Consider the following 72,089-nt stretch of genomic DNA (forward strand, 5'->3'; position numbering starts at 1 on the left):
ATCCAGTTTTTTGGGGTTCGTTTTTTGTTTTTTTTTTAGTAATTATCAAACACCTTAGAGAACCAGATTTATTTGTGTGTGTGTGTTTATTTATTAGGTTAAATAAAATGTGCCTATCACTTAAAGCACCTCCATCCTAACCAATTCCATCATTTATGCCTTCTCTGGATCCCTCCCCACCCCCTTTCTTCCCCCTCCTCCTTCCGGCCTTCCTTTATAACTGCTAGGGAAATCTAGACATTGAAAAGCCAAGCCCACTGTTCAGGTAGCTCTGGACTCAATTCCTAGACCCCCAAGACTTGGTTGGACATTGTTGTTTAAAACTGTGTGATATTTTGATGAAGAATCTTTTGTTATTTATTAAGCATTTAGTCCAGAGGTGTAGTCAATATCTGGTAGCAGTCATTTCCTTTAGGGATCTTAGTTAAAAATTATGATACACATTTGCTCTAATATCAAAATTGACAGTTTTGTCTCAAAAGACTATGTAGGGATTCAAAAAAAAACTAAGTAATACTATGAAACACCCTTCCCCCTTTTCAGAGTTGTAAAATACGATTGTTGGTACTGAACTACTATCTGTTCCCCCACCCCCATGTTCGTTTGGCATCTGGTACAGAGAGGACCCCCTCTGGGCAGCTTCCTCCCACAACATTTTCCTTTTCTTCTGGGGATTTTGCCTATGGCCTTAAACACAGGTGATAGTGAGATATCACTTAGTTAAAATAGGGGAAGCTTATAGGAACTGTGTATTTATTCAACATACTTTTATTCAGAGCTCACAATGTGCAAGGCACTGTATTAAGTGTGAGATTTTTCAGTGAACAAAACAGACAAAATCCCTGTCATCATGGATCTTATGTACTAGTAAGGAAGGGCAGACAATGACGGAATGAATGAATGAATGAATGAATGAAAAAATAAGTGCTGTGTAAACAAGGACCAATGGCCTGCTGGGGCAGAATTAAATTTTTGCTAAAGGACACAGAAGAGTCCTGAGGTTTTTCAGAAAGACTTCAAAACTCGGTTATTTTGTTGCACACTCTTGAAAGCACTGTTTGGGGTCAGGGAGATGGCAGAACAGTTCTTGGCTCTCAAGTCACCCTTTCCATCGCCCCTCAAGACTCACTGGTGGTGGGCTGGCTGCCCCTCCTCTCACTCCTCTGCCTACTCAGGGAGCCTTGCACTGATGTAGTAAACAGGTAGCAGCAGAGGGAAGGGTGGAAGGAGCCCCCCACCCCGAGATGCAACCACAAGTCCCAGACTTAAGTCCTGGCCTTACAGTTTACTAAATGTAAGATTCCAGCTTGCTTACCTTCTCTGAATCTATTTCCTCACCTGAAGACAGGCTGCTAAATACACCTTGAGGATCATTCTGAAGTTCCCAATAGCTGATACATGGGAAAGCATGTTGCAAACATAATGCGCTATTTAAATGCAGTCTGTTTGGTGCTATGTTGATGATGATCTGAAAAATCTGGTGACGGAGGTGAGTCCGTTTGGAAATCTGTCACGTGCTTTCTTTGTGATCCTTTCTCTCTTGCCATGCAGACTGCATTTCCAATACAATATTAGGTGCTAAGCTATTTTCAAGTGGGGTTTTAAGCCGAAGATTAAAGAAGCACGTAAGGCACTTTGTGATAGTGTGAGACTTCTGTTTAACTCTGAACCTCCTTTGTTGTAGCAGAGGGTTCTTGGGATTTGACCTAACAGCAAGGTGGCAGTGGGGGCTTCCCAGGTCCTGGGTGCTGAAAGGAAGGGTTGGAGCTTCACAGGGTGTCGTGGGGCTCAGATGGAGGTGGGGTGTTGGATGACTGAAGAGTCAGGTGAAGAAGCACTAGAGGGAATGCTGCCTAGTCAGTTTTGACAGTGGTGTTTTCACAACTATGAACTTCTCTGCCATTCTGTATTAAATTCCATTAAATTCCATCAAATTGCATTAAATTCCACTCTGTAATGTCTAAGAACAAGCCATTTCCTGTGGCTCTGAATTGCACATACAGGGTGTCCCTTGTTGTAACTTAATAACTAACTTACTTTTTGGTCATTATTTTGCCTGACACATCAATGCTAACTGTAATCTATAAGCAGCCTTTTTATTATTTTTTTTGTCACACTCAGTTTGTTTATTGATGCTCTAAAAATATCAAATTTATGTCAAGGCATTTGCAGGAATGAAATGATCACTTCTAAAATTTGGTAATTAAGCCCTGACCAGTATGGCTCAGTTGGTTGTGCTTTGTCCCACAAAGCAAAAGGTCACCAGTTCGATTCCCAGTAAGGACATATGCCTGAATTGCAGGCCTCAGACTGGGCGTATACCAGAGGCAACCGATAGATGTTTCTCTCTCGTATCAATGTTCCTCTCTCTCTCTTTCTCCCACCCTTCTCCTCTCTCTAGAAATAAATAAATCAAATCTTTAAAAAATTTTTAAAAATAAAATTTGGTCATTAAATCTTTACAGCTGGAGATTCAGGTTTAAGGAGAAGAGAGAGAGCAATTGGCAATGTATGGACCCAAGTCAATGTTAGGAATTATTATCTGTACTCTTCAACACCACATCTTTAAAGTGTGTGGACACATTGTGTTTAAAAACATATGCCGCCCTGGCTGGCGTAGCTCAGTGGATTAAGCATGGGCTGCAAACCAAAGGGTTGCTGGTTTGATTCCCAGTCAGGGTACATGCCTGGGTTGCGGGCCAGGTCCCCAGTGGGGGCCACATGAGAGGCAACCACACAATGATATTTCTCTCTCTTTCTCCCTCCCTTCCTCTTTCTCTAAAACAAACAAACAAAACAAACAAAAAAACATATGCCAACCACTCCAAGACACATCATAATTAAAACAGCAAAATTCAAAAACAAGGAGAGAGTCTTCAAGGCAGAAAGAAACAGAAAGTAATATACAAGGGAGCTCTGATAAAGCTAGAAACTGATTTCTCAACAGAAACACTACAAACCAGAAGGGAATGGCAGGAAATATTCCAAATAATGAAAAACAAAGACCTGCAACTAAGGCTATTCTCCCCAGCAAGGTCCTTATTTAAAATGGAAAGCAAGCCCTGGCTGGTGTGGCTCAGTGGAGCTGCTCAGTTGAGCACTGGCCTGCAAACCAAAGGGTCGCTAGTTTGATTCCTGATCAGAGCATATGCCTGGGTTGCAGGCCAGGTTCCCGGTGGGGGGCATGCGAGAGACAACCACACATTGATGTTTCTGTCCCTCCCTTTCTCTCTCCCTTCCCCTCTCTCTAAAAATAAATAAATAAAATGGGAGGCAAAATAAGGAGTTTCCTAGACAAAAGAAGGTTAAAAGAATATACCACCAACAAACCAGCATTGCAAGACATGCTAAAGGGACTGCTTTAAGAAGATGAAGAAAAAGAGTGGAGAGAGAGGAACCTGGGTACAAAGGTGAAAAATGGCAATGAATAAGTACCTATTAATAATAATCTTAAATGTAAATGGATTAAATGCTCCAATCAAAAGACATAGGATAGCTAAATGGATAAGAAAATATGACCCGCATACATGCTATCTACAAGACACCCACCTCAGAACAAAAGACCTACACAGATTGTTGGGAAAAATATTCCAAGCAAATGGACAGGAAAAAAAGCTGGGGCAGCAATATTTATATTAGATAAAATAGATTTCAAAACAAAGACCATAAAAAGAGACACAGAAGGACACTTCATAATACTCAAGGGTAGAATCCATCAAGAAGACATAAATATTGTAAGCATATATGCACTCAACATAGGAGCACCCAAATATATAAGGAAAATCTTTGAGGGCTTCAAGAAAGATATAGACAGAAACACACTTAGAGTCGGGGATTTTAATACCCCACTGTCAAAAATGGACAGATCTTGCAAACAAAGAATAAACAAGGATATTTTGGCATGGAATGACACCCTAGATCAAATGGACTTAACTGGTGTATACAGAACACTTCACCCCAAAGAAGCAAAATATCCATTCTTTACGAACACACATGGAATAGTCTCAAAGACAGACCACTTGATAGGATGCAAAACAAGCCTCAACAAATTCAAGAAAATTGAAATCATACCAAGCATTTTCTCACATCACGATGACTTGAAACTAGAAACCAACCTAAAGGAAAAAAACCCCAAACAGTCAAATTCATGGAGATTGAATAACATGTTATTAAACAATGAATGGGTTAACAATGAGATTAAGGAAGAAATCAAAATATTTCTGGAAATAAATGAAAATGAACACACAACATCTCAAAACATATAGGACACAGCAAAGACAGTCCTGAGAGGGAAGTTCATAGCAATACAGGCCTACCTAAAAAAGATAGAAATATTTCAAATAAACAGCCTAACCCTACATGTACAAGAACTGGAGGAATGACAACAAAAAAACCCAGAGTGAGTAGAAGTGAGGAAATTATCAAGATCAGAGCAGAATTAAATGACATAGAGGTTAAAAGAACATTTCAAAGTATCAATAAATACAGGACCTGGTTCTTTGAAAAGATAAACAAAATCAACAAGCCTTTAACCATACTCATCCAGAAAAAAAAAAAAGAGGACCCAAATAAATAATATCAGAAACAAAAGAGGAGAAATTATAACTGATACCACAGAAATACAAAGGATTATAAAAAATTACTATAAACAACTATATGCCAAGAAATTTGATAACCTTGGCAAAACAGACAAATTTCTAGAAACATATAATCTTCCAAAACTGAATCAAGAAGAAGCAGAAAGCCTGAATAGACCTACAACAGCTAGTGAAATTGAATCAGTAATCAAAAAACTCCCAGCACACAAAACCCCTGGACTGGATGGCTTCACAAGAGAATTTTACCAAACATTTAGGGAAGAGCTAACCCCTATCCTGCTCAAAGTATTCCAAAAAATTCAAGAAGAAGGAAGACTCCCAAACTCTTCTTATGAGGCCAACATCATTCTAATCCCAAAACTAGGTAAAGACACAACAAACAAAGAAAACTACAGGTCACTATCACTGGTGAACATAGATGCTAAAATCCTCAACAAAATATTGGCAAACTACATCCAGCAATAGATGAAAAAGATCATACACCATGATCAAATGGGATTCATCCCAGGGATGCAAGGATGGTAAGATATTCACAAATCAATAAAAGTAATACACCACATAAACAAAATGAAAGACAAAAGTCACATGATCATATCAATAGATGCTGAAAAGCATTTGGTAAAGTACAACACCCATTTATAATAAAAACATTCAGCAAAGTTGGAGTAGAGGTAGCATAACTCAACATAATAAAGGCTATATATGGGAAACCTACAGCCAACTTCAAACTCAAAGTGTAAAAACTTTCTGCCTATGATCAGGAACAAGACAGGGGTGTCTGCTTTCACCACTTCTATTCAATGTAGTATGGGAAGTTCTAGCCACAGCGATCAGACAAGAAAAAGAAATAAAAGGCATCCAAATTGGAAAGGAGGAAGTAAAACTGTCCTTTTTTCCAGATGACGTGATAGTGTACATAGAGAACCCTACAGACTATACCAAAAAAAACTAGTCAAACTAATAAGTGAATTTGGTAAAACAGTGGGATACAAAGCCAATATTCAGAAATTGAAGACAATTTTGTGCACCAACAATGAAATATCAGAAATAGAAATCAGGAAAAAAGTTTCATTTGCTATTAACAACAAGAAAAATAAAGTACCTGGGAATAAACTTAACCAAAGTGGTAAAAGACCTGCACTCAGAAAACTACAGAACACTGAAGAAAGAAATTGAGTAAGATGCAAATAGATGGAAGCATATACTATATTCATGGATTGGAAGAGTTAATATCATTAAAATGTTCATGCTACCCAAAGCACTTGATAGATTCAATGCAATACTTATTAAAATACCAATGACACATTTCACAGATACAGAACAAATATTTCAAAAATTTATATGGAACTATAAATGACCCTGAATAGCCTCAGCAATCTTGAGAAAGAAGAACAAAGTAGGAGGGATCACAATACCTATATCAAACTATATTACAAGGCCACTGTAATCAAAATAGCCTAGAACTGGAATATGAAGAGACATAGATCAGTGGAACAGAATAGATAGCCCAGACATAAACCATATCTCTATGGTCAATTAATATTTGACAAAGGGGGCAGAAGCATAAAATGGAGTAAAAAGAGCTTCTTTAATAAATGGTGTTGGGAAATCTGGACAGGTACATGCAAAAAAATGAAACTTGACCACCAATTTACATCATACACAAAAAATAAATTCAAATGGATAAAAGACTTAAATATAACTCTCAACACCATAAAAATCCTAGAGGAGAACATAGGCAGGAAAATTTCAGATATCCCTCATAGCAATATTTTCACAGATATGTCCCCTAGGGAAAAGGATATAAAGGAAAGAATAAACAAACAGGACTTTATCAAATTAAAAAGCTTCTGCATGGCTAAAGCCAACATCAGCAAAATGAAAAGGGAACAAACTGTATAGGAAAACATATTTGCCAATGATACCTTGGACAAGGGTCACACGACTCCACTCCAGGAAGACAAACAATCCAATTAAAAAATGGGCAAAGGACTTGAACAGACACTTCTCCAAGGAGGGCACACAGAAGGCCCAGAGGCATATGAAAGGACGCTTAACATCACTAGCCATCAGAGAGATGTAAATTAAAACCACAATGAGATACCACTTCACAAGGGTCAGAATGGCCATCATAACCAAATCAACAAACAAGTGTTGGTGAGGTTGTGGAGAAAAGGGAACCCTAGTACACTGTTGGTAGGAATGCAGACCAGTGCAGCCACTGTAGAAAACAGTATGGAATTTCCTCAAAAACTTAAAAATGGAACTGCCTTTTGACCCAGCAAATCCACTGCTGGGATTATAACCTAAGAATCCTGAAACACCAATTCAAAAAAACCTATGTGCCCCTATGTTCATAGCAGCATTATTTATAATAGTCAAGTGCTGGAAACAGCCTAAGTGCCCATCAGTAAATGAGTGGATCAAAAACTGTGGTACATTTGCACAATAGAATACCACACAGCAGAAAGAAAGAAGGAACCCTTACCCTTTGTGACTGCATGGGTAGACCTGGAGAGCATTATGCTAAGTGAAATAAGCCAGTCTTAGAAAAACAAATACCATACGATCTCACCTATAAGTGGAACCTAATCAACAAAACAAACAGGCAAGAGAAATAGAACTAGAGACATGGAAATAAAGAGCAAACTGACAGTGACCAGAGGGGACGGGGCAGTGGGATAATGGGGGAAAGAAGGGGAAGAGTCAAGATAAGGAACATGTATAAAGGGCCCAAGGAAAGGGACAATGGGGTGCTGATTGACTGGGGAGGGAGGATGGACGGGGCAGGGGAGAGCAATGGCAGGGGTAGGGTGGATGGAATGGGGACTAGTGTAATTGAACAACAATAAAAAAATATGTTGAATGCTTAACTATTAAACCTCAACTAAAGTTTGAATCATTTTTTTCTGTGATAATGGTTTCACTATTGTTGGAAGGAGCCTAAAGCACCTAATGTATTGTGTAGTCCTAAAACTTTTGGAAATAGATTGTGGGCTGTATTTATTTAAAAACAAAAAAAAAACAAGCTCGGGGAAGGAATACTATTTTCTTCTGATACAAAATGACAAGCCAGACATTAGAAGAAGTCAGCTTTTTTTTTTTTTTTTTTAACTAAACAGGTACCTCTTACAGTTTTCTGTAAAACGTGTACACAGGTCCTAGGTGTACTGTTCGCTTTCTTCTCAGTCCAGCTCCCTGGGCAGCTTGCCCCTTTCCAGTCTGTCCTGAGACGCTCTGGAGTTTCTTCTCTCTCCCTCTCTTTCTCTCTGTCCCCTTTCCCCTCTCCCTCCCAAAAGATACATTTAGGACTGATTACATTTATTTCTCAGACCAAAGATGACTCACAAGACAGGAACAAAGAAAAATGGGACTGAATTATTTATTTAGTAGCAGACTTCATGTAAATAAAACAATCAAAAATCTCTGAGGATTTCCAGGGAGAAGCTAGAAAAAACCGGCCCAGATCTTCAGGAGTTCCGGTCTAGATGGAGGCGTAGGTAGAAACCCTTTGCTTCCTCGCACAACCAAAAGGAGGATAACAGCCAGTCTAAAATCAACAAACAACCAAAAACGCCAGAAAATCAAACTGCATGGAACTCCGACAATCAAGGAATTAAAGAAAAAATCAACCAGAACAACCAGACTGGTACACCAAGACAAAGAAATATGGCCCAAATGAAAGAACACAGCAAAACCTCAGAACTAAGCGATGAGGAGATTGCCAACCTATCTGATGGAGAATTTAAAGCCCTGGTAATCAAAATGCTCACAGAGCTGATTGAGCTTGGTTGAAAAATGAAAGATACCCAAAATGAAATAAAGCAAAATATTCAGGGAACCAATAGTGACAAGAAGGAAACCAGGACTCAAAGCAACGATTTGGAACAAAAGGAAGAAATAAACATCCAACTGGATCAGAACGAAGAAAGAAGAATCCAAAAAAATGAAGAGAGGCTGAGGATTCTCTGGGACAACCTGAAACATTCCAATATTCAAATTATAGGGGTGCTAGAAGGTAGAAAGACAGCGAGAAATTGAAAACTTACTTGAATAAATAATGAAGGAAAACTTCCCTAATCTGAGGAAGGAAATAAACTTCCAGGAAGTCCAGGAAGCGCAGAGTTACCCAAGATTAAAGACAAAGAGAAAATCCTAAAAGCAGCAAGAGAAAAGGAGACAGTTACCTACAAAGGAGTTCCCCTAAGGCTATCAGCTGATTTCTCAAAAGAAACCTTACAGGCAAGAAGGGGCTGGAAAGAAGTATTTGAAGTCATGAAAGGCAAGGACCTACATCCAAGATTACTCTGTCCAGCAAAGCTTTCATTTAGAATGGAAGGGCAGATAAAGTGCTTCCCAAATAAGGTCAAGTTAAAGGAGTTCACATCACCAAGCCCTTATTATATGAAACGTTAAAGGGACTTATCTAAGAAAAAGAAGATAAAAAATATGAACAATAAAATGACAACAAACTCACAACTATTAACAAATGAACCTAAAAGAAAAGAAAAACAATGAAAACAAAAACTAAGTAAACAACCAGAATGGGAACAGAATCAGAGAAATGGACCTCACACAGAGGGAGTTCAGTGGGGAGGAGGAAGGGAGGAATGAGGGGGAACAGGTACAGGGAAGAAGAAGCTTAATTAGTAGGCATAAAATAGATGGGGAGAAATAAAAAATGGTATAGGAAACAGAAGACTCAAAGAACTTACATGTACAACTGATGGACATGAACTAAGGGGGAAAATGCTGGACATTTCAGGGGGGCAGGGTGGAGGTGGGATAAGGGGGGGAAATTGGGAAAACTGTAATAGCATGATCAATAAAAAATACTTAAAAAAACCTTAAAATTAAAAAAAAATTAAAAAACCCCAGCCCAGATGTGGCCTGCAAGTTGGCACAGCAATTGTTCACAGAAATTTCTTTAGCTGTTCGTGGAAGGGGGTACCATGTTGAGGGCAGAACAAAGAGAGCCTTATATCATGCCTTACATCCTTGGACCTAAGAAAATCTTGGATAATTAGTTCATTCTTTCCCTTATGCTAGCAACCTCAGCCTGAGTATGCAGGTCACAGTGACCCAGATCACTGCAAGGAGCAAAGTATTTTCCGTAGCGTACCATTCCTTTTTCTAAATGGGAAATCTCATTATATGGAAGACTCCCAAACTGGCTTTTTGCTTTACATTCAAATTGCTGGGGCAGCTACAAATGACTTTAAGCAGTGATTTCAGCCATGTGCACAAAACAACTTTCTGCCTTTTGATTACCTAGAAATTCAGGCGCTGGAGTCTATCTGATGTTATTCTGAAGTGGATTCACAATTCGGAAATGACTCATAATGCGCACATTCATACACACCTTATCTGTAATCTGGCACTTCATGCTCTCTGAGACTGTCCTGAGAACCAGCCAATAGCAAGTGGTGATTTAATTTTCTACAGCGGCAGTTAAATTCACTTAGCCAGCTCAGATGCACAACCCTCCCCACCCCACCCCACCCCGCCCCCATCCACCCTGTGGCTTTAAATTGCTTACTCAGTGCATCTGTCTTGCTGTTAAGTAGCAGTCAAGCAGGTTGCTCTCCTGCCACTTTCGTTTTAGCGGTCAGGCTTCTCATCTGTCTGCCTGGTCAAGTCTGATTAGTTCTTGCACAATGTAGCTTCCCGGGCTGCTGCTGAGGGGTAACCTGTGCGCTTACTGCTGCACATCTGTGGGTGGTCGGCCATACGAGCACCACAGGGAGGAGGGAAAAGAGTGCAGTGAACTTGGGTGTCATCCAGGAGAGGAAGGGGCCAGTTGCATCCCTCCTGTGGCATTTAATCTCATGCAAAACAAAAGCTAAATAGAGATGAGGGCGACTTGATCAAGTAGGGGAGGGTCTGGTTTCAGGGTATGAAACAAGCCACATATCACTTTGTTTTTGAGGAACTGTGTTGCTTATGCTGGGGAGGGGGAGGTAGTGATGAAATTTTCACCCTCTCCCTCTCCCAGATATACTGAGGCTTCTTGAAACATTCTGGTCAGAGAGAGAGACTATTGTCTCTGCGATTCTGTCAGATTCTTATAATTTCACTATGACTCCTTTCAAATGACTGGTATCAGTACTCTTTAGAAGTAGCTATTTTTATAAGCAACTTTATTGATATATAATTTACATTCCATAAAGTTTACCTATTTAAATGCTCTTTAGTATATGTATGGAGTAGGTAAGCAACACCAGAATCTAATTTAAGAATATTTGTGTCATCCCCAACAGAAACCTTGTACTCATTAACGGCTAGTCCCCATCCTTTCTTCACACCTACCTTCTCCTTCCTCCAGCCCTGGGTGCCCACTAGTCTTTCTGCCTCTACAGATTTGCCTCTTCTGATCATTTTATATAAATGAGGTCATACAATATGTGCTCTTTTATGACTAACTTCTTCACTGAACATAATTTTTTTGAGTTCATCTATGTTATAGTCGACCAAGGTGTAGTCACCTATGTACGCTATTCCTTTTATAGCTGAATAATATTCCACTATATGGTATATGATATTTTCCAAATTCATTTATCAGCTGATAGACCTTTGGGTTGTTTCTACTTTTTGACTATTATAATGCTGATATTAACATTTATGTGCGAGGTTTTTTTGTGAACATATATTTTTGTTTCTTTGGGGTATATACGTAGGAGTGGAATTGCTGGCTGATGTGGTAAGTTTATATTTAACACTCTGAGGAACTGCCAAACTGTCTTCCAAAGTGGCTGCACCATTTTACATTTCCTCCAGCAATGTACAAGGGTTCCAATTTCTCTGTGTCCTCATTGACATTCGTCCTTTTGATTTATAGCCATCCTAGTAGGTGTGAAGTGGTATCTTATATGGTGTTGCCTTGCATTTCCCTGGTGGCTAATGATGTTAAAGACCTTTTTGTGTGCTTATTTAGCCATTTGTAGATCTCCTTTGGATAAATGTCTACTCAAGTCACTTGCACATTTAAAATTGGGTTGTCTTATTATTGACATATGAGTTCTTTATATATTTTGGATGCAAGTTTCTTATCAGATACATGATTCACAAATGTTTTCTCCCAGTCTGGACCTTTATGTTATCTTTTCTTGATGGTGTACTTTGAAGCACAAAAATTTTGAGTTTTGATGAAATTCAATTTAGCAATCTTCTCTTTCATTGTTTGTGCTTTAGGTATTATATCTCAGATATCATGGCCTAATGCAAAAATCATAAAGATTTATTCCTATATTGTCTTCTGACTGTTTTGGTTTTAGCTTTTACATTTAAAACTATGACCCATTTTGAGTTAAATTTTATGTATGGTGTGAGGTAAGGATCCACCTTTATTTGTTGCCTATGTCTATACAGTCATCCCACCACCATTTATTGAAAAGACTATTCTTTCCTCCATTAAATTGTCTCTTTGTCAAAAATTAATTGACCCTGAAATTTAGGTTTCACGTTTGAACTCACATTTTTATTCCATTGACCTATATGTCTATCTCTCAAATGTCCTATTTCAGACAAATCTTTTTATTAACTCTTATATATAAAAACTCACATATATTGAAATGAAGAATTTTAATTGATTTTTGCAAGTGAACACAGCTGTGTAGCTAGAACCTAGACTTAGAAGTATGACATAACTGCTCTCCCACAGCTCCCCTTGTACCCTTGCCCTGTGCTGTTCCCAAAGGGAACCGCTCTCCCAACCTTTCTCACCACGAAAGACAGTTTTGTCTCTTTGAACTATTTATAAATGGAACTACATAACCTGTACTATTTCCTGTCTTGCCTCTTTCTTTCAACCTTATGTTTGTGAGATCTATCCATGTTGTTTCATGTAGCAATAGTTAATTAATAACTAATGTGATTTTTGAAATTGTATCATAAAATACGACATTTAATGATGTTCATAATTCAACAAATCAACAATTTTCTAATGATTAATACATGGGAAAGATCCATTGAAAGTGCAAGATCTATTTAAAGTGCAAGATACACCATTTAAAGTGAAATTTTGATGTAACAGGGTTTTAAAACCAATGGTTTCAGATTCCACATTGCAACTAACCTTTAAGAAACCACCACTTATAGAGATTTGGTGTAGTATGATAGAAGAGTAGTCACAAAGCTATTAAATTTCTCCTTCCTCACCAGCTAAATATCTACGTGAGGCCTGATTTTGCAAATAAAGTTGTTTATTTTGGGCATGTGCAAAGTCCCGGAATTGGGGATGATCTGGCTTGGGTGGAATACCAAGGGGAGAAGGAGAATGGCATGAGATGAGTAAGAAGCTATATCTTATAAGCTCTTGTAAATCGTATTAAGATTTTGGGCTTTTCCGGTGTGGGCACCGTGCGGTGAGGATCACTTGTGCACGCGCGCCCGCAGCATTGCCATCCAAAGGTGCTCTGCAGTCCGTGCAGGTCTTCGGATGCAAAAAGACTGCCACAGCGGTGGCGCACTGCAAACGGGGCAACGGTCTCATCAAGGTGAACGGGCGGCCCCTGGAGATGATCGAGCCCCGCACGCTGCAATGCAAGCTACTGGAACCTGTTCTGCGTCTGGGGAAGGAGCGATTTGCCAGTGTGGACATCCGAGTCTGCGTGAAGGGTGGTGGTCATGTGGTCCAGATTTATGCAATCCGTCGGTCCATCTCCAAAGCCCTGGTGGCCTATTACCAGAAATACGTGGATGAGGCTTCCAAGAAGGAGATCAAAGACATCCTCACCCAGTATGACCAGACCCTGCTGGTAGCTGATCCCCGTCGTTGCAAATCCAAAAAGTTTGGAGGTCCTGGTGCCCGGGCTCGCCACCAGAAATCCTACCCATAAGCCCATCAAATGTCACCTTTATAATAAAAAATGGCCATGGGTTTTAAAGTTTCAAAAAAAAGATTTTGGAATTTTGTTCAAAGTACATAAAAATGACTCTAATATAAATTACTATATTATGGTTTCAAATTTTAAAAGTGAACCAATTGCTTTGTTAAAAAAACAGATTGCGAGAGGATAAGAGAAAAGATGACCAGAGCACTTGAATGGCTGTTTTAAAGGTCCAGGTGAGAGACAGTGGTGCCTGTACCAGGAAGGGGTGGTACACATGGAGCTATTTTGGTTAATATTTGTAGTTCTTACTGTCCCCATTGGAGTGGAGAGAGAGGAGGAATCCTGAGTTAAATCAATCCTATTCACCATGCTTACTGAACAATTCTAAAGTATCACAAAGATTAAATATCTGTTACATCAATTTTATACTTATTTACTTTGTATGTGGGTGTGTGTTATAACTAAATTGCCCATAAGGCTTCCAGTTAAGATGGAGGTACAGGTAAACAAGGCTCGCCTCCTCTCACAACCACATCAAAATTACAACTAAACTATAGAACACCATCATTCAGAACCATCAGAAATGTAGCTGAATGGAAGTCCTACAACTATGGAATTAAGGAAGAAATTATATTGAGACTGGTAGGAGGGATGGAGATGTGGAATGGGCTGGTCCCACACCTATGTGTGGTGGATAAAAATTGGGAGGGATATCTCAGGAGTGAAGGGTCCCAAGCCCACAGTAGGCCCCCCACCCAGGATCCAGTGCCAGGAGGAGAAGTGGTCATAATTTATGGCTATAAAAACCAGTGGGGATTAAGGCTGTGGGAGACAGAAACTGCTGGACTCCCTGGCAGTTCCTCTTAAAGGGACCACACACAGACTAGGTGGACTCTCTCCCTCTGAGCTTTAACACTGGGGCAAAAAATTGAAAGGCATCAGAGACATGTGGGGAGGAACTGAATGTCCTTGTGTAGGGCGAGAGCTGGGGACCAGCTTTTTTCCAGACAGAAGTGCTAACAGAGGCCATTGTTTCTTTTTGGAGCCCTCCCCCAACAGAGCTGGCAGACAGGCACCATATCTGAGACTCCACCAACCTGGCTCACACTGTTTGCTCCACCCTGCTGATTCCCTGAGGCCCTGCGCCACCCAACTTTCAGGCCCACCCAAGCTGTTTCCAGTGGCTTTTCCATATGAATGTCTTGTCTTTGCCTATGCTTCAGATTTTCCAAAATTCTCTCAAACAAGCAGCATCTGGCTTCAGCGAGCCCTGTACCTCTCACTAAGTTGCCCCTAGCCCAGCACTAGCAGCAGTTGACCTTGGTTCACAGCTTGGCCTCTCCTGGGCACTGTCAAGCCCAGCAGAAGTAGTAGCCATCTGCAGATCACTTTGTAGCTAATGCTGTGTGACCCCAGACAGAACACAGATGATGGCTGACCTTGGACACACCCATAGCAATCCAGGCTGAACTACAAGAGGAGGGTGTACACAACCCATACAGTGGGCACACCTTGAGTACCCAGGTTGGGTGATAAGGGAGGCTGTGCCACTGGACACTATAGAACACTTACTACATTAGGCCACTCTACTGAGCCTGGGAGATGTAGGAGCTTTACATAATACATAAAAACAAACAAAAAGAGGCTAGCAAAATGAAAAGACAAAGAAACATGGCCTAAGTGAAAAAAACAGAACAAAACTCCAGAAAAAGGCCTAAACAAATTGGAGACAAGCAAGCTACTAGATGTAGAGTTCAAAGCACTGTTTATGAGGATGCTCGAGGAATTTAGTGAGGACCTCAACAGCATAAAAAAAATTCAGTCAAAAATGAAGAATACATTAATTGAAATAAAGAACAATCTACAGGGAATCAACAGTAGAGTCGGTGAAGCTGAGATTCAAAGCAGTGACTTGGAACAAAAGGAAGCAAAAAATAACTAATCAGAAGAACAAGAAGAAAGAATCCAAAAAAATAAGGATAGTGTAAGGAGCCTCTGGGACAACTTCAAATGTACCAACATTCAAATTATAAGGGTGACAGAAGGAGAAGAGAAAGAGCAAGAAATTGAAAACCTATTTGAAAAAGCAATGGAAACAAATTTCCCTAACTTGGTGAAGGAAACAGACATACAAGTCCAGGAAGCACAGAGAGTCCCAAACAAGATGGACCCAAAGAGGCCCACTCCAAGACACCTCATAATTAAAATGCCAAAGGTTAGTTACAGAGACAGAATCTTAAAAGCAGCAAGTGAAAAGCAGTTAGGTACCTACAAGGGCACCCCCATAAGACTGTCAGCTCATTTCCCAAAAGAAACTTTGCAGGCTAGAAGAGATTGCCAAGAACATTCAAAGTAATTAAAAGCAGGGACCTACAACCAAAATTGCTTTACCCAGCAAAGCTTATTTGAAATTGAAGGGCAGGTAAAGATCTTCCCAGACAAGGAAAAAACCAAAGAAGTTCATCATCACCAAAATAGTATTACATGAAATGTTAAAGGATCTTCTTTAAGAAGAAGATCAAAATATCAACAATAAAATGGCAATAAATATGTATCTATCAACAATTGGATCTAAAAAGTAAAATAAACACAAGCAGAACAGAAACTGAATCATATATTCAGAGAACGTTTTGATGATTGCCAAATGGGAGGAGGGTCGGGGGGGACGCGTGAAAAAGGTGAAGGGATTTAGATGTACAAATTGGTAGTTTCAGAAAAGTCGTGAGGATGTGAAGTACACCACGGGAAACAGAGTAGCCAAAGAATATATATGCAGAACACATGGACATGGACAATGGTGAGGGGATAGTTGAGGGAGTGGTGGGGGGCTGAGTGGAGGGGGAGGAAGGGGGAAAATTTGGGACAACTGTAATAGCATAAAGAATAAAATATAATTTTAAAAGTTAAAAAAAATTGCCCATAGGTATGTTGATAATTATGTTGGATAATGAGATGAAAAAAGTCACTCTAATAGCTCCATCTTGTGGACAGTAGTGAAAAGTTTTTTGTTGTTTGTTTTTTTAAAATTGGGCGCAGTAACAAAAACACCTGAAAACATAGAAAGATCTCCAGAAGGTTTACCAGTTATCAGCCACCCTGAATCCTTCTTGGAAGGAGTGGGATATGAATACATTCAACAGAATTAAAGTTACACTGGATATACTGGAAATAACTGGTTGGATTGTATAAATAAATAAAGTTAATCCTCTCTGGTTGATTTTAACACAGGCTCATTGACTGAAAATGCTTCATTCATTCATTCATTTACTCAATCATTCATTCACTCATTATAAAGAGTCACACAAGTTGAGGCAAAAATTCTGGGCCTCACATAACCAGAAGCTTGAAAACACTTTTTATTTGGCTATTACCTACCTGCCATCTCCTCTATCTGGCTGTGTCTTCTCTGCCCCCTTTCTTGGCTATTGCTAGTCAAATATCTCACTTGACTACTGACACTGGAATTCCTCAGGGCTCAGTGTAGGCCAAGGTCTCTTCTTGCTTCATATTCTCCTTACACAATTTTATTCCAGATCATCGTGTTACTTACCATCACTGACTCCCACATGTATTTCTCTGGTCCAGACCTCTCCTTGGAGTCCCAGATCCTTAATTCCAGTCCATAGTCTCCCTCTCCACATGAATGGTCACGTCCCAGACTGAACTGGTGACTTTCTCCCCCCCAAATCTGTTGTTTTCATGTTCAATGGAGGCACAACCTTTCACCAGGTTTTCAAACTAGAAACTTAAAATTCATTCCTGAGTCTTCTTTCTCCTTCATCTCCCTCCCCCTGCAATCAGTCTCTTGCCCTTGTCTATTTTACCCCCCAAGTGGAATTTCCTGAGTGGACAACTCTATGTTTACCGCTTCCACTATGTTCTGTCCCTGTCTTGCCTAGACCTTTGCTACAGCTTTGTAACCAGCCTCTGCATCGAATGGGCTGACTCTACCCCATTTTCCACACTGAGTCTCTTTTTAAAAAATGCAAATCTTACCAGATCACTTAGAATCTCCGGAGGTTGCCTTGCCTCACGTATGCTGCCTTGTGGTAGGTGCTCATTTGCCCCTCCAGCTGCTCTCAGCCACTCTCCACCTCGCTCTCTGCAGTGCAGCCCCACCGGCTTCTTTGTTCCTCAGGCTCATTCAGCACAGGGATTTGCACCTTCCATCGCTTTTCCCCTGTCCTAGTAATCTTCACTCAACCTCCCAACCTCAGCTTAACTGTCCGTTCCTGAGATGCCATTTCCTAAACTTTCAGGTTTTTATTAAAAAGATATCACTCACCAGAAATCCCTTTCCTCCAAACACTTATCTCAGTTTTCAAGTTCATATTCGTTGAAGTGTTTTTGTTTTTTATTGTCATCCCCTCAGAAGAACCTAAGCTCTGTGAGAGAAGGGGGGCCATGGCTGGTTTTTGCTCACTGTGTTTCTCCAGCCTCCAGCCTGACACATAGGAGAGGTTTAAAAAGTTCTCAGAATGAATGAATGAATGAATGTGTCTCTAGGGCCCTACAACAGTCATCAATGTTCACACTTTTTGTTACTCACTTATAAGTAAAGCCAGGTCCAGGTGTGACTAAAGGTTGCACGTAACTTGCATGGCACAAGCCAAACCCAGCCTGTGTGCAGTGAGGGAACCTCAGGCCTACCTGCCCCTGGCCTGGTCCCACTTACCTTCTAACACTGGTGAGCACACACCTGCAAAAATGTTACACACATCTTCTTTAAGAGCAAGCAATGATTTTGAGGAATATTCTAGTCCAAGTTGCAATTTGAGAAAAAAACAAGCAAACAGTATTTGCCATCTCCTTCCGGGGTTAGTCCCACTGCAGACATAGCCAGGTTAGGCAACTATTCAGAAAAATTATTATCCTAGTTTTCAAATAAAGGCTCTCTCCTGCTCTGTGTTTGAGAAGCTGGAAGGACAATTAGTTATTCTTCTCAAAACACAGAAAGTTCCAAGGTGAACTGATAGTCCCAGGACATTTCTAGCTACTTTTAAATAACATGTTTTCACCTTAAAAAAATCAAGTATTACTGGGTGCCCTGTTTATGAGATAAAATAAAAACTTATTTTCACTGAACATTTGACATGCAAGGTTATTAATACCTATCTATATATCAAAATTTTATACCCTTATGCATAAAACATAGATTCTTAATCTTTCCTCTATTATTTTACTTATTTATAGATTTGTTCCACCAATAATTTAAGACAGATTACAGCACCTATAAAATATGGCAAAATAATACACAGTTATAAATAAATTAAAAATTCAAAGGAAAAATAGAGTAGGGACAAAAAAATAAATTCAGAAGTGAGACCAATTAAAAAATGCCTTTTTAAAGAATGAACACACTGGCGGCGGGCAGCGCTGCTGGCTGCCTTCCCAACAGTCATCCTTCCCCCATCCTTCCCCGCAGGAATCAGGTGTCCGGTGCTCAGTCGGGGAGGATGAACCGTGACTGATCTAAGAGAGGCATGGACCTAGCTGGACCATTCTTGTTAGAAAGGAAATGTCCTTGTGTGAGACACTTGCAGCGAGATCTCTTCTTTGTGGCTGGGATCTTTCTCACCAATGCACTTGGTAAGGTTTCTCACTTGGCAATAAGCTATCCAGTAGGCCACCGCAAAAGGGACATTTAGTTAGGAATAACTCAGTGTCCCCAAAACAAAAACAGGGCTGCACGCCAGGGAAAGCACAACATTGCTAAACGAAGACCAAATGAGACAAGGGTCTGTAGGGATTCACTCATTTGTCCGATGTATTTAAAATCTCAAGTGAAAACACCCATGGTACAGATGCTGTATTCAGCAACCTGAGCCAAAATGGCTTTCTCTTTTGACGTAATGTATTATTCACCTTGAAGTTTCATTTTTTGCATGCTCCTTAAGTTAAAACATGTTTTTGGAGCCAAATGAAAATGCATTAACAAATTAACTTGGAAAGTACATGCTGAAAAGTTGTTCTTTACAAACTAACTTTTGGCTTGTGAATACAAAACCCTGCAGTGTGTGAGTCGGCAGAGCAGTGGGGTGGGTGGAAAAAGGCCTAGGCGGTTCCTGTGCGCTCCTTTTGGAGGAATATATGTCTCACTCTGTGTAGTTCTTCAGAAAAAGTAGGCATTCAACAGGACAGGGAAATATCCTATTCTGAAAAGAATGATTTCTACTACAACACAAAAAGCAGCTGCAGAGGGTTTAAGAGACAAAAAAATGACATAAGAAGACATTTTATTTTTATATATAATTTAGTTCTATCTAGGAGTCAGACTTCTTTCTCAGTTTGTCCGTCTGTGTATTTTTACCCAGTGTGTAAAGAGAAGAAACAAACAGCACTGATGGGAAGAATGTGTCCTGCTGTGTGTTTGCCATGACGACCCGAACCCACGAGGCAGCTGCCACAGAGGCCAGCCCACTGGGAACAGCACCGCACCCAGCCCATGAAGCCCTCTTACTATTTTAATGACAGAACTTGCTAATGTGGGCACATGAAATGTGACTTTGGAAAGGAATGCTGTCCACACCAGGAAGTCTTTGGGAAGACTTGAGTTCTTGCCATAGCTAAAAATCTGATGATGCATTGCCAATGACTTCATCTGAAAAGAAAGCTAGCTGCCTGCATCTGTAGTCCTCAGGGAGAACCACATCAAAAAAGGACTAATTTGGAAATAACATGCAGGAAAGAGACTTCATTTTCTTGTTTGGATGAATGAGAGAGCTGGTCTACGTGCGTATAGAGCAGGGGTGTCAAACTCATTTTCACCAGGGGCCACATCAGCCTCGACGTTACCTTCAAAGGGCCGAATGTAATTTTAGGACTGTATAAATGTAACTACTCCTTAACTAGGGGCAGGGAGCTCGGCGCTGCTGCCGGGTAGAAACAAGGTGCCGGATAAAACAAGGTGGAGGGCTGGATTCGGCCCGTGGGCCTTGTGTTTGCCACCTGTGGTACAGAGGATACACCTTGCAGACCCTGCTGTAAGGACCGCTGTTCCTCCTCCGACTCCGAAAGCAACAGCAGAGGACCTAACGCAGACACCTCCCAGAGAATGCTAGTCGGGGTTTTCTGCGGGTAATATAGATGTGAAATGACCCCCCCAAGTCAATCTGTGTATCCCAGCAGTTCTGACACTTCACTGCACATCGTGGCTTTCTCTTTAGAAAAAGGGAACGGCTCCTTTCCAGTTGATGGTGGCTGCTCTCCACTTGGTTCTGATTGCCATCTCCACTGGAGAAAACCGTCTTCCCGGTCCATGTTCATTCTCACCTTGGTCCCTCTCCCAGGGATGGGAGTGAGTATCTGAGGGAGGAACAGCTGGCATTTAGACCCCAGCCTATGTACACCCTTCCAGAGGAAGCCAGGAAGGAAGGCAAACAGGATGGGTGGGCAGGAGCTGGGCTCAGCAAGTGTGTTCCTAGAACTGGTTAGGCAGTGGGGATGGTACATAGAAAAACTGGGTTGCTGTGCATTTTGGAACATGAGTTTGCATAAGTCATGCAATGCACTTGGCAACACCGTGATCTAACACACAGAGCCAGGCGTAGGTCGCTGGATGTTGTCAGGAAAAGGGGAGAGCTATCGCCTCTCAATGTTTCTAAGGATACATTTGCATTATGGGGTGAGGAGCAAGGTATTCTAGTAGGTAATTAGGAACTGGGTTCAAGGCCCAGATCTGTTTCACACAACATTTGAGAAGGTGCTGAGCATTTCTCAGCAATATGTATTCAGTTAGTAACTGTTGGCCTCTCAGTTTCCTCTATGTAAAAGGACATATCATAGCATCTGCCTCACATAACTATTGGGAGAATTTAATGAGATAATATATGCAAAGCTTTCAACACAGTGTCCAGGACAGAATGCTTGCGATGCATGTGAGCTAATAAAAAAAAATGATGCTTTTCTCTGCCCTGCCCAGTGTGGCTCAGACGGTAGGAGCATTGTTCTGTAAACCAAAAGGTCGCAGGTTCAATGCCTGGTCAAGGCACATGCCTAGGTTGTGGGCCAGGTTCCTGGTTGGAATGTATGAGGGGCAGCCAATTGATGTTTCTCTCTCTCTCTCTCACTCCCTTTCTTTAAAATCAATAAGCATGTTCTCAGTTAGGGATAAAAAAAAGTCATGCTTTTCTCAAAGAAGACAGTAAAGTAGAAATGATGGTATATTTTAATGAACATATTGCCAATGTCCCACTAAGTTAAATGGGCTAATGTATATTTCTCAAAATTAAAGAAAAAGAATTAGGATCTGTACAGATAAGTCAGTCGCTAAGATGCTTTTTCAGATTTAGTCATGATAATGAACAGGCCACTGATGTCAACACGAGGACCCAGAGATCAAACCAACAAGGCTCCACCTGTGAGGCCGAGCTGCCGACGCAGACCCACCCTCTCATCACTTCTGCTCCCTCGTCCGGAGGGTCAGTGTTTGAAGACATGTTCAGGTTAGCCTCTTTTCCTTACACGTTTACCTTTGTGGTTGAAATGGGATGAAAGGACCTGTGTGGTTGTCTGCCTCTCCCACTGGACTAGCACCTCCTCAGATCTGCGGGACTGTGCCTGAGTTTTGTTGGCTTTCCTAGAGTTTAGCACAGTGCCTGGCACTTAGTAGGCCCTCCTAAAGGCTTTTTGAACTAATCTGAACAGAAATGCACCATCGGTTTGGTTACTTATATCATTGGATGATCATCAGATGTTCGGTTGTGGGATAGAATTGGCCAGTTGGAACCCTCTTCCCAATTCATTTGCTTTTTCTGGTTCTTTCCTCAGGTATTAAATACTGCGTGCTCAAAGATAAAAGATGCTGGAAAAGGCTTTTGGACATTTGACTACACCCTTTGCTTTTTCTTTAACCTGGAAGTTATCTCTTCCCTGTGCTACTTCTAGCCCCTCCTCTTATTTACAGCAGGCTTAGAACCCCCAGGTTACAGCGCTGGGCTTGGGGCCCATGGGGCTCACAGGTGGCTTTCATTTCAGAAATCAAGCCTAAGCATTTCCCCGCAGACCTAGCACCAATACCCACACAGCTGTTAAATGTCTCTTTGAGCACATTAAAGCACACGGCACGCGGAGTCGGAAATGCTCACCTATAGTAAGACGGGCAGGCTTTTGCTGTGAGGGCTGCCCACTGTAAAAGTACAGATCAAAGAGCCGCTCCATTTTCCAGTCTGATAAGAGCTGCCTGTTTGTGCTGAAAAGGACACTGCAATTTCCATTGATGTCGCACAGCCAAATCGGTAATTTGGGAGTCTTCAGCATGCTGCCCACCTGGAAGGGGAGAAGTAAACGCAGATGAATATAGAGAGCTTTTGCCGACTTTACGGCTGATGCTGATACACCGTCATGATCAAACGCAGCTCTGAGACAGCTCAGTGCACTGGCAGCTGTGCCCGGCCCTGTGTGTGGAGGGAGACTGGAAACGCGACTTCATGAATGAATTTACATTTATGAATGGTGTGCTCTGGTGGTGATGCTGTCGTTTTCCTCTTAATGGACTTTATTTAAAAATTGTTTTCGAGGGTAGCCTCCTGGAGGAGGTAGAAACAGCTCAGTTTCGGTCTGAAGTGAGGTAGAGCACACACAGATATGTTGAAATATAAATGGAGGGATGGAAAAAGAGAACTCCAAGTTTCTTTGTTACTGACTAGCGTCAAGGCTCCCGTTCCCAAGACAGGACAGGATACAGTCAGCAGGTGGCCAGACTTCCAGCAGCTAACTGTTTAGAATATGGGGAGACAATCATTTCGGTTATAGAAATATAGGATATTTTGAGTATAGAAAAAAGCTTCTGGGAAATGGGGTGAAAACACACACGCTCACACATATATACACATATCTGTATATTAACACGTAGATCAATTGCAAAAATGTGTTTAGAGCCGAATGTGCTGGTTTACTATTACATAGAGTGCGTTTACAGCTATAACCAGATTGTCATCTGTTTTTACCAGGCAACGGTCAGTTCGGCCCTGAATTCTCATAGCTGGCGGGTCGGGTTCGCCACTCTGGGAGCTGGGAGTACAGACTGCAGCACACTGCTGTGGCCCCCGAGGGGGTCACAGTGTGGTAGCGCATTTCTATTAACGAGAGCTACCATTTTGTTTAAACGTGCAGGGAAGAACATATTTTTAAAAATTGTTATTAAATCTCATTAACATTAAAACTTATTTTTTCTACTTAGATAACATGAGCTACATGGAAAAAACCATCACGTCCACATGATGCCAGGGAGAGCGGCGGGACCCTCCGCCCTGGCGTGGCTTCTAGGAACGGTAGGATCCAATTCTGTCTCTTTTCTCCTCAGTCCTCAGAGTTGTGCTGTGTGTTCAGGAACAAATTCTGTTTATGGAAAACCCAGCTTTGAATAATTATCGAGTGTTTTGTAAACCCAAGCATCAAAGAATAATGACTTGATATTTGATTTCTCAATAATTCTGTCCAACTCTCTTCATTTTTCTTTGAATCCTTCTGTTATGGATGAGTGGGTGAATCAGAGATGCTTTTGCCTTTAAGTGTTTCACTTTTCACTAACACAGAAAAACTATATTATTGCATTTGAAAGAAGTGACCCCAGTTTTAGTTGATAGTTTTAAAAGGGGAGCAAGCCTGGCACCCTAATCTGGACGTGCTCGTAGTGGGTACAGGATTTGCGCATCCACTCACACTCCAGGTGACCCCTTTGGGCTGCATATAACATGAGCATCTCACATATCAAGGTGAGGCAAGTCGCCCACCGGCTGCGCTGGAAATAAAACACTGAGGATGTGGCATTGAAGCGGCCGCCCGTGTGCGCCTCCCAGAGTCCACCCCCAACTCCCAAATAAGACCGAAGCCATTCATTACTTACAACGTTAGCACTTCCCTTCTTAGGCCTTCTTGCCGTGGCACCTCCTGTACTGAGGTTACATGTCATCAAAATATTACCCACAGGACTTGGAGTTAATGGGCTGGTAAACTCGGGTAAACTAATTAGGAAATGGATGGCTGTTCCTACTGTTCGTAATAAGATGTCACTCCTTTTGAACTTTAGATAGATATTCTTGCTGCCTTTAAACCCATGCGTGTTCCTGTAAAGTAGGTCTAAATACTTTAGTGTGGTTGGTGTAACAGAATATAGACACATCCGATACTGTTTCACAGAATCTTTGTAATGTAGGCAAACTTTAACCGGCGCTCAGATAACACACTCTGCAAGGTGCTGACACCACACTAGTGTTACTTTACGTAACAAAGCAACAGTTTCCTTTCTTGGACTCAAAGCTAGTTAGAATTTTATTAGAGGAGGAGGAAAATAAAGGACAGTTGACCCTGGAACAACATGGGGTGGGAGATCAGGCATCGATTCCCTGGGCAGTTGAAAATCGTTTGACTCCCACAGAACTTAAATTTTCCCTTGGTATCAGCAGGGGATGGGCCCCAGGACCCCCACAGGTACCAGAATTTGCTGATGCTAAGTCCCCTGTATAAAATACTGTGGATCAATGCAGACAGTAGGCCTCCCACATCCAGAATCCTAACTGCAGATCAACAACAGTACAGATATTTCTTGAAAAATATCCATGCAGACATGAACCGTGGAGTTCAGACCCATGTTGTTCAAAGGCCAACTGTATAGTTATAAATACAACAAACTCCAACCCCCAGAGTGACCATACAGGACCCACACAGAGTGACCATACAGGGTGACCGCACCGAGCAGGCAGAGCCTTGCTTGCCTTGGGATATTCTGGTGAAAAAGAAAACGTCACTCATAACTGCCATGGTACTTCAGGTATTAACTGGAAGAGGTGAGCTCTGCGAGTGCAGCTGAGCACACACCTGGCTTGAAGTGAGTGCTGCAGAAACGCAACAGAGCACCCCCAGTTGAACCCAGCCCAATATTCCACCCCCTTCTTTTCTTGGCAGATCACATAATCTGTCTGGCTGGGATTTTCAGTCAAGAATTTGTATTGCATTTAGGTAGTTTATCAGCTACCCCCTTCCCCCACGAAGCAGGATTCTAAATATGTTTTATTGGTGAGATTCCACCAATGCAGAACTTGTGCATGCTGCCTCATGTTGCTATGGTAAAAAGGAAATTAAATTGTGATACAGTGGTACTATAAATAAAATACCTTTCTTCTTAAGTTCGCTCATTGTGCAATAAGCCCGATAGGTTCAGCATTCCATGCAGCAACGGAGCCTTTCATAACATGTATCATTTAAGCCAACGTCAAACTATAAGGACAGGAAAAGGGATGGGCAAATTCAAACATGAGAGGGCAAGATCTGAGTCCACGTAATTCTTTTTCCACACCTTCTAGAATGTGCCTTTGCATAACAAGCTTGATATTGTCAGTCCAAAGGCCCCAGTCTGATAATCTGAACAGGAGGAAGGGCTCGGAAACCTTGTGCTTTCTTTGCTGACTCCTGGGGATGATTCGTGTGCAGAACTGTTACTGGTCTGGCTCTCAGCTCTGCCACCTGGGCAGCAAGTTGATGTAGCTTCTGCGAGCACGCTTGCAGGCACATCGTCATGTTTGCGGACGCTTCCTCAGTGACCGAGGGGCAGAGTGCATGGGTGCAGCTCCATTTGGTACTTTTGTTGGATTTTCATCGGTCTCTTTAAAGGGAAAATGTGAAGAGGAAAGAGAGTACCACAGGGATGGCGCTGCACTCTGCCAGGGCTGCTGGGGCCGTCATTCCAGCCGACCTAAATGGCTTCAGCCCCTTCTAAAAATCAGAGTTGATTTTTCTTCTCAGTGGCAGATGCGAAGATAATGTGAACCTCCTAAGGCTTTCCAGATGGTGTTAGACTCAAACTGCTTTATGTTCTCACTTAGGTATTGGAACCTCACACTCAAACCTGTACCTTCAAATAGAGAAGTGACAGGAGGCTTCAGAATAGTGCCTCATCCTGTGGGTAGCTGGCCGTGTTCCGCGGGCACCGTCAGTCTGGTGGGCTCTGGGGGGCTTGCAGTGTCTTCTAATGAGAACTGCACTTTAAAAAAAAACCTCACCCACTGGGCTGTGACATTGGGACTGAAAGCCGTGTGTTTTTGCTGTCTCTGCAATTTTATCACAGAGAAAGAAGAGATTCGCTCTGGGGAGACAGACACGGCATTATAGATGGGTTTCTCCTCAGCAGAATCTGTCAGGAAGCATGTCAGTTTTCTTTTGAACTCAGAAACCTTCCTCATATTAGGTTTTTATTATCAGTGCATACATTTACTCTTTCAATTTATAGCACCCATCCTAAGCAGGAGCCCCTAAACACCCATAAAACACTTCTATGCCCAGCCAGCAGACTCATGGTTCCTGTATGGGGTCAGCCTGCCTCCAAGCAGAAAGGAAGGGGAGTGACTATGGGGACTCAATCCAGCGATACTTAGAGCACTGGTCTAGAATCCCATCCAGTTCTTTCCTGAGCGCAATTCTGCTCTGCAAGGTGTTTCACTTCTGTGATCAAATGTTGCAAAGTGTTAGGCTTCTGGACACACTGCAGTCAGATGGTCTTCAGGCCAGTGCATGGCCGAGTGCCCCTGAGCTTGCGCTCGGAGCCGACAGCTGACGGACACGGCCTGCCGCACCAGCAGGTGAATGGGGCAAGACACCTTCTGGGGTGTCCAACCTTGTGGCGTCTCTGGGCCACACTGGGAGAAGAAGAGTTGTCTTGGGCCGCACATTAAATACACAAACACTAACGGAAACTGATGAGCAAAAAAAAGGTTTTAAGTAAATTGACGATTTTGTGTTGGGCCGCATTCATGGCCATCCTGGGCCACATGTGGCTTGCAGGCCGGGGGCTGGACACCCTGCTTCGATAGCGTGTGCCCCAAGAACTGGCAGTTCTCAGTCACTCACACTCACAAGTGCTGTAACCCGGAAGTCAGCGGGTCAGTTCTAGCTTGTTCAGCACAATTATCATCCATTCTAAAACCTAGCCATGATTTCATCACCCCCCAGATGTTACAGCCCGACATCGACGCACCTAGAACGGACATTGTAGGTTATGTAATACGAGTCCACACCTCTATGTAAAGATATAGACGTGATAGATTATAAGAACACTCAGAACGTAATTCAAAAACGAGCATTTTGGGTTTACCGCTGTGTCAGAAAACGAGTAAAGATGATAATGACAGTCAGCATGGCACCGTGGGTGGAATGTGGGCTTCGGGTGTGGACAGATCTGGGCTCACAACCCTGGCTCTGACGCTCACTTAGCGTGGCCGTGGGCAAGTTCCTATACCTTTCTCAGTCTGGAGTTTCTCATCCGTAAATGAATGACCACACACCTGGACTTAAACTAGCACTGATTACCACTTTGAGTGGAAGTGAGGATTAAATGAACTAAGGTATCATTGCAAGTGGCTCAGAGAGAGCCCAGCACACCACAGGGCGTGCTGGCACAGCAGTGAATAAATAAGTTCATATCCACAGTAAGTCCTCATGCAATGCTGTGCATAGGTTCTGAGACTTGAAGCAAAACGGTGTATGATAAAACCAGTTTTAGCATCGACTACTGATGTAGACAAGAGTTCAATTCCAGTGGCATCTCATCAATGCCGTGCCCAAACACACCGAGTGCAATGCCACCACTGGAGGACCTGCTGCACTTTCTTTAATTACCATTTTCAAGGATGCTGAAAAAAAATAAAATTGTTATACATATAAAATTAGTGTGTATATAGTTATTTTAATAATAGAAATGCCTTATGTATTACTTTTATCTTAAAATAATAAGCTGATCTACAAAGAATAAAAACACACCTTCAGGTAAAATAATCTTTACACGTATATAAGTACATGTCCAACATATTCATGTCTCAGCGGTTCAGGTAAGAAAACTAACTGCCAGCGTGTATTTGCTCTTTAATACATTGGTTCTGAAACCAGACTTCAACAGCCTGACAGGGACAACTTAATCAGCATCCTCAGGGCTTCAAGCCATTAGTGCACAATTTCAGGCAATTTTCACTGAGGCCAGGATTCACAGGAGCCTCCCTGGGGAGAGAACCCTGAGTCCAGAAAGGAAGGATGAAAAGCCGCATTAGTCACTTTTCGGAAAGCTGGAAGCATTGTAGATTTGATTTCTATGTAGATTTCAAAGCTAACCCGAGCGGTTTCCCTCCCGTGCCCACTTCAAATTCGCGGGCAAGCTTATGATGGTGGCCCTGTTGTCTCGTCCATTTTGCCCTCTTCCCAGCAGGAAAGCTCTTATTTTTCACCTTATGCCTCAGCCTCTTCACTGATGTTAATGCTGTGGCAAATATTAAGGTCCTGGAGAAAATTTCAAGATCTGAGATAATTTTTGTTAGAGTATGATTTTATGGCCCTGTTGGGCTGAGCTGACTTGTGTAGAGAGAAGTGTGATCTTGAGAACATGGTAGCCCTGAATGCCTATAAATTCTTGACTCTTTGAGCCTCTCTCTCTCTCTCTTTCTCTCCATCCATCCCTCCCTCCCCTCCTCCCTCCCTCTCCCCTTTGGTGGCATATTCTTAACACAGTCACTTCTCTCAGCTATTTAGCAAACACCTGTTTAATTTTAATTTAAGATAAGGTCTGAAACTTGTCCCCAGAGCTTTGCAAATGTTAAAAGGGAAAAGAAAGCTGTCAACCTTTCTGATACTGATTAAAAGAAGATATTCTTTTTTGTAGTGTCAGTTGAAATAGCTAGTTTTCCAATTCTACTTGCCATGGATTTAATGATCTAAACTTAATGAGATTTTTTCCTCTTCCTTTTTTTAAAGGATTTTTTTAAAAAAGGGATTTTACTTATTTATTTTGAGAGAGAGAGGAAGGGAGGGGGAGGGAGAGGAATGTCAGGCTGCTGCCTCTCACACAGCCCAGCGGGGAACCAGGCCCACAACCCAGGCATGTGTCCTGACCGAGAATCGAAATGGTGAACTTTCAGTTTGCAGGAGGAAGCCCAACCCACAGAGCCACACCAGACAGGGCCTTTTCTTCTTTCTTTAGAGAAGTGGTTCACCTGGGGCCATTTTGTTCCCCGGGGGACATTTGGCAGTATCCAGAGACATTTATGGCTGTCACCCTGGGGGGCGGTGCTCCTGGCATCTAGTGTACAGAGGCCAGGGGTGCTGCTAAACATCCCACAATGCACAGAACAACCCCCACCACAAAGAATCATCGGGTCTAAATCATCAGCCAAGCCAAGGTTGAGCCTCCCTTCTTACTCTAGAACAGAGGTTTCTAACCTTGGTGATACATTAAAGTCACCTGTAGGCTTTAAAAAATTCTGATGCCAAGGTTCTCCCCAGACGAATAAAACAGAATCATTGGAGGACCAGCCATACAATTTGTGGAGGCAGGGCAAAATGAAAATGCAGGGGGCCTTGTTCAAAAAGTATTAAGAATTTCAAGATGGTGGCAGCGGAGCATTAAACCCAGTGTTGGGCCTTCTAAGTGCAGGGCCCTTTGCGACTGCGCAGATCCTGCACACACGAGGCTGACACTGTTCTGGGGGAGGACCTGGCCGTTGGTGGTTTAAAAAGCTCTCCCAGTGGACCCAGGACTTTAATAGACACCTTGCCAAAGAAGATATGTGGATGCAAATAAGCATAAGCCAAGATGCTCCACGTCCTATATCACCAGGGAAATGCAAATAAAACAACAACGAAATACCAGTACACACCTATTAGAATGACCAAAATCTGGAACGTGGACATCCCCAAGTGCTAGTGAAGATGTGGGGCAACAGGAACTCTCATCCGCTGCTGGTGGAAACGCAACTGCTGCAGCCACTCTGCAAGGTACGTGGCCACTTCAGATTGGCTTCTTCCACTTAGTGATGTGCACTTGGCTTCCTCCATGTGTTTTCACAGCTTGATAGCTCATTTATTTTTTAAATTGCATTTTATTTTTTTATCCTCACCCAAGAACATACTTGGGAAGGGAAGGGAGGGAGGGAGAGAGAGAGAGAGAAACACCACTGCGAGACAGAAACATCCATCAGCTGTCTCCTGTATGCGCCCTGACTGGGGACCAAATCCACAACCCAGGCATGCACCGCAACCAGGAATCGAACCCACAACCCTTCAGTTTATGGGATGACACTCTAACCAAGTGAGCCACACTGGCCAGGGCAAGAGCTCATTTCTTTATAGCATTGAATAATGTTCCATTGAAATATTGTAAATAACATTCCATTGATGTACCATAGTTTATTTATCCATTCACCTACAAAAGACAACTTGGTTCTTCCAAGTTCGGATAATTATGAATAAAGTTGCTATAAACATCCACAGGCAGGTTTTTGTGTGAATATAAGTTTTCAAATCCTTTTGGGTAAATACCAAGAAGGGCAATTGTGGGATTGTGTGTTAAGAATATGTTTAGTTTTATAAGAAACAGCCAAGCAGCCTTCCAGAGTGGCTGTACCATTTATTGCCTGTATCCTTCCTGTAGCAATCAGTGTGTATGTGTATGTTGGCCCATGTATGACTCACCTCTGTATTGGACACAGAGCCTTGCAGTTAGGAGATGCTGAATGAACATGGCTGAATAAAGCACTGTATTCTTATTCTTTGTCTTCTATTATAAAGTCTTACATGTGTGTAGGTCATTTCTGCTTTCCAACAGGCTTCAGCTTTCATGATTTATTTGCTCTTCACATTAGTCCTGTGGTTGCAGGACAGATGTTAGGACACTAGTCTGTAGATGAGGAAACAGGCTCAGAGAGGGGTGCCTGGCCCAAGTCACACCCCTGTGAGTGGCAGGGCAAGGCCTCCACAGAGTCTCCTGGTTTCCAGGCCAGGGCTACAGCACAAGAACTTCCTCACTTTTATACCAGGTTTCCAAAGTGTGGTGCAAGTGCCCACTGGTGGCATGGGGCATGAAGTCACTGGCACAAGGGGTGAACTTTTAAAACCAAACATGTTTATTTATGTAAATATGTATCAGGGAAAAATAGCACATTGAGTCAGCAGCTTGTATTATTGCTACAGAAAAGGCTGGATTCCAATTTTAAGAGTGAGTTGATTTAAAGAAAAATATTAAGCAAATAATAGCAGAGGTGGTATGGAAATATGACAAAGCTTGTGAATTACCTACTCAAATGACTGAAATATGAGTAACACTGCTTTAAATCTTTGTAGTTTATAATGAGGATGTAGGGAAATAACATTGCAGAAGAGCTTTGTAATAATAGACAAAGCACTAAAATTATTACTGCGGGTCTTGTGCCGTCCCTCCTTGAAACTTGCCCCCAGTGCTTCCTGCCAGTTTCCTCCTCACTGAGTCTCAGCATAGTGCTGGGCTTGGGGAGGTACAGAGTGCTTGATCGTGGACATCGAGGACCGTGCATAGTGGAAAGAAAAGAAGGATATGTAAAATAAAATGTGTAAGTCCCCTATGCTGGCTTAGTTTTCCTAGTTATTATGTATGTAGCAAATTCTAAGATGAATTCCCAAATATCTGGAACAAGTGATGAGGAAATTTATGATGACATCAGTAACAAATGCAGTCTCTGTCCTGGGTATATTCAAAGTCCAGTCCTTCACATTCAGAGTGGAATCCTTTGTATCCATTAAATATGAGGAAGGGTATACATTTACTGACATATAAAGATATTTGTGTTAAATGAGAAAGGCAAGTTTCAGAAGAGTAGAATAGACCATATTTATATGAGAAAGAAAAAGAAAGGGGGGAATTTTTGCAAGGATTGTCCCCTGAATTATGGGATTGGGTTCATCTTTTTTATTTTTAGCTTATCTGTCACTTCTTAGTTTTCTATGATGGACCTAGATTTCAAACTCGAGGAATAATAAATAGACACTTAAAACACATTTGTCTACAAAACACACTAATTCTGCTGTAGTCACAGTACTGTTCTGATGCCATCAGATGAGTGGTTTGCATGTGCTGTGAGATGGTGATTTCATGTAACCCGGAGCCAACTGTTAGCTGGAGCCGACAGGAGGGGGAAGGATGGATGACGCTGTGGATGTAGAAGGACCTTGTCAAGTACGCAGACCTGCTCACAGGAAAGGGATTCCGAGCTCGGACAGGGAACGTGAAGGACAGGACAGCCACTGAGCAGCAGGGGCCTCATTTTGTGTGGTGGCTGGGAGACGCTGGGGACTGTGAGGCCTGGAGATTTGTGTCACCATCGTATTGGATTATGTCCCAGCTAGTTTCAAGGCCACTCCAGAGAGTTAGTTGCTTTTCATAGAATCTGCCTTGCCTTCCCTGGGTTTTAGGAGGCAAATTTTTGTGAAAATAGCACAGAAGTATCTTTGATTTGTGGTTTTGGGTGAGTGTATTTGCTTTCTCACTCTCTCTCCTGTTTGTTTTTGTGGAATCTCATCTTACTTAATTCTCTGGTTGTGCTTTTCAATAGCACATTCTATTTTCTGGTTGTCAGAGGTTGTAAATAGCCTGAGCTAGAAAGCTTTGGAGAGGAGTTTCACAAGTGGGCCCCTTTCATTGGGTTGTGCCCCTGAAACTAATATAAAATAATATTAAATGTCAAAAGTAATTGAAAAATAAAATTAAAAAAATCAAGTGGGCCCCCTTTTTAGCCCCAGGGATATTTTTAAGGCTTTGAGCAGTAGATAGAATATATGTGTTCATTTGCATAAATAAGGGACTGGGAAGCTTTGCATTAGCTACGAGCAGTACTGACTTCTGAGGCAGGACTGTGCCCGGGTGGGAATGCAAGGGGACTTCCCTTTTATCTGTACATTTCAGGTTTGTTTTTAGTTATTTGAATATTACTTACATTACCTATACTCTATATACATAAAATACATAACATATGAAGCAAGTAGAGTCGGATATTTGTTTAGCCCCTGAAAGTCTGTGCGTGTGTGTGCGCAGTGGGAGGTATGCAGGGAAGTACTAAGGGTAAGCTCAGAGCGTTGGCACTCTGGTTGTGTGGTTGAGAGTCAGGACACACTCACCTGTGAAAGCCCATCATCCTCTGCGGTGTCCTTGCCCCATCGCAAATAGCCGACGTCACTGCGGGTCCGGACTCCATGTAATATTTCTTGAGACTTTCCATTTTGACGGCCATTAAAGACATGTGGACTTGCTCTTCCAGTTAAAATCATGTTCAGAACTGCCTAGATGACATATTTTACAAATATATTTTTTTACTTTTTAATTTTTTTATTGTTGTTCAAGTATAGTTGTCTGCATTTTCCTTCCACCTCAGCCATCCCTACCTCCCACCCTCAGTCCTACCCCCATTTGGTTTTGTCCATGTGTCGTTTAGAGATGTTCCTGAAAACCCTTCCCCTTTTCCCCCCATTATTCCCTCCCACCTTGATATTCTACAAATATTTACATCTTAGGTAGCAATGACTGGAGGACATAATTTCTTTTTTTTCTAATGATCATTTTTAAATTATCATTTTACTGAAAAGAATGAAATCATACAACATACAATTCTAGAAAAACGTATGTCATGAACAATTGCTAGGGTTAAAGCAATACTTTAATGGCTTCTTTTCCTGAGCCACACCCCATAACTTCCCATTACCCCACCTGGATGCTATTGTTTGTCCTCCCTTTACATTTCTTTTGAACTTTGGTTTTCATAGTTATGATTGAAGAAGCATGAAGTTGTGATGTTTTTATAGGAGCTTTCTTTCAGTTATTAGGGATTTCTGGTGGGTCATGGCAAGATATTTTCTAATGTTTCTAGAGTCTCAGGGGTGGAGGGGTCTCAGAGATAAAGCAGAAAGGACTATAATGGAAATTGGAAGGTAGAATCTGATAACAAACTCAGAGTAGCATCTTAGTTTTTCAAAGACAACTTGATATCTGTTGACTTAAGAAAGAATATGCTTTATTGGGGAAAAAAAAAGCCTCATTCAGACAACAGAAAGCCAAAGTCTTCCAACCTACCTGCCTGCATAGGAAGCCCCCAGCATTTGGTTGTAACAGGTGAACAGTGGAGACGTCTAGGTCCTTCTGAAGCCTACAGGATGGGGGAAGCCATCAGCATTTGGTCAGAGAGGATGACTCCACTGAGAACCTGCAGCCGTGCCTCCCTCCACTCCCAACCCAAAGCAGCAGTCCTGGAGGCTCACCTACTCACTGCCCCCAACACCATGTTCCTCGCCTGTGTCCATCTCTCACAGGGAAAGCTTCTTGGGCTGGGGCTGCATAGGGAAAGTGATGGGTGTGGATGGGAGAAGACAGTGGTAAGCGGTGAGGGTGAAGGGAGAGGCTACAGGCACACTGGAAAGCTCGTGTGTGTTCTGAAGCTTCTTCTGATGCTGGGCTCAGTAGAGAAACTGCTCAGGGACCAGGGATGCTTTGCTTAGGGTGGTGACACATGACCACTCTAGAGAGTGCTGGCACAAGGCAGAATTGAAGACTCTGCAAGTGGAAATCACCAGCTTGGGCATTAAGTCCATTTCTTGGCTATAGAAGGGCAGCCTCTACTGTTTCATCAGAGAGCAGGGGTTGAGTTTCTACCCTGGACAATGTTAATGTCAAGGTGCCACGTGGCTCCTGCTGTCACCCAGAGGGAGGTGCTAAGTGCTGGTATGAGAGCCATATGTGTTCTTGAAAGAATCTATTCACAGAACTAGAGGTCAAGCCATTCTGTAAATAAGACCTAAAGACTTGGGTCAAGCATGGTGAGTGCTTTGAAGGCATCAGGCATAATTCAGGGCAGTGTTTTCCAAAGTATGGTATTATTTTGGGTGGTATAGATATGAACATTAAAAAATTTTTAGAGTGATGTGTTTAACACATATTTTCTTTAATACAGCAAATACATGATTTAAAGGATAATGACATTTAGAAAGAAGTTGGTATTCAAATGTGTGTTGATATAAATAAAACTTAAGCAAATAATAATATAGACTGCAAAAATGTGATGGTGGTATATAAAAGAGAAGTTCCAGGAACACTGTACAAATAATCTTTGTTGGTGGCCAATATTTATAACCACAAAAAGAAGAAACCTATTACTGAATCAGAAAAGATTCAAACTTTCTAGATAACATCAGCTTACCCAAACTGACTACAGAAAAGGACATATCAACAGAAGAGTATCCACCAGAAAAAACTGCACTCATGTTTCCAATAGGCCATACAAATATTTTCCAACACAAGAGTACCCAGCTTATGTGATCCCAGAGCTATAGGAAATACCTGTGCAAATATTTGTAGACTTTACCTTTCGAAAGTTCTGGAGAAGACCAGGCTGTAAAGAAACAGGATGACCCCATGGCTCCCTTCTCCACTGAACTGTTTGCAAAACAAAAGAAAAGCACATTTGCCTACCAGCAGTGCAGCTATGCACATCTGTGGGCATGGGCTCAAGGATTTGCAGCTGGAGAGTTTTATGCGTACGGGACAGCTGGGGCTCTCCCTGCTTCCCAGATCTATCTCCACTCTCACATGCCTTCTCCTTCCTTACCTCACGCCTACCAATGGTGCCTTCATTCTCTTGGTTTTCAACCTGTTTTTTTCCTCCACTTCTGTCTGGTGATTCTCTTCAAATCATGGCTAAGATGTAGAGTATATTTCCTCCCCATTTTCCCACTGTCCCTCCTAGCCCAGATCCCTGCGCTTCTCTTGGCTGGCGCCCTTTCCCAGCTTCTTTTCAGTCAGTGCAGCCCTCCTGGTTCCCCATTAAACTCTGGGGAGCAGAAAGGCTTTACGGAACTAGCTCAGAGTTATTCAGACTGGAGTTTGGAATCAGTCCTACCACTTACTAACCCCTAGTTATTTAACTTCCTTGAGTTGCAATCTCCTTATCTGCAATTGCAGATAAGAATACCTTTATCCAGGTTTCTTGAAAAAGTGAAATGACATAAAGCGCAATTCCTACCTTGGTTCTCGGAACATGCTAGACCCAGTGTCTGTTCTTCCCTAAGGCACTTCTCCTCTGTCTCTTTTATTGGTCAAGTTGCTTTTCTGCTCAGAACGTTCTGAAGGTGCCCTGTGATCCCCAGGGTCAAATCTAAATTGATCAACCTACATTCAGGGCCTCTCATTAGTTGGCCTTATCTTCGTTTTTGTCAATACTCTATCTGCTGAAAAGGAGCTCCTTGGCTGGCTTTTGGTGCACAGGGCTGATGGGTCTCCATTAGAGGCATTGTATCAAGAAGGCTTCGGTTAAAATGCCTGTGCTCTTCCTTTTATGGATTCATTTGTCCCCTTTGCTATCTGTGACCTGGGAGGAGGACAAATTCTGGCGCCATAGGAGCCAGACAGGAACCCCAATGGGTAGACCACAGGCCATGAGCGAGAGAAATGGGGAGGGCTGGGGCCTGAGGCAACCTGGAGAACACGTGTGCATTAGTTTTCTATTGCTGTCCTGGCAAATTGCCACAAACTTCGGGGACTTAAAACAACAAAAATTTACCATCTTACAGTTCTGGAGGTTAGAAGCCCAACCTGGGTGTCACTGAACTCAACTCATAGCTGGCAAGCCTGTGTCCCATCTGGAGGCTTTATGGGAGACTCCGTTTCCTTCCCTTTTTCAGTTTCTAGGAGCCGTCCTTGTTCCTTGGCCGACGATCTCACATCACATAGCCTCTTCTTCCTCTGCTTTGGCATCACATCTCTTCCTCTTCCTCTCCTTCCATCCCATTTCCTTACAGAACCTTGCTGATTCATCAAGCCCCCTTGGATAAGCCAGGGTAATCTCTGCATCTCAAAATCTTAAACTTAAATCACACCACAGAGTCCTTCCCACCGGTGAGGTAACATCATTCAGTCTATCTCAGCGTGTCTAGTGGGAGTCGCTGTCAGTTAATTGAGCACATGCCAAGTTACAGGTGGAGGGCAGCCAGATTTTTTGATTTGGGGAGAAAAGCTAAAATCCAGGTTTACATGTGGGATTTTTCTGACTGTTTTTGACTGTTACTGACTCAAACTTTTAAAAATATAACACCGTGTAGGTTAACACTGCAGCTGTAGGTAGGTATATTGCTTTCCTAAGGTTCCTATAACAAATTATCAGAAATTGGAGTGACTTAAAACAATAGGAATTTATTCTCTCATGGTTCTGAAGGCCAAAGTCTGAAATCAAGGTGTCAGAGCAGGGCCGTGCTTTCTCTGCAGGCCTGGGGGAGGCCCCGTCCTTGATCTTCCCAGCTTCTGGTGGCTGCTGGCAGTCCCTGGTGCCCCTTGGCTTGGGAGCTGCATCACTCCAGTCTCTGACTCCATTATCACATGGTGTTCTCCCTGCGTGTCTGGGTCTATGTTCAAGTTTCCTTCCTAATCCTGTCATTGGATTAGGGCCCCCCCTAAATCCAGCATGACCTTATCTTAACTTGATCACATCGGCAAGGACCCTATTTCCAAATCAGAGCACATTCGCAGGTGCTAGGAGTTAGGATTTAGACATATCTTTTTGGGGGGATGCAATTCAGCCTGTAACTATAGACCTACTGCACGCATGTAGCCCTGAGCCATCCAGCTTGAGATCTGTGTACACAGGTGCATTTTGATAGTGAATGGCATTTGGTGGAAAGGTCTGAATGGGGGCTGATCACAACAAGCAGCCCCTGGTCATGGTTTGCACCTTGCTCAGGAAGTGGTGCCTGCTCTTCCACAGAGTGGCTATGGGAATGGGCAGCTTGGGTTGGCTGGACACAGGCAGCTCTTGTGTGAAGCCCACCTGTGCTGGGCAGTCTGCTTCTGCTTAGAGCTTTTATTGTGTATCCCAGCTCCACTCTTCATCTTTCATGGGGAAAGCCCACGAGTAGCTTCAGCTCTGATCTTCTGATTCTCAGCAACGAAGAATCCCTTGCAAGTGGGCGGAAGGAGGAGGGGTTCCTTCCTATTGAATCAGACTCTCCCAGGACTGAGTTGAAGAGATGGAAGACAGAGCGGGAAGGGTTTGCCTCTTCCAGCTGCAAGGATCATTTATTTCTTACACGGGTCTTCTCTGTCTGTGTAACCCCATTAAATATCTGTGGCCCACAAGAAGGAGTTTCTAAGCAGGCTTCCAGCTTAACATTTCCTATCAGGTATTAAAAACCTATCACACAGTGTTTATTGTTTCATATTGCTGCTATAACAAGTTTAGTCGCTTAAATAATACAAATCTCAGTTCTAGAGGTCAGAAGTCTGACGTGGGTCTCGCTGGGGGAAAATGAAGATGTCCGCAGGGCTGCATTCCTTCTGGAGGCTCTGGGGGAGAATCTGTTCCTGCCCTTTCCACCTTCCAGTGGCCCTCTCCACAGTCCTTGTTTCGTGGCCCCCACCTTTTGTCTTCAAAGCCAGCCACAGTGGTGACACTCTTCTCATAGCACATCCCTCTGCCCCTTTCTTTTGCCTTCCTTCCCCACATTTAAGGATCCTGTGATTACGTTGGGCCCACCTGGGTAACCCAGGCTGTTTTCCCTATTTTAAAGTCAGCTGATTAGCAACTTTAATTCCTCTTTGCCATGTAATGGAACATTCACAGGTCTGAGGGCCAGGGTATGGACATCTGTGGGGGGCCATTCTTCTGCCCGCAGTGCAGACCTGTGAGATGGTGGGAGAGGCAGGCCCAGTGGAAACAGTTTAACCACGATCCTGTGTAGTTAGCGTGGCTGAGAACTCATGCCAAAGTATTCCACCTCCAGGGCCTTTGAAAGGAATGGAGCAGTGAGCTTCATGGGTCACAGTTCCCCCTTCTGTACAGTCCAAAGTTGTATGGCTTCATGGCTACCTTGCTCATTTTATTGTCTCCTGCATTCATACTGTAGAGCCCTGATTCTTGAGAAAGTCAACCTTTATTCCCTACTCTGCAGAGGAATCTTAAACAAACAAACAAAAAAACCCTTCCAATTTTAACCACTACTGTCCTTTACTTTGTCCCCTCCCTACCCTGGTGAAACATTGTGTGGAAGGTGCTGATAAAACAGGTGAAACCGGGCCACCTTTTTCAGACCAAAGTGGTCTTGTTGGAGTCAGTGTGAGTGGTCAGTTTGGCAGTTCAGCCTGGAGCCGTAGCTGGCTACCACTTCTGTGTTTTATTCATTAGGTGAGGTAGACTGCTTTAACATTTTCTCTTCCCACACACAAAAAATCTTGGCATATGCCCTCTATAGTATTGCTTTCTAAGTTTGATTAGCCGAGGAGAAAGAAGCATTTTTGAGTGGCCTATGTATGATCTGCCTCTTTCCAGGTTGCAAGGAGGGAGAGGCAGGCTTCCTTTCTCTCGTTCTGCCCTTCCTTAGCCCTCAAGATGATCTGGGTTCCTTAACAAGCATCATTAAAAATATACTTTGTAAAAGAAAGAAGATTCCTGTAAGATCAGTTCAACATAAAAGAATTATCTCAATGCTTAAACACTTACACATTGTAAATGATCATAGATGAATTTCTCAGTGGCTTCTTTGTCTAAAACTTCAAACAGCTGGAGCTATAAATCAGGAATAGAAGTTAAAAATGAAAAGGAAGATGAAAGTCACATCTATAAGGTGCCAGTGTTATTACCTCAAGGGAGATTTTTGTTTCATTGCAAAATCACATTGCTAAAAACTGACATATCATCCTACACAAGGCCATGTAAAACACACAAGGTAAATCGGGTGGCTACTGGCCTCACTTTTACCTCCCTCAGTTTTAAATCAATACAATATCTTGAGCAATAAAACCATAAACAGATTTTTTTTTCCTAATAGGTAGAATTTGGCTATGTTTAAGACAGTGGACATGGAAATGCCATTCATGATGATTTCAGGTACGGGACATTCTTGACCATGGTGAATTCTGGAAGGAGAAACCTGTAGCCAGATTCTGTATTTTGGCTGCTTGGATCTCTTACAACCCTTGGACCTTTTATGTACTTATCTCTTCGGACAATGCCTTTGGCCACATCAGACACTTACAGGAGCATCCATGGGGCTCCGCCTCCATTTCCATGGTGAGTCTAGCACCCACTCAGGCTTCATCGGCCCTTTCTCTGGCAGGACAGGAGGACAGGCAGGAGCGCACTCACCCGCTCAGTGAAATTGTCTGAAGAGTAGTCAGGAGTCGAGGTGACGTAAGTGTCCTCAGTGACAAGACAGAGGGTGGCCTTCTGAGCTTCTCCTGCAGCCCACAGGATACCAGCGAGGGCCACAGCCAGGGCTTGCTTTTGCTCCTGCTTGCTTATTGCACATAAACTACAGGAAGGAGGTGGGGTGGGAAAACCTTGGAGTGGACTGTCACCTAGGCGAGTGCTGGGGCCGCCACTTCTGTGAACTCTTCTGAATACAGGGTGGGTCTGTTTGGTTCCTTCATCAACCTACACTGAAAGAATGTCCTGGAGGGCCTTGTCCTCTCTGCTGCAACTGGAACTGGTGTCCTCACAGCACCTGCTGTTTCTCCTGGTAACCTCAGCCAGTCCCACCCTGTGCACTATCGCCCCCACCGAGTCCCACCACTGTCCTCTTCCCTGAACTCCAGCAGGGATGGATCCTCGCTCTTTAACCCAATGACACGGGCCTTTCCGAGCACAGCCCCGAACAATTCTCCCTGTTTTATCTCCCAGACTTCTATCTTGTAAACCCTCTGCTCCAGATGGACCAGTCCCCTGAACATATTTCCCACATTTGCCAGGCACTTGTCTGCCTTGACTCTGCCCGCCATGTCTCTCTTTTCTGCCGGATCACATCCCGCGCATCCCTGGAGGCCCCTCTCCAGGTTGTCCTTGCTAACCTGGAGCTCACACTCAGTGGGCACTCACTGTGGCCAGCATTGTTCTGAGCACTTCACACATAGCTCCTCATTGGATCCTCACAACAACCTGATGGGTGGATACTATTGCTACTCCCACCTTAGAGGTGTGGGAAGTGAGACAGAGAGGTTGAATGATTTGCCCTGGTCATTCATTGTTAAGGTGGTAAGCAGTGATTTGAATGTGGCAGTCTGGCTCCTGACTCCCTAGACTTACCCGTTACTCTCCCCTGAGTAGTAATCCCAGGCTCCCAGGAAATGGGAGCCCATCTTTATGTGGTAGACCTTTACTCTGCCTGCTTCCTCAGCATTTTACCTTGACAACTGTTGTCCTCAGGAAGAAACATATGATAGAGTTTTATTAATGAGTTCAGTGATAATTTACAGAATCCATCTAGTTCTGTGGCAATGGGAAACAAGTAACAAGGAATCTCACACTCCAAAACACTCAAGTGCTATGAGAGTATAGAAGGAGAGGGAACTTGTGACTGGGAAGGTTCAGGAAGGCTTCATGGAGCTGGTGTATCAAAGCAATTACTCATTACTATGTGTTTAGTAGTCGCCATATGCCAGGACAGTGTTACATGCTTTACGGTTGTGCAGCGAACATTGTGTGTGTTCTTCTAGATTCCCTGGGATCCCTTTTATTTTAGACAGCTGCTTCTGGTACTGCTGCTACTGGCTCCTGCTTTCAACTTTCTCGGAAGAACTGGAGCCCCCTGGCCCAGAAGTGACTAGGAGGTGTGCCCCCTCCTGCAGGATGGCCTGTAGTCAGGGCTCCCTTAGCTGAAGATGGGGCAGCGACACCCCAGAGGTGCCCCAGAAACCATATTCTTCCACAGCTTCTCCTTTTATGTCGGGCTCTTCCCGCACTCTCTCACAGGTTTCTCCTGGGGGCACTCCTTCAGACGCTCTTTGTATAAAGGTTTCCCAGCTTTAGCTCTGCTTCTCAGGAACCTAGCAATGCACCATCTTAGAATAAATACATTGTACATTTAGTTCCAGTTTCTAGCGATAACTTATCTTGCTTAAGAGCAGATAGATACCTTTTACTTATTTATGGTTTCTATAATATGAAGCATAGAGCTTTGCAAATGATAGGGGCTTGTTAACTTCTAAGAATAAAGTAATTTGAATGGATTTTTAAAATAAGCAATGACCAAACACTGTATTTTGATAGCCTGGTTAAATAGGAGGATTAATCCTTCATTTATCAGGTTTTTCATTGCCCTTTTGTTCCTTCCTGGAATTGCTAGGTTGAAGCTTCTCATCAAATATTGTCAAGTAAGGCCACCTGAGACCTGGTGCTTCATTCTACCTGACAGGGTGGTCTGCAGTAGAGCATAAAAGCTGTCAGCAGTATTCTGCCACTGAACTTTGAGAGTGACTCCAGGAAAACCCTCCTTGCTTATGAAACACAGCCCCTCTGGGAGAATCAGCCCCATCTCTGTCTTAGGAGCAAGTGCCCTTCCTGAGGGGGCTCAGGGGGTTCTCTGCTATTATTTAGCATATAAAGATTTTCAGGAAATGAGTAGTTTTCCAAGTACTTCTCAGGGGCCTCTTACCTGTGGAAGTTACAGTCTTTCCCTTTCCTTGTAAACAACAAGTATTTGATGATGGAGCCTTGCACAGCCATCTGAATGCTTCGGGCTCCTCCCTGGGAAGGCGAAGAGGAATAGTGAGGCTGGGAACAGGGCTTCACAATCGTAACAGAGCCTCTCAGCGCTTGCAGAACAAAAGGAAACTCTTGAAGATGGATGTCATGATCTGTTTTTCTGTGCAGCATTTTCCCTTCCTGGTATATAGCATCTACTAGGCTTAGCAAGGGACGTTGTGCCGCACTGTGCCATCCCTCCCCATGGGCTCCCAGCAGGCTAGAGCCTGCAGTGACCAGCCTCTAGTGGAGCCCCGTAGACTGGTACCTGGGGTATGTGTCCTCCTCCACCTGCCACCACAATGCCCCTGCTTTATATCGAGCTTTTAGATTTGTAGGAGGTAAGGAAATAGACGACTCGCTCTTGAAATTCTGTGTGACTACGGATCAATGACATGAATTATTGAGGTTTTAAAAAAGCCAGAAAGAAGTTGCTTGATCTCCTCCTGCCTCTTGTCCTCAGGGATGCTTAGGACTTGGAGAAAAGAGCCAGAAAAGCTAGAATTTAGAAGATGGGAGGGAGGAGAAAAAGGAGTCTTTGTTATAACCCAGACAGTAAATTTTAAACAGTCTGTTATCATTTAGGGTTAAATTTTAAATTCTCAGTATGTTTCTACAGGTGATTGCAATGAAAGCATGCATTCATATGGATGAGAACGAAAGGAAACCTGGATAAGGAACATGGAATTGGGGCTTTTAAAAACTGTCAGCTGCTCTTACCTTTCCCACTTTCAAAGCAAAAGCCAGGTCAGAAAAAGGATCGTGGAACCTGAAACAGGCCTCTTCCCAGTCACAGCTGAAGGCGTGGACTGTATTTCCAAAGAGGCTCTGCCGTAGCCTCTGAGAAGAGAGGAGAGAAATGGTTCATTCAAATGAAGATAATTCTTCTGAGACACATTCTTCATCGTTCTATCTTAAGTTAAACTGTGAAATCATGGAGATGGGCCTGTCCCCTTCTTACTTCCAGGCTTACATATTACTCATTTTCTCTATTTTAATTGTAAAATCCTATGCAAAAGACTTACGTCAGGTTCACTTAGGGTATTTTGTCTAAAAGTCTCAGTGTGTCAACCGCATTCCTCATTGTCCCTGTTTGATTTGTGTCCCTTGTGTCTGTCTCCCCTTTCATTGCTAGCTATCTGTCCTTCACACCCCTGTAGTACACGCCAGGCTGTGGCTCGGTCCCTGTGTCTGCTCCACAAAAAAAGGAAGAGATGGGACTCCGTGTTTGCAGCCTGAGTGCCATAGTGGTTTAAATGATATTAAACAAGTATCTTCTGTTCTCTTGCCCCAGAATCTTTAAGGTTTTCCAGGATGCTCTATAGTATGTTAAGATTGGAAACCATCTTTTAAAGCTTCCTGGGGGGGCGGGGGGGAACACGCCTTTGTAAACCAAACACATGCAAAAAAGGGAATCCATTCATAATCAGAGGTGTATTAATAGCATGTGTGAGGTCCTGTGTGGGATACAGACACGTAAAAAGTGTAATACCACACAACTATGTACAAGACAGAGAGTGTGAAGTTCCGTAAGTCAAGGGCAATCAAGTGCAAAGTACCGTGAAAGAACAAAGGAAAGAGAGAGAAATGCTGACGGAGGTAACCAGGAAGGCTTCATGGAAGAGGTAGCCTTTCTACTAGGCTGGCAAATGACATCTAGCATTTATCGAGCATTATCTATGCACCAGGCACTGAGCTAAGTGCTTTACATTCACAATATTAATATAATTCTTAGAGGTAGGTACATTATGATCCCCTTTTTACAGAGAAGTGTTTGCCAAAGGTCACCCAGCCGATTGACAAAGAGCTGGGATTTGTGCCATTCTCACCCTGCTGCTTTGCCTGCCCAGCTTTACCCCTGCACGTGCCAGCCTATGACTGCTGTCACTTCTGTGTGCGAGTCATATTTAATTAATCTCCTTCATTAGTTTGGGCCATTCTTTATAACTTATAAAGTTGTAACTTAAAAAGGATACTCTGTATTACCTCCTTAAATGAAAATCAAAATCACTCGCCATTCATGATAAAAAATATAGTGGAAATAAAACAGTGTTGTTGAATGATGGCTAGAAGCTGTTGCCTGTGAGAGCTCAATCAGAGCTCGCACTCGTGTTAGTTAAAAAAGGAGGTAAGAAGTGTTGAAGAGGAGTGAACATATGCTGCCCTGGCCTGCCAGAGTGGAGCAGGGGCTGATTTCCCCCAGGAGATGAAATAACTCAGGTTATTGAATATGGTGCTTCACGACGCACCCCATGCTTCAGCAGAGGCACCCATCCCACCGTCTGGGACAGGCCACAGGGGGCCTACTGCCTGTAGCGAGGGGAGGTCAGACAGAGAGAAAGGTCTGCAAACACACACCGATATTTAGGGTGTCAAGGAGTGGGAGTAGTTCGGTGGGACTGGAACACATGTGTTTTACAGCCTCAGGGCAGGAAGTTAATGAAAACTGAGACTGGAAAGTACTTTGGAGCTGATGCTGGCATCCAGAGCCTTGGACAAAGAACCTGGAGCCCAGCTGTGGAGGGAGCTGGCCCCCATGTCTCTAAGAGGGACAGATGTAGGAGAAGCAGGCATTTGGAATGGTCTTCCCCTTGTCAGAGCATGGTCTGGTCCATGGCTGGAGTTTCTTTCCTGTCCATCTCTGCTCCTGCCCTCACAAGAAAAGATTGTCTCTTCAGAGAACTAGAGGTGGGTGCATTTCATTGTGAGCAAGGGCCCACACTGAGCTGCACTTAAGGAAAAATGACCCATCTGTGTTTCAGGGCAACAGCAAACCAAGGAGAGGAAGCAGACGGGTACAGGGGCTGCTCTTAGAAGACATAGACTCAGTGTGTATCACAGCCAAAGAGGGCCACCAACCCAAGATTTCCCCAGCAGAGGACTGAAATCACAGAAAGTGCTCCCCTGACATCAAGACTACGTAGCTGACCAGTGCGGAGAAGCCCAGTTATGCTCCATGCTGACCATGGGAACTTGGACCAAGTGCCCAACCTCTGTAAGACTTTGTTTGCTTATCCCCAAATGGGAAGAACCCCTGCTAGGCCCACATCGTGGCTATCCTTGAAAGAGAAGATGTATGGGAAAGGACTTTGGGACCCAGAAGCTGAGCAAATCTGGAGTGTTATTACCTTTGTGCAAACACAGCCTGTCTGCTCTGGAACATCTTGTGCTGTAGGAAGAAAGTTCTAAAACAGATGGAAAAAGCCCAGAGACTGGCTGGAATCAGGGAGGAGAAGCAGTGTACGAATGTGAAAGATTAAGACTCTTGAGACTGAGAAGGCTTAGAATACATATTCAGTTAGAAAAATTCTGCAAGCCGAACCACCCCTTTTCTTGTTTCTGTTGCCAGCTGCCACCTCCACCTCAAAGCGTGTCACCGTCTAGATGCACCTGGGGGCGGCCGAGGACAGAGGGGGCTGCAGTTTCTCAGGCCAAACCCCACTGGTTCGCATGACAACAAAGATGATTCGTCTCACCCACTTACTTTCATATCAAATGTAATTTACAACAAGACTAACCTGATGCATATTCAGTGATCTACGTATGTTGTGCTGCCTAGTAACTAGACCCAAATGGTAAACAGTCCTAACAAATGACTGTAACGATCATTGTTATTTAATACAATCAAGTACAGTTTATAGTTTTTCTCTTTTCACTCTGTTTCTTTTCTCGGATTTGTAATGAATACCTCTCTCCAGGTTGCAGTGATGATGGTAATAATGATGATGCACACACATTAACATACACACATAAAGGCAGAGGTCCTGGATCATTCTTCCCAACAGGCTTAATTTACTTACCCCTGCTGCTTGTCCCTTGTCCCTGGGCTTAGAGTTTCCCTGTGACAACCTAGCCTGGTCCATCTTCTTCTACCCCACCCCCTCCACCAACACGAAGTAGAATCATTCTCTTTGAAGCTCTATCCCCAAGCTTTTCTTGCCTTAAAAATTACTGGACCATCAAGGAATCAGAGATTTCAGAATTAATGAGTCCTGAGAAGACATTTCTCTTCTAGCCCATCAAATACAGTACTAGGCTCTTGGCTTGACTGTTCATCATGGATCTGTCAGCATCTGAGTAGTGCCTGGTACAGAGTAGCTCTCAATAAGCACTTACAAAAAAAATTTAAAAATCTAATTCACCCCTTTCATTTAATAGTTAAAGGACTCGAGGTCCAGTGTAGTTAAGTGGAATGCCCAAGGTCACATACTTAGTAAGTGGCAGTGCCAGGACCCAAATGCAAGCCTTTCAACTTGTACCAGTCAGGGTCCCAGCAGGACTCTCAACTCAGAATAATTAACTTGAGGAAAGTTTAATACAGGAACTACTTACAAAGATGTGGGCTACCTATGGGGAAAACCACTATAGCTAATGCAGGGTCCCAGGGCCAGCAACACTCAGAAGTGGTTATCTCCCCTAGACCTAAAGAGTAGGGGGCAAGCGTGGTTACCTGAACAGGGAAGGAGAGTGCTGAGGAGAGGACTGAATCGGGGGGTGGGGGGAAGGGAGTGGGGGCAGCGGGAGGTGGAGGATCCAGCCAGCTATGCGCAACCTGACTTCTTTCTCTTCCCCTCTCCAGTCTCCCTCCACAGCTCTCTTTGGTCAAACTCAACAGGAAGCAAGAGGAGGAGGCAGCACTGTTGATAGAGTCCCTACAGTCAATCTCCTGGGCAGGGAGCAGGTTGGAGAAGGGAGGGAAGGGTAGAGAGTGCATCTGAAGTGGCACAGGAATGATACCCACCACCCCACACTCAGGGGTCTCTCTAGAGGATTGTCCAGAGCAGTGAATTAACGAATTAAGTAAATACTTCCTGAGGCCCATATTGGCCAGACCTTATGCTGGGGGCACCAGGCTCTGCTTCCTGCACCCCCAAAAGTCACCTGATTGCCTGTTAATCTTCTATACAGCTTCATCTGGGTCTCCCCCCAAATATTTGCTCTCCCGGTATGACATTTTTAGTATGATCCTGCTGGGTGGTGGTGCAAATGCACCAGGGGCTTGATTATTGGCTGATGATAAAAGAAGCTACAGGAGTGTGTTATGGGCGGGGTCCTGGAGAAGAGCCTGATTGTGGAGGAGGATGAAAAATTGCCACTGGGGGGAAGACAGGCAGTGGAGTGAGTCTGGTGGGAGAGCCCGGAGGCAGGTGCTGCCCTCATCCTCAGTCTCACTTGGGCCAGCAATCTTGACCAGAGTTCACTGCAGCACACACACCATAAAATGTTAGGCTGGAGAGACGAAGAAGGCTGTGATATTGGAACTAGGGCAACAAAAAGGTGAGAAACAGGAGAGCCAGGGAAAGCAAGGGTATATAGCATGCTTCACCCACACCTACTTTCTCAGCAGATTCCCAGCAAACAGTGTGTGCCAATGTCAGGAAATCCCACGCATCCCTACTTCAAACAGAAGGTGGAAAGAAAACAGCAGAATGACAACAAAATGCATTTGTAAGTGGGTATTAGGAGTCAGTAGCTCTGATAATTGGCCAGGCAGCTGCATTGACTGCCGAAATGTCGATTAGAATTGGTCAAGCTTCCAAACTGCCGCCTGGCACACATGCATCCAGAATCCCAAGGCTCGTCAAGTCTCAGGGTGTGTTTAATCAATGCTACCACTATTTAAAGGACACACTATCATTTGGCCCACATAATGGGAATAAGTCCAATTTTTTTAAAGAAAAATCAATTATCTCTACTTCTGGGACTTCCTTAGTACTCTATCAATTCCATTTCAGGCTATAGTAGTCCAATTTTTTTTGTCTCCCTGCCTTTTCCAAAGGTAGAGAATTACCTTGGAAAAGTCATTGGGGGGGGGGGGTCTTCAATTGCATCACATTTGTGTCTATAGAGAAGTGAGAGAATTCAGACCCAGATTCTCCTGTCTCTGAAATACAGAGAGAGACATACAGAGAGACAAGAAGACACTGGAAGCATCTGTGAATGCTTTTTTCTATTTTTAAAATTTGTATGTGTGTTTTTAAAAATAGATCGTACTTTCACATGGTTCAAAATCCAGAGTACAAAAAGGCAGCTGAGAAGACTCCCTCCCACCCATGCCTCTTGTCCCTATTCTTCCCCCCACGGTCACACATTATGAAGTCTTCTGGAATTTCTGAATGCATATGCAGGCAAATGCCAGTATAGAATCATATCTCTCTTATTCACATAGAGAGTAGACTATTTCCAGATACACACACATTTTTATTAGAAATTTCATTAAAAACTTTATCTTGTCCAGTAAAATACAGGCAGTTGCTCTAACTTTTGTCTTCTGGCACAGTGTGGTAGCCTGACCACTGAGGCTGGGCACGACCAGGGTGATGCATCACCTGTCTTCACTACCCTCAAGGAGAGGATTCATGAGGTATCTAAGACACAGGTTAAGGCACCACCCAGGGCAGTGAGACCAATGAGCAAAGAGCAGTGTCTTCTGAGAGCCCTGCTGACTTATCCTCCTGTGACATCTGGCATTTGAGCAGAAGAAGGAAGGTGAATTGAGGTGGAAAGATTTTTGACAAGGAAGAGCAAATGTGACAGTGGAGAGCTGCTCTGTGATGCCTGTGAGATTACGCATGAAAAAGTACAATTGGGGGGCTGGAGTCCCTATAGCTGATGCTGTTTCATCTGGGGAACTTAAAGAAAAGCTATATTGAGAGTTGGAAATATTGCAGTCCAGGCCAGCTCGGCCTCCAATCAGAAAGCAGATGGAGACTGTAGTTTCCCCAGAAGGGGTTCCAGGCCCCCGAACCCCCTCAGCAGGGGCCATGTGTGTGGCGCAAGGATCGTGGAGCTGTAAGCACAAGGTGGGCCTGACAGGGCAAGCATTGCTGGTCTTTGCTCAGATGACCAGGCCGACCGGGGAGGTTTCTGCACCCATGCCCAGGTGGAGGGCAGTCTGTGCTCACGAAGGAAGTGCTGCTTCTTCCTCTTGAACTTAGGGCCCCCAGGGAGAGGTCTGTGCCTGAGGCTCTAGAATGTAGTGTGAAGTTGGGGGATGAGGTGAATGTGAGGGCTACATTGGAGGGCTGTGCAATTGGAGGGATCTCTCACAGGAGCTGTTTTTCTGGTTCCACCCCTGTCTAAGCTTCCCCAGTTCCCAGCATTCCTCTTTGACCATGCTGGCTGATCCTTGGGATGTTTGCCAAGGCTTTGCATCCAGCCCTGGCCTGTTTGATCCAATGACATGCTGCTACTTTTGCTTCCTAGCTGGGTCTCCGTCTAAGCACTTCACCCATCCCTGGCAAAATTTTGAATTGAGCAAATGGTCCTTAGGACCAGAAGCTTCCAGATCCACTTGGATCCTCAAATGTTGGGTTTGTTTCAGATCTGTGTATCAGTTGGCAGCCCCAGAAAACTTTTCTTTCCTGAGATTAGCTCTTGCCCCAAGACTGGGTCTGGCACAGGTCTCCCACCTCCCTCCCTCCTGCCCACACTGGGACCGAGTCCTGTCTCAGCCATCAACGTTGTCTTATGAATTTGTAGTACTCACTGGCTGACCTACCCTACCTTATAAAGTGAATTATTTAACTTGAACTCTCCTACTCCCTCAAATTTAACTGTCAGATTGAGGAAGTGAATAAAGAGAGACTCGGAGTTTGAGAGGAGAAAATCATAACGTCACTGGTGTCCTTGAAAAATACTATAAATAAGTCATTTTAATTATATTCTCCTTTTACCAATAACAACCAGCTGTATTCTTATCTTCAATAATACTCTCACATGACAGCAGATAAGATTATCCAGCCCTGTTGTTTGGGGAAGATTATGTTTCATTTCATGCTTAATTGACAAGCTATACTCACCATAGCCATTGCTAGGGAGATAGGAACGCCGCCTGATTTTGAAGAGACGATAGAGGAGGGGTTGGGCAGAGAACAAAGGCTACTTGATGTCAGGTGTCCTTGTCCTTTGGGCAGAGGTATTCCTGACCCATCTTCACTTTCATCAGCAGACGCATGGTTGCCTTCGTGATTCTGTAAAATGCCATCACCGAAAACAAAGGACGCAAAGCTGTGACAACCTCCCTCCCTTTTCTTTCTTTCTCTCTGAAATATTTTTTTTCAGAAAATGTTGTCTCCCTTTTCAAGATGTCTAAAAATTGTGATAAGTGGCAATAAAAGAGGCAGAAAAATCCCAGTGTCTGTGTCAAAAGTGTTTCTCCTAAGTTTTAGGTGACTTGAAGAGGTTAAATGTAACCTCTTGATTTTTATTAATTATGCAAACATAATTAATGCTGTCAAGACCTTCACTTGAAATTATGCTTAGAGGAGAATATAAATGTCACTGTGTCTTGTTTTGAGAGGACAGCATTTTATAAACAATGACTGAATGTTTTTGGTCTCTATGAGGTATTTTTCATTATGTCATTAACTGGACAATAAATGAAGTCAGGTTATGTTCTTTTAATTCTCTCAGATTCCCATTCCCCAATAAGTGAGTATAGTTTGCTTCTTTAAAAAAATTCATCCCCCACCTTTAAAGAAGAACATCTATTTTTATTTTCCTTGACTGATTTTATGGCATTTAAATGTAAGTTAGCATCAGCTCGTCTTCCAATTTCCTGCACTTCTACACTGATGTCATGAAACAGATCTGCCCTATTGGTAGCTGAAGCATGAAGGAAGCTGCCTTTTCAGTGTTTCTGGCTTTCTAGAGGTGAAGATGCTTTCTCATCTCCGAAACACAGCATCCAAGTCACAGACTGCTGATGTGATAAGATACATTTTTGTAAATCACATGGAAAATCTTTCCCTTTGCGCCAGGGGGTTTCCCCCACCTGAGGCATAACTTGGCATTTATTTATTTATTTAAAGATTGTTGTATCATTTGAGCATTCTATTCCCTCAAATGGTAGCTATCTCCATTTAGTACTTCCAGGACTAAACTAGAATCACTGTCTCCCTGATTCTAATTTAGACAATGTTAAAAGAGTAGCACAAATATGGCTTTTGATCACAGGTTACTGGGACAAGATGCTTTAGTGTTATGGTTAAAATATTAATAATTCAATTGTTTGGTCATATCATACAATACTGAAAACCACCTGAATATTTTGTGCTATGTTTGTTCAATGATTGGATAAGAATCTGAAATACAGTCTATTACCTTCTAACCTTTTCAGGTGACATGAGTTACAAACATTTTTCACCTTATATTGTATAACAGATTTTAAAATGCCTTTTCAACACCTGCATACAGTCATCTTTCTCTCCTTTGAAAATGGTAAAGGAAAATGATTTCTCAGAAGCTGAATAAAGATAAGTATTTTCAAAACTATTTTTCTTCAGGGACACTGAAGCACTTTGTTGTCAGAATATAGCATTATTTCACAAGTGTAGGAACTCTAGATTCTAATATTACTTTTTCTAAAATAATAACCATATGGTGCTCTTAATGATGAAAAGTAGGAAAAGATTTTTAAGATAAAAGAAAGCACAAGAAAAGATCTTCAACAGGCTTTCTAGTTTTGTGTTTCCACATGTTAAATGCCAGGTGCCTGAATGACATTTTATGTGTAGAATAAGTGCAAATTTTGCTGTTAATATGGTTGTTTGAAGAAATAACTAGAGGAAAATGCATTGTCTTTGAGAAAAGTAATTACCTGAGAAGTTGTATTATTGGTTCCCAATCTAAAAATGAAAAAGGAAACAAGAAAATTACTCACTCTATTCAACCATCATATCCGCAAACCTCAATCCCAGCCTTGCTAGGGAAGTCTTTTTCTGAAAATCAAACTGCAGTGTTTTTAATGTAAATCTATAATGGAGACTTCTCATGTAGCAAGCAAAAAAGCTGATTACTTAAACACTTAAAATCCCTCTGGTTCTAGAAAAATAAGAAAATGAGAATATCTTACCTGTGATAACTAAAGATTTCCCTCCATTTGTCAAGAAGAGAAATTTTCCTAGTTATCTCCTCCAAATCCAGCTCTTGGGAGATTTGTTCCTGGTCTGAGCTCTCCATAGCCATTTAATTGTATGATGTAAATAATTGGAAGAAGGAAGTTGTCAAGATGAGAGAGAGATCTGGTGGTAGAGAAGCGGTGGCTGGCACAGATGGCCAGGTGAAGAGTGCTTCCCCTACTTTTGACCAGCAAGGAGATCATGCCACGCAGTTGCTGCCCTGGGCTCCCTGTAAGCCCCTGCTATCAGATCATGATTAAACTTTCATTAGAGGTGGAATACTTTGTGTATTTTTGTTCACTGTATAGATGCTATGAATGTTTAATACAAGGCATAGATTTATAAACAAAAGGATTGCAATTACTTATCTGTATCAAAGCAACTGGGATACTTTAATTGATGAGAGACACATGCTGGTGGAAGGTGATAGCACCTAATGCTGTGGTGTCTCTAGGAAGTGTTTGTCAACAGAAAATATATAGCCAAGGGGGTAAAAGCCATCTGGTTGATATAAAAAAAAAAAAAACAGAATACAACTCTATCAACTACTGTTGAGTAATATGTAGTCCAAGGAAAACACAGGCCAACAGATATTTCATATAGTTTTTAGTACACAGAAATCTTGCACACAGTTTGATGAAGAACTGGCTTGATTTGTTTCAGGGAGAGACAAATTGGCTGAATGAACTATAGCTGTAATAACTTGGGTAATAAAGAATATTGCCCTGGACTTCTGGTCAAGATGGAGGCATAGGTAAACATGGCTTGCCTACTCTCAGAAACACAGCAAAAATTTCAACTAGACTACAAAATAACTATCACCCAGAATCATCAGAAAATTGAGTGGTGTGGAAATCCAACAACCAAGGAATTAAAGAAGTCACATCATTCAGATGGGTAGGAGGGGCAGAGACACAGAGATACGGAAATGTGGATATGCAAAATGTACAGTCCCACGCCTACATGAGATGGATAAAAAAATGGGAGGGATATCTTAGGAGCAAGGGATCCCAGACTCCCACCAGACCATCCAGCCCAGCCCAGGGTTCCAGTGCCAGGAGATAAAACCCATAATTTCTGACTGTAAAAACCAGTGGGGGGTGGGGTAGCTGAAGAAACTGCAGGGTTCTCAGGCATCTCCTCTTAAAGGGTGCAGAGCAGACCTAGGACTATGCAGACTCACTCCCTCTAGGCTCCAGCACTGGGGCAGTAGCTGGAAGGGAATCCATGACATCAGGGAGATGTCTGGCATCAGGGCAAGTGCCAGGGGGACAGCTTCCCCCCAGAACAAACTTCACAGGCCAGATGGCAGCCATTGTCTCTTTTCAGAGCCCACCCCTACACAGAGCCACAAAGTGGAGACACCATATCTGAGACTATCAACCTAGTTCACACAGATTGCCCCACCATGGTGATTACCTAAGGCTCTGCCTCATCCAACTTACAGGTGTACTTTTCTACAATAGGCCACACTAATAAGACAGGGAGTCAAAGCATCTCTACCTAATACATAGAAACAAACACAGGGAGGCTGCCAAAATCAAGAGACAAAGAGATATGACCCAAATGAAAGAACAGAACAAAACTCTAGAAAAAGAACTAAACAAAATGGAGATAAGCAACCTATCAGATGCAGAGTTCAAACCACTGGTTATTAGGATACTCAAGGAACTCACTGGGTACTTCAACAGCATTAAAAAAGACCCAGGCAGAAATGAAGGTTACACTAAGTGAAATAAAGAAAAATTTACAGGAAATCAACAGGGGAATGGATGAAGTCAAGAATCAAATCAATGATTTGGAACACAAGGGAGAAAAAAACAATCAGAACAGCAAGAGGAAAAAAGAATCCAAAAAAGTGAGGATAGGGGAAAGAGCCTCTGGGACAACTTCAAATGTACCAACATTCAAATTGTAGGAGTGCTGGAGAAAGAAGAGAAAGAGGAAGGAATTGAAAACTTATTTGAAAAAATAATGAAAGAAAATTTCCCTAATTTGGTGAAGGAAATAGGCATATGAGTCCAGGAAGCACAGAGAATCCCAAATAAGACGTATGCAAAGAGGCCTACGCCAAGACATATCCCAGTTAAAATGTCAAAGGTTAAAGATGAAGAGAGAATCTTAACAGCAGTAAGAGATAAGCAGATAGTTATCTACAAAGGAGTTCACATAAGACTGTCAGCTGATTTCTGAAAAGAAACTTTGGCAAGAAGTATTCAAAGTTATGAAAAGCAAGGACCTACAACCTACGTTACTCTATCCAGCAAAGCTATCATTTATAACTGAAGGGCAGATAAAGTGCTTCCCAGACAAGGTTAAGTTAAAGGAGTTCATCATCACCAAACCCTTATTATATGAAATGTTAAAGGGATTTATCTAAGAAAAAGAAGAAGATCAGAACTATGAACTTTAAAATGCCAATACATTCACAACTATCAACAATTGAATCTAAAAACAAACTAAGCAAACAAGCCGAATGGACACAGAATCATAGATATGGAGCTCATTTGGGTGGTTACCAGCTGGGAGAAGGAAGAAGAATGGGGGGGGGGGAAGTGCAGGGATTTAGAAGTACAAACTGGTAGGTACAGAATAGGCAGGGGGATGTTAAGAATAGTAGGAAATTTACACAATGGAATACTATGCTGCAGAAAGAAGGAGCTCCTACCCTTCCCAACAGCATGGATGTAACTGGAAAGCATTATGCTGAGTAAAATAAGCCAGGTGGTGAAAGACAAATACCATATGATCTCACCTATTAGTGGAATCTAATCAACATAACAAACAAGAAAGCAAAATATAACGAGAGACGTTGAAATAAAGAACAAACTGGCAGTAACCAGAGGGAAGGGGAAAAGGGGAAAATGGGGGAAGAAAGGGAAGAGTCATCAAAGAACAAGTATAAAGGACCCATGGACAAAGCCAAAGGTGGGTAGGATTTAGGGTGGGAGGTAGGGGTGGGTGGGGCGGGGGAGGGTGGTGGCGTAAGTGGAGACAACTGTACTTGAACAACGATAATAAATAAATAAATAATAAAATATGTAAATAAAGTTTTAAAAAAAGAACAGTATAGGAAATGGAGTAGCCAAAGAATTTATGTGCATGAACCATGGACATGAAAAAAAGGGGGGTATTACCAGAAAGCATGGGAGTTACTGGGTGAAGGAAGGAAAAGGGGGAAAATTGGAGCAACTGTAATAGCATAATCAATAAAATATATCTTTTAAAGAAGGAATATTGCCCTGGCTGGTGTGGCTCAGGTTTAGGCATGGTCCTGCAAACTCCCGCAAACTGAAAGGTTTCCAGTTCAGGAAATCATCAGAGATTCCAGCCAAGATGGAGGCATAGGCAGAAATGCTTCACCTCCTCGCACAACCAAAAGAAGGTTAACAACAAATACAAAAACAAAGAACAACCAGAACTTTCAGAAAAACATTTGCATGGAAGCCCAACAACCAAGGAGTTAAAGAAATATTCATCCAGATGGTAGGAGGGGCAGAGACAGGCAGCCAGGTGGAGAGGACTTGTCGTAAGATGGCGGCTGGAGGACTCGGTGGGCAATCCCACAACTGCACACAGAGAAGCCCAGGGGAACAGTGGGGGAGCTAGACAGATCATGAAACCCAGGGTTTTAGCATGGGAAACTAAAGACTCAAAACCCCAGGCTGAAAAAAATCTGTGGGGCTTGTGGTGGCAGGAGAAACTCCCAGTCTCACAGGAGAGTTTGTTGGAGAGACCCACGGGGTCCAAAACTGTATACAAACCTACCCACCTGTGAATCAGCACCTGAAAGGGCACAATCCCCTTGTGGGAAGTGAGGGAAGTGACAGAAAGTGGGACAAGAGCTGAGTGAGTGGCATTGCACCCTCTCTGATCCCTCCCTCATGTACAGTGCACAATGCAGCAAAGAGGGTTGCCTGCCCTAGCAAATACCTAAGGCTCTGTCCCTTACATGTAACAGGTGCACTGAGACAAAGAAATATGGCCCAAATGAAATAACAGATCAAAACTCCAGAAAGAGAACTAAGCAATGAGGAGATAGATAACCTGTCTGATGCAGTGTTCAAACCACTGGTAATCAGGATGCTCACAGAATTGATTGAGCTTAGTCACAAAATTAAGGAAGAAATGAAGGCTACACAAAGTGAAATAAAGGAAAATATATAGGGAACCAATAGTGAAGGGAAGGCAACCAGGACTCAAATCAATGATTTGGAACAAAAGGAACAAATAAGCATCCCATCTGAACAGAATGAAGAAATAAGAAGGCCAAAAAAAAAAAAAAAATGAGGAGAGGCTTAGGAACCTCAGGGACAACTTTAAGCACTTCAACATCTGAATCATGGGAATGCTGGAAGGAGAAGAGGAAGAGCAAGAAATTGAAAACTTATTTGAATAAATAATAAAGGAAAACTTCTCCAATCTGGTGAAGGAAATAGACTTCTAAGAAGTCCAGAAAGCCCAGAGAGTTCCAAAGAAGTTGGACCCAAGGAGGAACACACCAAGACATATCATAATTAAGTTACCCAAGTTTAAAGATAAGGAGAGAATCTTCAAAAAACCAAGAGAAAAGGAGACAGTTACCTACAAAGGAGTTCCCATAAGGCTATCAGCTGATTTTCAAAAGAAACCTTATAGGCAAGAAGGGGCTGGAAAGAAGTATTCCAAGTCATGAAAGGCAAGGACCTGCATCCAAGATTAGTCTATCCAGCAAAGCTATTATTTAGATTGAAAGGGAAGATAAAGTGCTTCCCAGATAAGGTCAAGTTAAAGGAGTTCATCACCACCAAGCCCTTATTATATGAAATGTTAAAAGGACTTATCTAAGAAATAGAAGATCAAAAACTATGAACAGTAAAATGACAACAAACTCACAACTATCAACAAATGAATCTAAAATAACAACACAAAAACTAAGCAAGCAACTAGAATAGGAACAGAATCACAGAAATGGAGATCACACGGAGCATTATCAGCTGGAAGGGGGAGGGGGTAAATAGGGGGAAAAGGTACAGGTAATAAGAAGCAGAATAGATAAGCACAAAATAGACAGGGGGAGGTTAAGAATAGTATAGGAAATGGAAAAGCCAAATAACTTATATGTACAATCCATGGACATGAACTGTGGGGAGGGGAATGCTGGAGGGTGAGGGTGAGGTGCAGGGAGGAGGGGGATAAAGGGGAGAAAACAAAATGGGACAACTGTAATAGCATAATCAATAAAATATACTTAAAAAAAAAAAGGTCTCCGATTCAATTCCTGGTCAGGGCACATGCCTGGGTGGTGGGCCATGTCCTTGGTTGGGCGTGTGCAAGGGGCAACCGATTGATGTTTCTGCTGTTCATTGATGTTTCTCTCCCTTTCTTTCTCCTTCTTTTCCTCCCTCTCTCGAAATAAATAAAAATACAATCTTAAAAAAAAAGAATATTGGTGGTTGTGATAGTTAATTTTATGTGTCAACTTGCTAGGCTATGGTACCCAGTTTTTGGTCAAACACCAGTCTAGGTGTTGCTGTGAATGTATTTTTCACATGTTTTAACATTTAAATAGTAATTTGAATGAAAGGATTATTTGCATAATGTGGGGCATATTCATCCAATTAGTTGAAGGCCTTAGAGAAAAGACTGAGGTCTCTGAAGGAAGAAGGAAGTCTGCCTTCAGACTTCAACTGCAGCCACTTCTCTTCCCTGGGTCTCCAGGCTGCCAGCCAGCCTGTCCTGTACATTTCAGAATTGCCAGCCCCACAATCATGTGAGCCAATTTCTTAAAATAAATTCTCTCTCTCTCTCTCTCTCTCTTTCTCTCTCTCTCTCCTATTTTATTGGATCTGTTTCTATGGAGAACACTGAGTAATACAATGGTGTTATCAAAAACAAGCTGCTTACAGTTAGTGCTCTTGTGTACTCTGTTTTGGTTGAATGCTAAAATTGCAACCCTTCAGCAGGAGGTCATTTTCTCTATAAACATTTCTGATTATGAGTTTTGTAAAATCCTGAGAATGCTAACAGGTCAAAGCAAAGAGGCTCTTTGGATTTATTATGACTAGAGTGTTCATGACCAAGAATTGAACCCTCAACCAACTGAGCCACACTGTCCAGGACTAGATTTAGTATTTTTATTGTAAACATAAAGGGCATTAAAAAAATCCTTTCTAGACTTCTGTTCAAGATGGAGGCGTAGGCAGACATGGCTCGCCTCTTCACACAACCACATTAAAATTACAACTAAAATATAGAACAGCCATCACTCAGAACTGTCAGAAATCAAGCTGAATGGAAATCTGACAACTAAGGAATTAAAGAAACCACGTCCATCCAGACTGGTAGGAGGGTGCAGACAAGGAACAAGCTGGTCCCTCACCCATGTGTGGTGAGTTAAAATTCAGGAGGGATATCTTGGGAATGAGGAGTCCCAGTGCCACACCAGGCCCTGCAGCCCAGGGTTCCAGTGTCAGGAAGATAAGTCCCCACAAATTCTGGCAGCAAAGACCAGTGGGGATTAAGTCAGTGGAAGAAACTTCTGGAACCCCAAGCAGTTCCTCATAAAGAACACACACACAGCCCTGACTGGTGTGGCTCAATGGATTGAGTGCAGGCCTGTGAACTGAAAGGTCACTGGTTCAATACCCAGTCAGGGGACATGCCTGGGTTGTAAGCTAGGTCCCAGGTTGGGGGAGTGCAAGAGGCAGCTGATTGATGTATCTCTCATGCATTGATGTTTCTTTCCCTCTCTTTCTCTCTCCCTTCCCCTCACTCTAAAGACAAATAAATAAAATTTAAAAAAAAAAAAAAGAACCAACACATGGACTGACCAAGTCAGAATCACTCCCTCTGAGTTCCAGCACTGGGGCAGCAGCTTGAAAAGCACCAGTGGTATACTGGAAGAAACTGAAGTGTCTGGCATCAAGGAGAGCAGAGGCCATTGTCCCTTTCCTAAACTCTCCTCCACAGTATCAGAAATCTGGTGCCATATCTGAGAGTCCATCAACCTGGCTAACACTGTTTGACCCACCTTGAGATCCCCAGAGACTCCACCCTGCCCAAGCTGCTTTTCCATATGAATGGCTGGTCTTGGCTCATGCTTCACAACTTTCTATGTCCTATCAAACAAGCGATAGTTGGCCTCAGTGAGCCTCAGGCCCAGCACAAGCAGCAGACAGCCTAGATTCACAGCTTGGCTTCACCTGGGAATCTCTAAGCCCACCACAGGTAGCAGCAGTCTCAGATTGCTTTATAGCTCTGGTGGGGTGGCCCCAGGCAAAACAAAGGTGGGGGCTGACCTTGGCCTGTGCACCTGGGAAACCCAAGGGCCTGTGCACCCAGTGGAGAGCTATAGACCACATAGGAGCACCACCACCCTGCCCCTGCATAAATGATCCTCCATGGAAGGTGGAGGTTGGTGGTAAGTGGTCACAGCCAACACTTGCAGTTGACAGGCCTGGGTAAATCCCTCCCATTGATCTGCCAATAGCAACCAAGGCTCAACTACAAGAGGAAGGTGTACTCAGTCCACACGAAGGGTACACCTTGAGTACTGAGCTTGGGTGGTAGGGGAGTCTGTGCCACTGGGACCCTACAGGACACCTACTGCATTAGGCCACACTACCAAGACATGGAGTCAAAGCAGCTCTACCTAATACATAGAAACAAACACAGGGAGGCTGCCAAAATGAGGAGACAAGGAAACGTGGCCCAGCTGAAAGAACAGATCAAAACTCTAGAAAAAGAGCTTAACAAAATGGAGATAAGCAACCTATCAGATGCAGATTTTAAAACACTGGTTATAAGGATGCTCAAGAAACTTAGTGAGGACCTCAGCAGCATAAAAAGGGTCCAGTCAGAAATTAAGGATACACTAATTGATATAAAGAACAATTTACAGGGAAACAAAGTAGAATGGATGAAACCAAGAATCAAGTCAATAATATGGAACATAAGGAAGCAATAAAACAACCACACAGAGCAACAAGAAGAAAAAAGAGCCCCCCCAAATGAGGACAGTATATGCAGCCTCTGGGACAACATCAAGAAGTTCAACATTCTAATCATAGGGGTGCCAGAAGGAGAAGAGAAAGAGGAAGAAATTGGAAATCTATTTGAAAAAATATGAAAGAAAACTTCTCTAATTTGGTGAAGGAAATATACACACAAGTCCAGAAAGCACAGAGAGTCCCAAACAAGATGGATGCAAAGAGTTCCCCTCGAAGACAAATCACAATTAAATGCTAAAGATTAAAGATAAAGAGAGAATCTTAAAAGCAGCAACAGAAAAGAAGTTAGTTACCTACAAGGGAGTTCCCGTAAGAATGTCAGCTGATTTCTCAAAAGAAACTTTGCAGGCTAGAAGGGATGGGCAAGAAATATTCAAAGTCATGAAAAGTAGGGACCTACAGCCAAGACTGCTCTACCCAGCAAAGCTATCATTTAGAACTGAAGGGCAGATAAAGATCTTCCCAGACAAGAAAAATCTAAAGGAGTTCATCATCACCAAATCAGTATTATATGAAATGTTATAGGGACTTATTTAAGAAAAAGAAGATCAAAACTATGAACAATAAAATGGCAAAAAACACAAATCTATCAACAATTGAATCTAAAAAACAAACTAAGCAAATAAGAACAGAGACTGAATCATGGATACAGAGAGCATTTTGATGGTTGCCAGATGGGATGAGGGTGTGGGGGACTGGGTGAAGAGGTGAGGGGATAAGAAGTACAAATAGGTAGTTACAGAATAGCCATGGGGATGTAAGGTACAGTATAGGAAATAGAGTAGCCAAAGAACTTAAACACATGACCCATGGACATGAACAATGGTGGGGAGGATTGCCTGAGGGAGTGGGGGCTGCTGGGAGGAGAGGGACCAGGGGGGTAAGATCAGGACAACTTCAATAGCATAATCAATAAAACATAATTTAAAAAATAAAAAATAAGGAAAAAGTCCTTCTAATTTCTCTCCTTTAATCATATATTTTCCCTCTTTAAATAAAAACAGTTTTTTTGTTTTCCTCTTTATAAATGTATAGTTTTAATGGTAGTATTGTACCAGTATTTAATATTTATTGGGCACCCCCAGCATGAAAAAATAAGACATTACTTGATTCTTAATTGCTCTCAAATGATATAATTTAGAAAGTCATATTAAATAATAGATTCTGGCTCTGGCTGGGTGGCTAAGTTGGTGTCCCATACACCAAGAGGGTTTGATCCCTGGTCAGGGCACACACCTAGATTTCGGGTGTGATCCCCAGTTTGGCATGTGTGGGAGGCAACCACCTGATGTTTTTCACAACAATGTTTCTCTCTCTCTAAAAATTAATAAACATATTCTTAGGTGAGGATTAATTTTTAAAAATAAAATAAAATCTGGGCCTGACATTTAAATATTTAACAACCCAAAACCAAGAAAGGGGAGTAGCTAAGATAACCAGTTTGTACTTTGGGCTATGTTTGTGTGCTAACTTAGAGAGAATTCTGTGAAGGGAGATAAATCTCAGTGATTAGACAGTTTGCCAATAAACCTTCTCTTGGTTTAAAAAATAGTTTTTGGGTTCAGGAAACATATTTTGAGTATTTCTTGTGTGACAGACACTTGGAGATGCGAAGGCGAACACTGTGTGGTCACGCTCCTCCGGTGGAGAAAACAGGACACACACAGGGGAAATGCTGGGCCAAGAGTGGCTCAGGGAGCAGGGGGACAGGAAGAGGGCAGAGTGGTAAAGAGCAGGGCTTCTGGGTCCAAACTGCTGAGTTTTGAATCAGAGTTTCACCTCACACTAGCTTTATGGCTTTGGACAAGTTATTTAGCCTCTCTATGCCTCAGTTTACTCATCTATAATATGGGGATCACTTCATCCTTTTACTGTATTGAGACTTCTGCTAGTCTATGAAAATGGTATGTCACTTATTTAAATCTTATTTTCCTTTCCATTGTTTAATCCCCAGAAGTGGAATGCCTGAATCAAATAATCTGGTCATTTTAAAGACTTGCTACATACTGTCAAATTTCATCATTGTTCTGGAGCATCCATTGCCCAGCCCCTCTTACTCCTTTTATTCCTGAGTTAGAATTCATAATCCCACTTTTTCTCAGTAAAGAAAAATGCTGTCTTTACTTTCCTACCCTTCTCTCTCCTTTTAGTTAGATATCGATACGTGTTCTATAGATGGAAGGGCTGGTCTCTGGAATACACACCATGAGTTAAGCACATGATTCTCTCAAATCATTCTGTCCGAAGACTTAGGGTAGGAGATCTGGCTGTAAGAAGTGGAGTGGAAAGAAAAGATAGTATTGGTACTCTTGGGCCAGACCTGGAGGAACAGGGCAAAGGAGGGATACAGAAATACGTAGAATCTGGAATTGCCCTATGAAATATTTTTAATGCCCTTGCCTCCCCCATGGCATATGGAGTCACCTGAAACTTCTGTCCCAAGACTGCCCCTGGCACATCAAAGACTTGGGGTGAACATGGAGTCTCGGATGGCCACAGCAAAAGGAAGTATAAAGCAGGGACAGTAGGGAGGAGGAGAATTTGGCAGCCAAGCAGTAGTGGGGTGGGAGGATGGAGGAGATGGCTCCCCTAGAAAGGAAATGAACTATGTTGAGTGAGGGAATCTGCGCCTGAACCCCTTTGCTTTCTTTGTTGGTAATTTTGAAAAGTAATATCACTGATTTCATGAGAAAAACTAGTATTAATTCCAAACTTGGAAATTAGTCTGTAAAATTTAATGTTATGAACAGTTACTGTAGTTTCCCAGAGGCTATGACTTATCTTTGAAATTATTTACTCAATTTAGTGTTAAACTGAAATTGAAAAGCTTTTCGTTGCAAGCATCTTGACTAGATTGCAAAATTATCCTCAACTTTTTTTTGTCTACTGTTTTTCATAGGATGCTTTCTAAACAGAAATCCAGAAGCAGAATTTTAGAGCCTTTGATTTTTTTTTTTTTAAACAAAATCTTGTTAGTGTTTAATTAACCTTACCCCTGGAAAGCTCTTCCTTGGGATTAAGTTAAATCCTTTATGTTTTAATTATCATTCATTTTCTTTAGTTCTGCTTTCTGTGGAGATGAAAATTTCCTGATTATATTCCTTCCTAAAAGAATTCTTCCAGTCCTCTGGAAAGCGGAAGCTGGCTGATATATTCTCCTTTTGTTGTTTGGTAAGGAGGAGGAAGATGGTGTCAGGTCCAGGGTCAAATCAAAGGGCCTGCTCGTGAGTGTGTAACCTTGGAGAAGTCATTTAGCCTCTCTGAACTTCACTTTCCATATTTCCTTTGACTTAACCCACAGAATCATAATGAATATGACTTTTGTTAAAATTCCTAACCCATTACCAAAGTTTTCTTGCCTCATATATGTTAAAAATTCTCCTTTTAAAGTTTTATTTTTTCCTGCCTTTATTATGTATGTTAGGGGTAGCAACCTGGGCCAGGGTTAGAGCTAGAAGTCAAAAGTCCCAAAGTGAGAAGACTGCATGCAGCACTGGGCCTGACTCAATCCCACAGTCCCTGGCCATGTGGCCTTTGGTTGGTCACTTAGTCACCGGTGTGAGTCCCAGCCATCTGAGGGGCTTAAAGACCCGTGTGGTATAAAGAAGAGATATGTATTTGCTCATTGTCCCCAGTGCCTTGTATAGAACTCTTGAACCCTTAGCCTTTCCTGAGTGACAAGGGTGATAAGACTGTCTTTTGTTGTAATGAGGCTTTGCTGGGCCCCTTGATGACTTGATCACCAAAACAAGGGCTGGTCACCAGAAGGACCAAGGCTTGACGAGAAGCCTGAAACTTTTAGCCCCAGACCCCAACCTCTGGGAAAAGGAGACAGGCTAGCAGTTGAGTTAATCACCAGTGGCCAGTGATTTGATCAATTGTGCCTGTGGAATGAAACCTACATAAAACCCCTAAACAATAGGATTTGGGAAGCTTCCAAGTTGGTGAACACACCATGTGCGGGGGGATGGCACACCCCACCTCCACTGGGGACACAGGCTCATGTGCTTGGGACCCTCCTGGACCTCATGCTCCCTGTATCCCTGTTCACCTGGTTGCTCATTTGTATCCTTTATCATGAACTGTTACTGAGTCCTGTAAGCCATTCTAGCAAGTTACTGAATTTGAGGAGGGGGTTATGGGAACCCCTAGTTTATAGCTGATTATCAGGAGTACAGATGACTTGATACTTGCTGCTGAAGTGAGAATGGTCCTGTGGGGCTGAGCCCTTAAACCTGTGGAGTCTAACTCCAGGTAGTTAAGAATTGAATTTAATTGTAGGACATGTAGTTGGTGTTGGAGAATTAGAAAATTGTTTGACGTGGAGGGCGGGAGACCCTCTCATTTGAGGATCAGAAAGAACCTGAGAACCAGCACTTAAAACACATGTCCTAAAGTCAGATTGTTTGGTTGGGAATCTTTGCTCCTCTACTGTATTAGTTATCTACTGCTGCATATCAAATTAGCACAGATTTAGCAGTTTAGAACAACACTTATTTTATTTTCACAGTTTCCATGAGTCAGGAGTCTCGGCATAGTTTATCTAGTCCTCTGCTCAGGGTCTCTCAAGGCTGCAGTCAAGGTGTTGGCTAGGCCTTGAGTTCTTATATAGTCTCCGGGCCCTCCGCTCCTCTGCTAAGCTCACGCGGTTGTGCAGAATTCATTTTCTTGTGACTGTAGAACTTGTTTCTTCAATAACAGCAGGGAAAAGGGAGTCTCTAATGCTTCACCCAAGATCTCTTATAAATAACTCACTTGATTAGGTCAGTCTCACCTGCGATAATCTCCCTTTTGATTAACTAAAAGTCAACTCGATTAGGGGTCTTAATTACATCTGCAAAATTTCGTCGTCTTTGCCCTATAAGGTAACATACTCCTGGGAGTGACATCCCATCACCTTTGCCTGTGTTCTTTGCCTGTGTTCGGAGCTTTGATCTGTTCTTTCATTTGGGCCATTTTTTTTTGTCTTGGCTTACCTGTTACATAAAGGGGCAGAGCCTTAGGTGTTCACCGGGGTGGGGTAATGCTGGTCGCTGAGCTGTGACGCTGTACGTTGGGGGGGGGCTCCGAGAGGGAGCAGTGGCACTTGCTCCCCTCTCTGCCGGTTTTCAGTCACTCCCTCTGCTACCCACAATCAAATTGGGCCCCTCTGATGCTGCTTCCTGGGTGGATGGGTTTGTGTACGTTCTAGGACCCTGTGGGTCTCTCCAACGAACTCTCCTGTGAGGCTGGGAGTTTCTCCTGCTGCCGCCTCAACCCCCACATGTGTTTCAATCAGAGGTTTGAGGCTGTATTTCCCCGCACTGGAGCCCAGGGTTGTGCAGTCTGTCTCACTCCCCACTTGTTCCTCACAGTTTATCCTCACGTGAATGAGGGACCACCCTCTCCACAATCTGCCACCTCGCTGGGTCCTCTGGCCACGAATCCTGTCCTCCCCGGCTGCCCGTCTCCACCCCTCCTACCGGTCTGGATGAATGTTTCTTCTTTATCTCCTTGGTTGTGGGACTTCCATACAGTTCAATTTTCTGTCAGTTCTGGTTGTTTTTTGTTTTTAAATTGTTGTCCTTCTTTTGGTTGTGTGAGGAGGCACAAGTGTGTCTACCTACACCTCCATCTTGGCTGGAAGTCTCCTCTCTTTCATTTCTGATGTTAGTCATTTGTATCCTCTCTCTTTTCCTTTCTTGGTTAGCCTGGCTAGAGGCTTATTGATTTTATTGATCTTTTCAAAGAACTACCTTTTGGTTTCATTAATTTTTCTTTATTGCCTGTTCTTAATTACATTAATTACTCCTTTAATTTTTATTATTTATTTTTTTTTACCTTACTTTGAGTTTAATTTGCTCTTGTTTTTTTTAGTTCCCTAAGGTGGACACATGGATTATTAATTAAAGATCTTTCTTCTTTACTAGTACTAATGTACTAATTATGCATTCAATGCTATAAAGTTCCCTCTAAGCACTGCTCTTGCTGCACGCCACCAATCATGATAAGTTGTGTTTCATTTTCATTTAGTTCAAAGTATTTTAAAATTTATCTTGAGATTTCCGCTTTGATCCATGTGTTCTTTAGAAGCATGTTTTTTAATCTTCACATATTTTGAGATTTTCCAGTCATCTTCTTGTTATTGATTTCCAACTTAATTTCATTGGAGTCTAAAAGCAGACATTGTATGATTGCTATTCTTTTAAATTTGTTAAGTTTGTAACAACTCTAAGGGGTCAACTGGTCAACCCAGGTAGGTTTGGTTTTTGGCCCAAAATATGGGCCCCAGCCTAATATTTATAGTATGTTAGATGTGTGTTATGGCCCAAAATGTGGTCTATCTTAGTGAGTATTCCATGTGAATTTGAGAAAAATGTGTATTCTGCTGTTGTTGGATGAACCACAGCTTCTAGGGGTCAATTATGTCCCGTTTGTTGATGATTTTGTTGAGTTCAGCTATGTTCCTACTGATTTTCTGCCTGCTGGATCTGGCCATTTCTGAGAGACGAGTGTTGAAGTCTCCATCTATGAGAGTAGATTCATCTATTTTTCCTTGCAGTTCTATCAGTTTTTGCCTTACAAGATATGAGACTCTGTTGTTAGGTACATACACAGTAAGAATTATGTCTTCTTGGAGAATTGACCCCTTTATCATTAGGTAATGCCCTTTTAAACCCAATATTCTGCTGATAAGAAGCAAGTCTTGTACATTTCCCTCCAGCATGCAAGAGAAGGGTATCACAGAGAAGCATGACTTGTGGTGGACCCTGGGGTGTGTCCACCAATCAGTGTACTGCCAGTGTTCTTGGGCCAATCATTTCAACTCTCTGTGCCTCAGTTTCTACTCTTGTAAAATGAGGATAATAATTTTAACCACCTTATTGGGTCACTATGAGGATTCATTAATTAATACCTCAGAAGCATTTAGAGTAGTGGCACATAGCAGGTGTTTATGACTTTTAGCTGTTTCTCTTCAAAGCAGGGATAACAGCTCCTGCCTGGTTGCCCTCTTAGAGTTATTACAAAACTCAGGGGGTTGCAAGGTCTCCGTTAATTGAAAAGCACCACAGAAATGAAGTGGTTATTGCTTTAGAGCTTGTCTCCCTTATTCTTTCAACAAATGTCACTTTCCAACTACTGTCCTGTGGTTGTGCAATGACACATAGTTTTCTGTTTGCATTTGTGGATGGAAGGAAGTGAAGGCTCTGCATTGATTCATCATGCTGTGCTTCCCCTTTGCCTACTTTGAGATATTTTCTGCCTTATTTTAGAGCCTGCCCAGGCAACCGAAAGGTCATGGGGCAGCGAGTAATGGGCTTATCAAATCTGCTGTGTGATCTTATGGAAGTCACTTACCCTCTCTGAGCCTCTGGAGGTTTAAAAAAAAGGAGGAGTTGGACGACACTCTTCAGATAATCCCTTCAGTGTTTATCTTCTCTAGTTTTGGCTTAATTTGTCAACTCTGCCTAACTCTACATGAAATCTCTAACTCAGGCCCACGAACCTTTGTCTATTTATAGGCTGTTTGTGTTTCTGTGTAATATTTTGTGCTCTCTCCCTGGACTTCAGACCACCAATTTTCCATGAAACCAAGAAAGCCCTTCAGAGATAGCAGAGTTCATTCTCAGGAACATAATTCTAGGAACCAGAAGCAAAGTAATGCTAACAATCAAAAGGCAGGTGAAATTAACAGATGCTCCCAGTAATGAACAAGGTGCAGAAAGGTTTTCATAATGACTGCCTCTATGGAGTATAAATAGGAATGCTTCTCCTCCCTCCCGTATCCCCTCACACCATCTGCTATTTATGTCACGCAGTCAGTAATTGCTGTATGTGACCTTTGTTGTTGGTGACAGGGACAACATTGCTCACTGCAGCTCGCCTTGCTTTCTCCCATCTCCTGGCAGCTGTGGCTAGAAGGTTTGCCTCTCTCCTAAGATGGTAGATCAGGGTTTCCCTGGCTCTTGGAACTAAATATAAACCAATCATTCACCCTCCCTATTGGGAAATAAGTTATAAATAACGAGTTGGAGCAATCTTTCATCGGAGAGGCTGTGGTTACTAGGAAACGGGCACTGCAGTCAGGCTCTGTTGTCATTATGTATCCATATGGCATCGAGGATAAGCTCTGGTTTTCTGTCTTTGGCCTTTCAAGTGGTTCTGGAGTATGTTTTTCGCCTAGCGACTCTTCTGTGAATTTTAAGGGACAAAGACTTGGACTCTAATTTGGCCTCTCTCATCAATTTGCTGTGTGACTTTGGGTGAATTAATTCACCTCTCTGGTCCTCAGTTTAATTCTCAGTAAAAGAAATGAGGTTGGGCTAGATAAGGAATTGGCAAATTTTAGCCCACAGGCCAACAAATCTGGTCTGCCATCTGTTTATGTATGGCCAGCAAGCTAAGGATGGTTTTTATTTGATAAATTTTATTTGATAACATTTTTCAAATTTTATTCTAATTTGAAAAAATTAGAATAATAATAATATTTTATGACAAAAATATTATATTATTTCATAGGATAACAATATATAATTATAAGATGTACCATGTAGTAATATATATTACTATATATATTATATTTCATGAAAATTATATGACATTCAAGTTTGTGTCCATAAGTAAAGTTTTACTGAAACGCTATTACACTCTTTTGTTTACATTCTGTCTATGATTGCTTTCATACTCAACAGCAGAACTGAATAGTTGCAACAGAGGCCATATGGCCTGCCAAGCCTAAAATAATTACTATCTGACCCTTTACAGAAAAAGTTGGCTGACCACTGTCCTAGGTGGTGTCTTAAGTCTCTGAAACAGTATTTTACAAATTCACTAATTCTCAGCACAGCTCCTTCTCAACCAGGGAAAGAAATTCCAGGCTGTAAGTGAACCAGGCCCAAGCCACTCCAGGTGGAAAGCTGGTACTTCCTGATTGCTGTCCTGGCTGTTAGGTGGCCTGAAGAGGATTGAAAATGTCTTGGCCCAGCACAGCATTGGGTGCTGGACTCTGGCCCTGTCATTGCTCTGGGTTGGCCCTGAAAACTGGGGCCTGCAGTGGTTCTGACCTGAGCCCCCTGCAGGTCTAGTGGAGAGATGAGGTTATAGGATTTCACAGAGATTCCAAGTTAACAGTAGCTTAAATAAGCCAGAATCTCATTGGTCTTTCTTGTTAAAGTTCAAGTAACCTATGCATTAAAAGGCACATACCAATTGATTGCAAGGTATAGAATTATTTGGGTGCTGCAAAAAGAATTGAGATAATTGAGGAGATTTAAACACTCTATGTCTGATAATAATAATTACTGATTTTTTGTGTGATAATGATATTATAAAAATATTTTTAAAAGAGTTCTTATCCTGAGGTATATAAAAATATTTATGATGAAGTGATATGATGTCTGGGATATGCCTCAAAATAACCCACTTGGGGAGGATTGGGAGTGGATGAGACCACATAAATAAAACAAAATAGGTTAGAAATTGGTAGTTAAAGATATGGTATTTAGGGGTTCATTATTTTATCTAATCATGTATATATTTGATTTTTTCATAATAAAAGTTTAAAATATTTAATGTTCATAAGTAGTGATTAAAATTTTATATTTTCAAAAAATTTGATCTATAAAAAACTCGCACAAGAGCCAAAAGTATATAATTAAAGTCACTGTAGCTGGATTTATAAAAATATCAGGAAAAAAGTGTCCCTAAATAAAAAAAAAAATTCTTGAAGAGAAATACTTGTGTTAAAATTCTAAGCATTTAACAATTTTAATTGATGACATAAACTTTATTAATTATTATTATTATTTTGGTTTTTAGAAAAGCTTACACTGCAATTTTATTGTACTGTTTCTTTCTTGGATAGCTTTACAAGTTTATCTTTTTTAAAAAATTGAATTTACTGGGTAATAAAATTATATAGGTTTCAGGTTTACAGTTCCATAATATAGCATCTGTATATTGTATTGTCTGTTTGTTACTGGAGAAACCCTGGTTCTTCTTGCCGACAGTGAATTATAGGTCAGTGAGCCTATTTGCATGCAAGCAAAGTTCATTAGTGAATGGGACAGCAAAAGGAAGGGTGGCTAGAGCAAGGGTGGGAAAAGCAAGGGTGGTCAGAGGCTGGGTAGCCAAAAAGAGGACGCCAGGCTCCTGGCCAGAGGCATAGCAGCCAAGGCTCCCCCTATACCCTACCTGTGGCAAGAGAGCCATGAGTGAAGAGAATAGTCCAAGAGTGACAGTCCTTTGTTCTGCGGACTTATATAGTTGGTGGGGTGGAGGTGAGGAAGTTACATTTTGATTGGTGGGTAAAGATGGTGCCAGCCTTCCATGGAGGTGTGACTGCCTAAATGTAGGTATGGGTAGGGGTCTGTTAGCCCAAATCCTTATCATGCTCTAGACTCTATTTGCTCATTTTGTACATGACAGGAGGCAGGTAGTTAACCAAAGCTGTTCACGGGCTTTTTCTTTTGGCCATTGTAGTCCCCCTCCCCTTCTCCCTTCTAGGCCTTGGAATGAATACACAGTATCAAGGTTTTCCTTTTCCCAGCTAGTGGAGAGGATACACACAGACTTTCAAGGGCTTCCCCACTCCTACACTATCATCATTTCACTTGTTGTTTGGGATGCCTGGCAGCCTTATCAGACCATGCTCAGGATTACTAGGTCATGGGTGAGGCATGTCTTCCTTTGCTTTTACCTTCCTGTATTAAGTTATTTGTTAGGTTGCAATGGTGAAGCCCTTGCCTTTATTTCCCTCCTGGCCACCCATTCCTAGATGCTACCTAAGTGTTAAAAGGTGTTACTTGGCAATAAGGACACTAGTGCTGGCCAACAACAGTAGTGCAGGCTCAGGATTGTTCCTATGCTATCTCCTGCAACATGTTCACCACCCTGGGTCAAGTCTGTTTGCATCACCATTTATCCCTCTTTTACCCTCTCCTAGCTCGTCCCACCCCTTCACCTCCCTTCCCTCCGGGTAATCATCATACTGTTGTCTGTGTCTATGAGTTTTTGTTTTCTTGCTTAATTCCTTCAACTTTTTTACCTCCCCCATAAACCCCTCTCCCCTCTGACAGATGTCAGTCTGTTCTCTGTGTTTATGAGTCTGTTTTTATTTTGTTTGTTAGTTTATTTTGTTCATTAGATTCCACATATAAGTGAAATCATATGGTAATTGTCTTCCTCTGACTGGCTTATTTCACTTAGTGTAATGCTTTCCAAGTCCATCCATGATGTCACAAAAGGTAAGATTTTCTTCCTTTTTTACTGCTAAGTAGTATTCCTTTGTATAAAGGTACCATTGCTTTTTTATCTACTGATGGGCACTAGGGCTGTTTCAGATCTCAGCGATTGTAAATAGCACTTCAATGAACATAGGGGTGCATATATTCTTTTGAATTAGTGTTTCGGGTTTCTTAGGATATATTCCCAGAAGTGAGATTGCTGGGTCATAAGGCAGTTCCTTTTTAAATTTCTAAGAAACCTCCATACTGTTTTTCACAGTGCCTGT

The 72,089-nt window shown here is 42.5% G+C and overlaps 2 protein-coding genes across 2 annotated transcripts; one reads left to right on the forward strand and one right to left on the reverse strand.

Annotated features, from left to right (window-relative positions):
* The first annotated feature begins 7,318 nt into the window (after positions 1-7,318).
* LOC128780292 (small ribosomal subunit protein uS9-like) lies at positions 7,319-13,435 on the forward strand. The gene is made up of 2 exons (XM_053919385.1): positions 7,319-7,406; positions 12,930-13,435. The coding sequence occupies exons 1-2, from the start codon at positions 7,319-7,321 to the stop codon at positions 13,433-13,435; spliced, it is 594 nt and encodes a 197-aa protein (XP_053775360.1).
* A 7,031-nt stretch (positions 13,436-20,466) lies between these two features.
* On the reverse strand, positions 20,467-52,674 carry MINDY4B (MINDY family member 4B). The gene is made up of 12 exons (XM_045200077.2): positions 52,562-52,674; positions 52,307-52,334; positions 50,508-50,678; positions 43,426-43,545; positions 42,617-42,708; positions 40,333-40,498; positions 39,688-39,753; positions 35,566-35,636; positions 34,281-34,353; positions 33,332-33,493; positions 22,516-22,696; positions 20,467-20,734 (listed from the first exon to the last, which is right to left on the reverse strand). Exons 1-12 carry the CDS (start codon positions 52,672-52,674, stop codon positions 20,592-20,594), a joined length of 1,386 nt encoding a protein of 461 aa, XP_045056012.2. The 3' UTR covers positions 20,467-20,591.
* Positions 52,675-72,089: the final 19,415 nt, after the last annotated feature.

Source organism: Desmodus rotundus, chromosome 2 (assembly GCF_022682495.2).
Source record: "Desmodus rotundus isolate HL8 chromosome 2, HLdesRot8A.1, whole genome shotgun sequence".
NCBI classification, from domain to species: Eukaryota; Metazoa; Chordata; class Mammalia; order Chiroptera; family Phyllostomidae; genus Desmodus; species Desmodus rotundus.

Bases quoted from the DNA above. Each gene is read 5' to 3' on its own strand.
- LOC128780292 (XM_053919385.1), top strand. From the start codon at position 7,319: ATGTATAAAGGGCCCAAGGAAAGGGACAATGGGGTGCTGATTGACTGG. The intron at 7,407-12,929 runs GTAGGGTGGATG...AATCGTATTAAG, and splicing joins AGGGGAGAGCAATGGCAGGG to ATTTTGGGCTTTTCCGGTGT.
- MINDY4B (XM_045200077.2), bottom strand. From the start codon at position 52,674: ATGGCTATGGAGAGCTCAGACCAGGAACAAATCTCCCAAGAGCTGGAT. The intron at 42,709-43,425 runs GTAAGAGCAGCT...TCGCCTTCCCAG, and splicing joins TTGCTTTGAAAGTGGGAAAG to GGAGGAGCCCGAAGCATTCA. The intron at 33,494-34,280 runs GTAGGTTGGAAG...TATGTCATCTAG, and splicing joins GGGGCTTCCTATGCAGGCAG to GCAGTTCTGAACATGATTTT.